The sequence below is a fragment of the Tyto alba genome, unplaced genomic scaffold (assembly GCF_018691265.1).
Source record: "Tyto alba isolate M040663 unplaced genomic scaffold, T.alba_DEE_v4.0 Super-Scaffold_38, whole genome shotgun sequence".
NCBI classification, from domain to species: domain Eukaryota; kingdom Metazoa; phylum Chordata; class Aves; order Strigiformes; family Tytonidae; genus Tyto; species Tyto alba.
In genome coordinates, this window is record NW_024881313.1 from 7,618,961 (window position 1) to 7,691,049 (window position 72,089).

Consider the following 72,089-nt stretch of genomic DNA (forward strand, 5'->3'; position numbering starts at 1 on the left):
TCTCTGATCCATTTAAAGCAGTAAAAGGCAACAGTCTTCTGAAGCAAAGAAGTTTCTAATTAATTTCTTTTGCAACTGAATCTTTATCCTCTGCTGAGGGAGGAGCTGACAGTTAGACATGATAAATGAAAAGCAAGAAAACTGAGAGGAAAAAAAAATCTCAGTTTTCCACAAAATAGACTAACTATACTCAATTCAAGACTGATATCTGTTAATTCTGTGGGGATCAATGATGCCTTACACAGAGCAAAGTCTGCCATGAAGAGCGAAATTCTGTAAATTGCTTCAAAAAGTTTTTATTTTTGATTGAAATGATGGGCCTACCTACATACTTTTATATATTTGTAATAAAATAAATACTACTACATACTTATATTTATATATTATATACCTATAACATATGTAATACATTAAATGTATTAAATGCATCATTGCATCTGATATATACTTATACACCATGTATGTGTTATAAAATTAATATTTTCTTCTGGATGAATATATATGTGTTTCTGCAGAAAGAGCACAGAAATTTGGTTTGGTATATGGTATTTTCTTCATGAAATAATTAAATCCTTGCTTTTAGAGTATAGCTTGTTTAAGAAAAGAGCTGCAATCAATTTTTCCATGTTGTGTAATTGCATGCTTGCAGACTTGCTATAGGCTTCTGAACATAATTGTCTTTTTGTATTTTTCCTCTAAAATATCAACAAATGATATTTCTTTTCTGAACAGATTCCACCCAGATCGTTCCTTTCCCCAAGATTAATACTCTTGACTCCTATAGCATTTGAAAATTCTGGCAACTCTCCAATCAATATGTTGAAAGGATTTTCTTCTTAGCATCTTATCTGTGTTTCTTGGTGAGATGTTTGACCCTGAGGTTATAATCAATAGTTTGCCGAGACATAAGTTCATTGGGATTTGCTTCTCAATTTTATACAGAAGCTTTTCTGGATTCACTTTTTCTTTTTTCTTTTTTCTTTTTTTTTTTTTTTTTTTCCCTACAGCTTAGTAAATTTACAAGTAAATTCTGATGGAAATAAACACTCCCCTGCTGCCAAAAGTGAATATAAAACTTATGGCCATGCACCATAAAAATCAGCTTCCTATTTTAACAGAAAGTTTTAGATGATGGGGAAAATGTGCCTGAGGACAGCACGGAGCTTGGAACAGGAATATGTTTTTCTGAAACAATATAATAATTTATTTTTAAATGACAAGTCTTTTCTCTCCAGAATTATGAAAGCTGTTGTGCTTTGATTATGGAAAGACACGATGCATTTTGGAATAGGATTTTTATTTAGGACATGTCTTCAGCAATTTGCTTTGATCTCAGCAAAACACATGGGTGAGTACTGCTAGAGGGGGACCTTGTGTTCCAGTCCTATCAAAACACACTCTTTGCAGAACGTATCATAAAAAGCTAAGGAATTAAGAAAAGCCCGCAACTGCTTGTCCATCTGTCCTTGAAATAGTGTCAGTCTTCAAGCAATGGATGTTCACTCGAGCTCTCTAAATTTATCACAAATGTCAATATCTGTCAGGACTTTGTTTTAAGGAGAAAACCACAGATAAAGACTTCTACCCAAGTCCACACTCAAACTAGTTCTGATACCTCAGGAAAAGACACCAAGCTGTTCACAGCAAAGCAGAAATTCCAATAGGAATACTATTTAATTGTATTTTGGTGTGTTTTTTTTTTTTTTTTTTTTTTTTTTCCCTTCACATTTATCTTCATATTAATATTACTTTAACAATTCTTTCACTGGCTGATGCCCCTAATCCACATGCTGGTGCCTGGGTGCTTTGGTTGATGGCTCTGCTTGCAACGTTGTGCTGGCCAGCTTTGTCAAGAAAGGACATGTGGGTGAAAAAGAAGCTAGGGAGCAGGCATGAAGTTTTTCTGAGCCCCAGCAAATTGTCTCTGCAACCAGATGGTTGCAGAGACATTAAAAAGCCAAAGTTGTCTGCAGAATTGATGAAGAAAGTACTGAAATCAGTCTGGCATTTTGTACAGAAATACAGGTAATTTGCAATGAAGTCTTCTGACTCTTGCTTCTTCCCTTTGCCTTATAGTGGTTGATCACCTAAGATGTACATAACATTTTCGCTCCTAAAATAGTGACTCTGTTTATAATCAGGATCAAATGCTTCCAGTCTGGAGATATCTTAAACCTGCATGTTTGGATTCACAAATACAACCATTATATGAGAGCTGTAGAAAACTCACATAAAAGCAGTATTTTAATTTTAAAAAAGAGAAAAAAAAAAAAAAAAGGAAGAAGGGAAAGAAGCTTTGTGAAAACATCTGTGATTTTGCTTTCGCTTGTCTTCAGCTCTGGCTCCAGGGATTCCTTAGTGAGAATGACATCAAACAGGATGATTAATCATGAAAAAGGGACAACTTTGTAATCCTGGGGACATTATCATGTACTGCATATATAAAACTGTTCACCCAGGATAGTTCTGATGCCACAGGTTTACTGACCTGACTGCTCACTGGGGATTTTCTTGCATTACTATGTAGGAAAGCTACTCTCTTCTTCCAGAGGCAGCATTTGTCTCTGCTTGTACTCTATTTTCTTAGTTATTAGCCGTAAGTGCATCAGCTGCCACTTCTCCCTGGGCAACAGAAATGACTGCGACCACAACGGAAATCCAGTCTCCTCACAGTCCCTTCCTCCTCTGTTTTTGTTACACAAGATTTCATAATGTTCATGATGTGCAATCTTACTCAGCTTAGGTTTCTTTAAAGATAGCTGATTTAGATATGAGAAGGTTCAAAACTTGTTCATACAATAAAACTCAACTAGACGCCACTTTATTACAAGAAACAGGTAAAATAGAAATTAAAATCCAATTTAAAATCAATTTTATAGGATCTTTTCTGTTTTTTTTCTCAGGCTTCTCTGATGGGACAAGGAAGGCAAACCAATGTCTCTTGGTTAAAATACCTTGTCCTTTAAACTTTTCCCTACATCACCCCAGAGCCACATGGAGCTACGTAAATTGCTTGCAACAGAAGTAATTGGAAATAGTTTCACTGAAAGAAGGCTTAAAAAACCTTGCAAAACTATCAAAATTGGAGATTAAACTTAACAATGCTCCTGAAATACTTGAGCACACTGTATTCCAGGAACACAGCTTATCCTCTTGCATTGAACTGCACAGTTTCAGGTACAATTATGAAAATAGGAAAAGATCACTGGGAGTTAATAATAGTTATTATGAGTATGAACCACATACTCAGCTGGAACCATTATTTTAGCCATGCAGTAAGCAGGCAGCTTTAGTTAGGAGCAAACTTCAAAACACTTAAACCATGCCACCCCAAATCAGAAAAGACGAGAGTACAATGTAGTAACAAATAAAAAAGGGAGTAAAACCACCTGTTTATTTTTCACAGCCAGGCGAGGAGAAGGTGATAATGTCTCTAATGCCCACATGCTAACTGTTTCCTTGACAGCATCTCACTTACCCTCTCAGTGCACAGGCTTACTGACAGATAGAGACAGCAGAGGAACTGACTGCAAAACTCACTGGGGCCCTGAGGAGAATCAGTTATCTTCCTCAGGAGAGTTACTCCTGTGGTGTACATTTTGTCACATTGAAAGAGATGGGTCTAGCAAGTCAAGTGATCTAAAAACACTAACTTGGGACTTCCAAAACTCCTAACTCTGCAATTGCCTCATGGGCTGGGAAATTTGGAGCTTGAATATCACTATAGTTCCCTGGGGCTGGAGTTAATACACAGCCTCAAGGACTTTACAGCCAAAATGAAGAAATAGTTTTACTGGCTTCTAACTGTCTGTGCCTTGGAGAACCTAAGAGGAAAAAAAATTATTTCAGGAAAGTCTCTTACCCCTCTTCCCCCAACCCAACATATCATAAGACAGTGTTTTTGCTACAAATGAATGTTTACACAAGTAGAAATGTCTTTAAAAATCCCACACCAAAAACTATGAGTGAGAGTCGCAGAAACATGAACTATATCTGCAGATTATACTGTGCAAAGAGAATAGGTGGTTCAGAGTCAAGACTAAATTTCTTTGCATCCTAGTGGCAAGTTATCCAAGAAGCTCTTTACCTAGCAGCCTTGCCAGCTTGCGGGACCTGTGCCTGAGAGCAGCAGTGTGCTATCTCAACAGCATGGGACACACACTCATGACACTCCTAATGAAACTAGAAATATTTCAGGAGAATAAAAAATCAGGGATCTGTACAAAGTTTGTGTGCCAATAGATGTCACTGTTGCATATCTTATGTAGCTTTATAGTTCTGGCAAATACTATCTGATCTAGCTATGCTGGGAAAGGTCTGTATATGTGTCCTATTTTGTTTCATAGACTTTTGTCTATGCTTTTTTATGTATAAGCCTGTCCATATGACAAAGAACAAGTAAACTGGGGCATTTGCTGGCTAGTGCTTCATCAGTTAGATAGGTAAAAATAAGTTTTATTTATCATATAACAGTAAAAGCAGACCTTTACCATTGATCTGTTTGAATTTGCAGGCCTGGCATTTAGCAATACCATCTGTAATACAGTTGATAATCAGACTTCACAGAGATAACAGAGGTGAAACCGAATTGCTGCAGAGCTGCACATTGCAGCCCATAGCTGCTCCGATGTCTCAGCTGGCACTGAGATATTATCTGCTCACGTGCCATGTTGTTGTGGGCACGTGTAACTGAGAGCAGGACTTGGCATGGCTTTTTGCCAACCTCTGTGTCTGACTCATGCTCCGAGAGAAATACCAGAACACTCCTCTGCTAAAGCACCGGGAAAAGGCGCCTCTTCCATGCTGGATGCATCATCTGGAGACTGCTCTGTGGGGAGGAGAATTTTTCGGGGGGTTTTATTCTTTCATCAGTGGTTTGCTTTCCCTCACTTGTCAGATTATTCATCCTGGTCACCTCCTTTCATTCTGTGGCTCCTGCTCATGCTCCTGCATCTCTGGTTATGTAGCAGGGGAATCACAGAAAATGATACTATAATTAATATGCCACTGCAGAATCTTGTCCTGCCTGTGCTCTCATTCTTGGCTAATGACTCAGCCCCTCTTTTATTCCCCCTTATGGCAATCAACGTGCATCAGTGCCTTTACTCCAAATGGTAATGTTTTTATTAAGGACATCGAGCATATCCCTTGCTCGGCAATGCCAGGTAGAACACAAGCGGTTTTGATCCTACCAGTGTAACCAGAAAATCCAAAGAGGTTTTTTGGCCTCCTGAATTTCCTGCATCTCATTAGACTGTCCGGCTCACATCTGTAACAGCTCACAACCAGGCCTGTCAGCACATGGCTCATTAAAAAGCCATGGCTGCCAACTTCTTTTGGCCTAAGTCCTTCCCTTCATGGTGTAATACAAATACTGGCCTGTGCACTGAGTACCTTTGTGGGAGCATGAGGGAAACAAAAGCAATCTCTTATCAGACAGTTCAGTTCTCCGTGGGTGTTGGTGGGTGCTGATGTGCAATAGCATCTGTGTTCCTTGAGAGTGGGAAAGTGGAAAATCCCCATGGATGAGACTCTGACCTGAGGAATTTGCCTTGTAAACTACATAGAAAGGTCCAATGGATGAGAATGGTTTGTTTTGTCCTTCTGCATTTTTTTTTCATTTCCTTTTCTTACCCAGTCATATCATATCATATGCAACTTGCAAGGTATATACTTTTTTTTTTTTTTTAAAAAAAAAAAAAAAAAGGGAAAAATACATGAAGATTTAAGTTAGGGCTGTTATTTCCAATTCCCCTCTACTCTGTCCTAATTAAAAACCAGTTCTGGTAAATTATTAGAATTATTGGAGCATGTGAGCTACTAAACTTATGTCAAAAACCAGAATATCTCAAACTTAAGCTGCCTTGATACCTTTGTCATCACAGTAACAAAATCTGGAGGTACAGACTGAGTATCATCACCTTGCCCTGCTAATAATACTTTCTTCAGGAATCTCAGACATTTCCTGCATTGGACATCCAGAGAACTTCTCAAGAAAACATTGCTCAACACCTATTTTGCCCCAAAACATTTTGTTTTATGGTGGCTTAAAAATATTTGACTCTCTGATGAAGCATTAAAAAACACTGAGAGTTTTGTGGGCATGTATTAAGGAAGGAGGAAGAGTGGCTTTTTATTTAATACTAGCAAGTTGGGTGCTGAGGTTTTTTTTAACAGCAAAAATGTTAAAATCATGTAATCAAAGCAAATAGGGATGAAAACATAGGTGACACCTCTCCTTTCTCCTCCAGACTCAACTTGTCCCATGAGCATGAATGTCAGAGGGACGAGGCTTTCCCAGAAGGCCCATACAGGGCACTACCAGCAGCCCTTGTCCCCGGATGTCTCCTGTGGAAGAAGGGGGGGTGGAAGGGGTGTCCCACCTGGGACACCGCTTCAGGGGGTCCACTGTGGCGGTGCAGGTGGTGGCTGTGCTGTGCAGGGGCAGAGCGGCACGGCCATCCTCGTCACGGGTGTGTGCGGCCAGTGCTGGGAGAGGTGTGGGACGGGCCAGAGGCCAGGGCAGCACTGGACAAAGCACGGGGGACCCGAAGCCATGGTTTCCTGTCATTGTCCTCCCTTTCCTCTTCTACTCATCTGCCTCCATCCATTCTCTGTAAATCTTTCTTCCCCGTCCTGCCTGAGCCCCTGGGTGAGCGTAGGTGGGGTGGCCGTCAGGGCGCCAGCTGCCCCGCGGCTCGGCTCGGCTCAGCTCGGCTCGGAGGGCTCCGCGAGGTGCACAAGCTCTTCTCGCTGCCGACTCCAGATGCTGTGTCAGTGCAGGGGGGGGCTTTTCAAGCACTTTCCTCCCTGGACAAGGTTATTAAGCCAAACCCTTTCCCCTGGACGAGGCAGGCACAGCTAGGGACAGAACAGTCTCACTCAGGGTGTGAAACCGGGATACAACGCACTACAGAGCATAACCAGAACATGAATAACTTTTGGGTTTTTATTCAGTTGATCCAGTTTTCCTCTCCTCAGCTTCACTTCCCCAACAGGTTCTCCTTGCCAGAGGAATCACCTGCCAGAGTTCCATCTCCAGTTTGTTAGAAACAGGACTGGGTGATTGGCTTTGCATGTATACTTTATTCAGTAAAAAGGGAAGCAGAGGTTTGCTAGAACTATTCATAGCTAAACATGGAAAATGGTTTTAACCACGAAAAATTACTGAGAAGGTTGAAGCTCTAAATCTCAACATTTTTAGGAAAGAAAAATTTACCTGCAGAAATTGTTTCTAATCCAGATTTGTAAAAACAGAAACAAAACTTTCAGTTGCTCCTTGAACAAAATATTCAAAATATTTGGCTTAGCTGAAAAAGAATTTTTTTAGTGAATGCATTTTCATTCTTGCTTCCCCCAAAACAATTTGGGGGAAAACATCTTTGCAATGGTCTTGCCATTTCAATTTGCTAGGGAAGAACTTGCTATGGCAGAATTAACAGTGTCATGTAAGATCCTGAGCCTGCTTTGGAAACTTTCTGATACACACCCTGGCACTGTTCCTGGTATATCTAACAAAGTAACTGGTCCTGCAGACATGGCTCACCTCACTGTTGTCTCCTCAAGGCTCTCGGTGTGGACTTGGGTGACTGTGACAGACCCTCATGCTTGAAAACCTGGGACTGGGTGGACAGATTGCTTATTTCTGCTGTCGCTGGATGGAGAAAATTCTCTGTCTTGTGGTCTAAGCATAATGAGGCTTCTTAGAAAAATATGACCTTTTGAAATATCTATTGCTAATCTCCCAGAGAGCAACTATACTAAATAGAAATCCTCTGTCTTTTGTTAGTTTCCTGTAGCATCATTACTCACCACTTCTGGAGTTTGCTTACCCTTTCCATGTGTAGGACTTCTTTGTTTGACACTTCATTATTGTGTTTCATGTGTTTGAAAGTATTCAGGCAGGACCAAAGCTGAACGGTGTTAGTCATTTCATAAACACCTTGGAGAAATACCTCCCCCTCTCTTGACAGGTCTGCCATTTAATCTGAAGCAAGATAGGACAAGTGAATGTGCTGAGCTGAAAGAGGGAAGGCCACATGAAAGATGTATGGCTAATGTCCTTGTAGACGATCATTTACCCCTTGAGCCTCATGAAATATTTCCAGAAAACACACAAATCTGACTGTCACTCAGATCAACCTTTAATGGTTGCCAAGTTTTTTGGAAGGTCAAAATAGTGCAAAGTCCCGAGGAAAGATGTGGAGATATTTCTGCTTGTGTGTATTCCTCTAAACATGTACTTCAGGTGTTTAAGATTTGGGGTTTTCTCCTGGTTTATTTTTTGCTAGACTGATCTCATTTGGGGACAGGATTCTCCCTGGCTCATCAGAAAGAAGCTAGCACATTTTAGAGGCAATTGTATAAATAATATATATGGTAACAATTATAGCAAAGCCCTTTGTGGCTTTGACTTGCCATCAAACTAGGGTTACATGCATTAACTGCATCTCAGTACTGGAAGTTCCCAGACATTTCCTGTTCTAACAGTCACTCTGGCCACCTTCATCTCCCCAGCGAGTAAATGAAACACAGCAAGCCACTTTTTGTGTACCTCTGTTTCCAGGGAAAGATTATCTCAGGTAATACGGTCTCACTAAGTGGGGTCTTGCTAGTCTTAGTGAAGGACAGAGCTACAATGGTAGCTTAGTTTCTTTTTCTGTGGCAGGGATTGCAGCTGAGACATTGACTAAAACGTGGGGCAATCTGAGAAGAAATAGAGGGGATACGTGGGGGGAGTGTGAATGAAATTTCATCAGATTTTGGGGAAAACAAATAGAATTACTGATGTAAAAAGAAATGCAGTAGTTAGTTTTTATCAATATCGTGATATTTACAAATCACACATAATCAAACAACACAACCTATTATACACAACATTAAAAAACATTTATCAATGCTTGTTTTCTTTTGCTTGTGGTTTTGTTTTTGTTTTTTTTTTTTTTTTTTTATAAAAATACTGACGCTCAGCTTAAATATGACTTGTGTTAGCACAAGTTTATTATAAACACATGTGAAAGTTTATGTGAATGTGCCAGTCCTTGTGGTATTATGATTGTGCGTACTTAACAGGAAAGAGGAATAAAAAACATTTTTAGACGTACTATACTTCCCATAAAGATGAAAACAAGTTAAAGAAGCCATGACAAAAGCTGAACTTTGATGAAATTAATTTTAAATGTCACCCACGTAATACAGTTATACAATTAACAGTTACATAATGCCAATACTTGTCAGCAACTACGTAATGATGACTAGAGTGGGATAAACTGTGCTCCTGTTGACTTGAGATAGCTTTTAAAGACACTCAGTGTGAGGGTGTTGGCCCATGGCAGGTGGCACTTCTTGGCTTCTTCTGTGCTGAGCAATTTCTGAGCACTGTCTGGAGTCCTGCTGCCCCTGTGTTTTTCTGAGAACAATGTGCAGCTGCGGGATGGCTGGGGGGAAGAATGAAAATATGAAACCTTCACAGGAAAGTAAGCCGCTGGTAAAGCAGAAAGATGAGGAGAGGTTTAATTTTGTGGCAAGAAGTGTTTTCAGAGGAGCTGGTTTGGGTTGCGTAGCTTTTCATAATACCATCTCTCATGGAAGCCAGGGGACAGCTTCTGGGGTCTGGACAAACTTGCTGCTGCTTCATAGCGTGAGCTGTCTGGGCTTTTCAAGTGCAAGGAGTATAATTGCTTTCCCAGGAGGCATGGCTAAAAGGCCTAGACGTATAAGCTAGTGAAGGTTTATCTGCTGAAAAAATGGAATAAATAAGCGTGAGTAACTAACATCATGTGGGCAAGTGCAGTGTGTGAGTCAAGAGTGATGGCTTAAGTGTCTGACTAAGCTGAAAATAGAAATTGCATCATCGAAGCTTGATGACTGTCAGAAGAAAAAACTACTTTTCACTCTGCAAGATTGAACTAAAATGCTGAAAACAAATGGAATTTTCCCATGAGTCATTTGAATTTTTTCTTGGATTTTTTCCAAACTTCTCACTATGAAGCAATTGCTAATGTATTTAAATTTATACAAATATATATTTTATAAATATGAAACTGTTTCCATTCAAATATACCGATATATATTACAAAGTGTATGCTTTTCTCTCTTCCATAAATGGGTCAGATTAGACATTTTTTCTCAGAAAAAACACATCCATAACTCTGTTTATTTGTGAGAAACAATTAAGAAGTGATAGATGCAAAGACTGTTTAATGGTGGTGAATGCAGACAAATTTATCAGAATCAGCATACATTTTCACACTGTGCAACTAAATGTATAAGTTTAAAATAATTATAGCAAGGTACTAAGATATACCAAAAAAAAAAAAAAAAAGAGAGAGAGAAAGAAACCATTAAAATATAACACTGGAAGAGTCCCAAAAGGATTGGCATAAATTCATGGAAAAGTTTCTCCAGGTCTCAAAGTATGTGTGAAATAAGGAATTGAAGAAAACAGTCACATGAGTCTTTATTGGGAATCCTATTTATTCTAACTAAAACTACATTACTGAATATTAAAAAGTAAATCACATTACAGCTGTGTCTTTACATTGCTCTAGCATCATAAAAGTGACAAAATTTTGTTTTCATATTCAGTGTTGTTGATATACACTTCATTTACAGTAAATAAAACACATGTACTGGGTTTATAACCAAGACTATTAGTGCCATATACAGTGATAGTTGTTTGATTGACTTTCCTCTGAAGCAGCACACACACTACATTGCCAGGTGCATGTTCATATGAATAACAGATGTGAAAATGAGAACTCACCATTTTTAGTGTGGTTTCTTAAAAAACAGGCGATATATGGGATTGTCAGAGACATCATTTATTTTAATCCCTGAAAATGTTAACTCCTTGTTTAAAATTCCCCTCATGCCATTCAAGAGGGAAATAAAAAATCCAGATTCTTCTAATTCACTCATTATTATAGGCCATTTTGGATGCTTCTGCAATCTGTAAATTTCTTTTCCATCTCACACATTTGGGATAAATAATTCCTGTTTCCTGAATGTTTGTCCTTCACTCCAACCTTCTTGCACTGCTAATACTTAGATAAGAAACTTCACCCTCTTGTGCTGCAGAGGCTCTTCCTCTTCCTCAAAGCACTCCTTGTCTGCAAGAGTGCACTCCCCAGTGTCTCTCTGGTCAAGATCTCCAAAAATTATTTGCAGGAATGATAAACTGACCTAGAAATCTCTTTAAGAAAGATCAAACATTTAGGAACTCCCTTCACCTAATGTAAACATATAATCTGAACGAAAACTGAGACTCCTTGTTTAGATTTATGCTAAGAAATAGGCACTTCCGTGATGTAGTTCACTGTATGCTCAGACAGATATTTGGAAACAGATGAGTCATATCCTAGAATGCTTTAAAGGCATTCTGATGGATTGCTTCAGCCCTAAATGTCTGCAGTTGAGTGGTAACTGTCCCATGGCAGTGCCTCTTTTCCCCTTCTTTCCCTCTTGGTAGAATATCATGCACATTCTCTGGGAATGCTGCCCATGGTGGATCAAATACTGAAGATATCCTTTTGCCACTAAACCACAGGGTGAACTCGAACAGATATTTCCACAAAAATAACCATATTCAGGTCCTTTCAAGCCTCAAGGACAGTAACAAAAGGAGCCATTCTAGTGGTGATTAAATGCAAGGTGGTTCAGCTTTGGCCAACATAGGAGAGGACAGTGGTCACAGACAATGTTCATAATGATTAGAAAGAAATGAGGATGTTACTCCAGTGGAAAGAGCTGAGCAAGGAAATATATAGTGGTCAACTCAAACAGGTCCACAAAATCTATTTGTTGAGCTAGCATCACTTTAAAATATCTTTCTGTGAAAGCATTCAGTAAAATAAAGATTGGCATTTTCTGGAGAATTACAGGAAGGTTTAGCGAGTTTGCTTTGGAGCATGTGATACTGATGTCGTTGAACATACTGGGGATAACTCCAACGGATGTGTGAGCTTCCCTAAGGGCACAGCAAATTATTATTTCCAGACGGAAAGACATACTTCAGAAAATAGTTTCTGGACATAAGTGCTGATGAGCCAGGCAGGCAATAAATGCTAAAATGAGAAGATGACTGCTAGGGTCTCAGGTAGATAGGAGCTGCTTGTGGTCTAGATGACAAAGCACAGCACAGAGGCAGATGGAAGCAATCCAGTGAAAATGATTCACTTACTGAGAGCAATAACCAGTCTTCTGCTGAGAAATTTTTGTTAATTTTAGAACATAATCCTTTTACATTGCTATTGCTTTTGGCACTTCCCCTCTTATCCCTGTCTGTCCTTTTGCATCGGATCACATGGCGCAGCATCTGCTGTGTATGCTGGGGAAGGTGCTTGAGGAGGAAAAGCAGCCCAGGCAACTGGAAGAGAACAGTCAGGGAGAGCTATAGCTCTGGAAAATGTCAGGGCGATGGGCAATCTGTGGTAAGGCTTATATATAGGGCAGCTGGAGGTTAAAAAAGTCTAGCGAGGCAACTAGATTTTTCTGCCTTTGCATGGAAAACTATCAGTCCTTTACAAGTAGCTGAGGATCAGGACTTAACAAATGAAGGCCCTCAGTTGTATTTTAAAAGAAGAAACGACATGTATGGTGTTTATGGCCACCTTGTCTAGCTATTTCTCCTATTGTATAACTGTGTTGAATGTCTTAGAAACACTTTAATGCCTCAGACATGGAGAAGATGTGTTTTCCAGAAGTCACGTTTGTCCTACATACAGCAGTATGGACACACAGAAGGAGGTTACATAATGTACTGACTTTCATCCACTGTTTTGACCAGTTCATGTACAGTTTGGATATAGCTGTAGTGACTCCATTTCTCCAGTATATTCCAAGTCCATACCTAGGAAAAGCTGTCATTATATTTCATTCTTCAGCAAGACACAACCACACCTCCAGACAAACTGTATGGACTCTTTTGCTTTTGGTTGTTTCTCCTTCGAAAATAATGAGTTCTCTGGCTGAAGTGCCGGTGGCAGCAGGCAGTGGCTGAGCCCTAAATGGAATCAGAGCTGAAGCACTGCTGTGACAAACCACTTCTTCATGGAAGGGGAGGCACAAGAGAAGATATTTCACCCTTGAAATCCAAACTACATGGGCACTAAGTTATCAGCTGTCCAACTGATACCTATCTATATGGTAGGATATAGCAGATCAAGATCAGGCTTTTTTTTGACCAATGTTACAAGGGCAGCTATTTTCCTAGAGCAGGGCGAGCAGTTTCACTTCAAACCCTCCAGCAATGTCAGGTGAGTAGACCTTAACGATCCCACATAGTTTCTTAACATTTCCCTTACTAATTAGGTGAAATCACTGACCATTAACATTTAAATAGGCCCGCTACCAAGTGTGACAGGAATTTTCCTACAGCTAGGTATGACAAGAGGGCTGTGAGCTCTCCCTCAGCCAGCCCATTCCCACTTGCAAACATATAAGTGAAATGTCAGCGGTACAATGTGTGTTGATAGTAGCCAAGAAAGGACAGGTTAGGTATTGACTGCCACAGATTGTTTAGTGGAATTTTGAAGAGTCTTTGAATTTTAATTAAATTTATAATTCTATTCCAGGTACACACTGATGTAGTTGTATTTCAGCCGACCTTAAAAAAATGCCTCCAATTGTTCTTTTCGCCTCACTTTTCAAAAAAAAGATAGTTTCTAAAAGTACAAGGATTGTGAATTTCAATTTTAATGAAAGCTTTCCTTCTTGCCATACAACCAGCATTATTAAATAACTTATTTTTGAAGATGTGTACTTCACAGGTTTTAGATGAATATACACTGAAATTTGTTAGGCTGCAGAGGAAAGTAGACATTTGGGAAAAAACATGTGATGATAAACACTATATTAGGTTACTGTTTTGCAAATAGTATTATTCCTGAATTTCCGACAGGTATTTCAAACTGAAATAGCACATCCAGGAATGGGAAACATCCACACCCTCTAGGACTGGTGCACTCCAATGATCATACAAACAAGAGGACAATTAACTCTTTGAGGCCATAAAAATAGTTGAGTCCTGTGCCCTCTAGTTCACATGTTTCTGTCAACTACTTGTCTCTGGGGCTTCAGTCTGCATCAGTAACTAACACTGTAATTAGACTAAGGATTGCAAAGTTTTAATCAAATTTAACAGCTATGTATGGTACTACAATGGAGTCAAGTGATTAAGAAACACTAAATTCTTTCTCCAAAATCGCTTATGAATGCCTTCTCTGAAGTCTTCACTCTTTTTTGGGATATCATACCTTAATAATTCCGTAGGAGGCTTAGATCAGTGTTGGCATAAAGTAAGTGTGTGGGCTAAGTGCTTCTTGCCTAGTCATGAACAAGGCCTTCGGTGTTCCTTGACAAGCATGGGCTGATGTGTTTTCTTCATCATTATCATTGTGGGAGTCATTTTGGAGGTGAGGTCCCCAGTGACACCAGGACTGACTCATCATGTTGTGGGTATTTTGGGTGAACACTAGCCCCTGCTTAGGCTTTTTAAAACGCTGGCACCTGGGGTAGGCAGCAGCACAGAAGAGAGAGTGATGGGGCCAACAAATCCTCTGCTCTTAAGATGTGTCCTCATAGGTTTTTCTTTTCTGACAGAGCTAATTCTTTTGATCTCTCTATCAGTCTAGGCTTTGGTGCTGTAAAGGTGCTTTATAAAAAGTGCATTTGTTTCTGACTTTAGGCCTGTTTTTAATTGGAGCACTACCAGTCTGCAAATTCTATGGGTATATCCAGCATGGAAGATGACTTGAATGGTCTGAAATAAACCATCAGAGCATAGAGTTTATTATTAGTGCCTACAAGCTGAGCATATCAGTCTATATATATCTCATAGTCAGTGAAGTCATTCAGCTCAGTCTGTCTTTTAGAAGGTATGCAGTAGTGTGCTCTTTTGTCATTCTTACAGATGTTTGGGATTTTGCTCTGTTTCCTTGCTCACTACCTCTTTTGTGTTGTGGAGGACTTTGGTGTTTTTCTTAGGTCTGCAGCTGATTTTTTAAAAAGGGCTGTGATACAAGTGGCTTTTAGTTTGTATTGAGATAGATGAGTAAAATACGATCGTACGTTACATAACATCTCACTTGTGAACTTAAGTAAATCAACACAATTTACGTCAATTGTGTTTTCTATTTCCCCTTTTTAACCAGTTATGAGCAGAGGCAGAGCTGTCAGACACTGCCCTTTGCTCACTTGACTGCCACAGCCCAGAGTGGTGCACAGACTCTCCCCCCATCACGGCATCGGCTCCTGCTCCTTTTCACTCCAACCAAAACCCACATCTATCTTTCCATCAGGAACGAACCTTAGCTGGTACCGAGTCTGTCCAGCTATTGCAGCATGAGAATGCTCTATGTAAACAAGGGTGAGGAACATGCCAAAAGGGATGTAAGTGCAGTCACTTTTCTTTCCATGGTAGGCAATGTTGACCTCTGAAAGAGCAAATAAGGGGAAACACAAGTCACAGAACTTATTTTTCTAGGCTGACCATGCTGCAGCTCTTTCAGCAACTTCCAGGTCAATTAGTGCATAATTCCTCACTCCTCTTGACCCTGTGCTAGTAAATAATTCCAAGCTGGTGGGAAGGAAGCATGTTTTGTATTCTTCTCCATTATCTGCATGGATGTGAATGCAGTATTTTCTACAAAGATGCTCCACTAACTAGCCCCAGATGTTAGATGATTCATTATGTTGCAGAACCTTAACTTAGTGACCGTTTTCTCCTCTATTTATATATTTAAATTAATTTCTCATTTTTTCTTCATCTTGTTACTGCAATAGATTGCAACAAATTTTAATATTACAAAAATTTATTATTCATCACAAGTGTAATGAAAAACACATATGCATCCAACACAAAAGTACAAAATAACTCTTTCTTTCCCCAAAAGATTTCTGGATTAAGAAGGAAGATATTTTATTTTCAAAACTGAGAATCAGACTCTACTGCGTGTAATTTTAACTCCATTACAGAGACAAACCAAGGGAAAGGGAATAAATTTGAGCCCGCATTAGATAATGGGGAATGTAATAAGTGCAGCAGCTCCTGCAGTATCTGCCTATCATGAGAAAGTGAAGAGGTCACACAAGAGGGGTGCCTGATAACTCCTTCTGTAACAGTTCCTGAGAAAAACTGTGTGAGGGAGAGTGAATGTATTTATTTTGGCAAAGCTGAGACCAGAATTTGTTTTCTTTTGTGCATTTTATTCCCCTCATGGATCCTGATGCCGGAAAACAATTGAAATGAGCAAAGGAGATAGTCATTACTATAAGTTTTTTTCTGCTACAGTTGAGCAGAGTTATCTGGAAATTATAAAGTATTGCAGGTTGCTCCAGGCCATAAATCCTAACCCAAAGCCACGTGCAAAGCCTTGGAAAATTAAAATGCTGCAATTGGGTTTAACCAGCCAAAAAAAACAGCTGCTGAGTCACTCCGACTACAGAGTACATATTCTTCAGCTGTTGAAAGATGTATTGCAGCACCCTGAGGAATATATCAGAGGAATAACCAATTATTTAAGCACATGTATAAACAAGTTTTGCCAACACTTCAAAAAATCTTTAAAATTATTCATAGAATCATTTAGATTGGAAAAGACCATTAGGATCATCAAGTCCAACTGTTAACCTAACAGTATCAAGTCCACCACTAAACCATGTCCCTAAGTACCACATCTATTAAAAATAAAGGATCTCATGTTGAAAACCACTTTTTAAGTTTGTTTGTTTGTTTGTTTTTAAAAAAGAAAAGCTATTTACATGGCTGACATGAGTCCAGTCCAAAACAAATCATCCTAACTCCCCCACAAGACTTTTGAAATTATCCTGATGGATGCAAAGAATGATTAAACTCTGTTAGGTCAGCAATTGAAAAATACTAAACAAAACAATGGTATATTTGATGTCAGTTTATCTCTATATGGAAATCTTGTAGCTATTACAATTATCGCCCAAAATAGAATATTGAATCTCCAAGAAATGTGTGAAGCACAGTAATATTAGAAATGTGGCATAAAGTGGGGGAAAAGACCCAACTAACCCACACATCCAACCCCTTCTCTTTAATACAAATCTCTTTATTTGGAATCTCAGCAATCAGTAAGAATTGAGAGTCATCTTTAATTAAGAAGACTTTATGGCTGTGTCTATTTGGTGAAGAAACCCAAGGGGCAAGCACAAGGACCAGCTCACTGCTTATCCATGATGCTTAATCACTGTCATGCTCTGGTACTGCCTTGGTCTATGGCACCTGGTATGGGCCAGGGCTTGGGGGGGACAGTGAGACCAGGGTGCCCCACCTAAGCCATGGTGTAGGTGAGACTACTGCAGGTCTGGCTCCCTCCAGATCACAGAATCCCCACAACTGCCCAGCAGATTCAGCTCCTGGGACTCCCCTGTGCACCTTCCACGACCCACCCCAGGGCATGCACCGCTCAACCCCACGGGTGTGTGGGGCAAGGGCTGCACTGAGTACAGCAACCAGGCTGCAACACATGGTCCCTGCTCCATCAACACAGACACAGCCAATGTTCATGCTCTGTAGGATTTTCATATCTTCCCAGAAAAAACAAAAAACAAAAATCTGCAAATTACTTATTAGAAACTTGTGCATTTACAAGGGCATAGTAGTGTCCTTCCTTTGCCAGTAACTGGCTGTGGGTGCCCTGCTCTACCACCCTGCCGTTCTGGATGACTGCAATGATGTCTGCAGTCTGTATGGTCATCAGGCGGTGAGCAACGACGATGCAGGTTCGACCTTGCCGGGCGTTATCCAGAGCTTTCTGGACGATCTGCACACAGATGTCATAAAAATGCTGTTACCACCTGGAAAGCCTTCACTTGTCACAGGAACCACATTTGATTTCTTACTCTTTGTTATTACCTGAATATATCACCCACAGATACACAAGTCATTGCATACACGAGACCCTTACTCAACAGGGTTTCTCACTGTGTAGCCAGTGAGACTGATCAAATGAGCATGAGATATTGAGAAGTGGGTTCTTGGGCATCCAGTATGGGTCAGAACACAAGTTCAGTATTTACCATCAAATGAAGCTAATAGAAAGACAGCTGAAGAGTACCAGCTCCCCATGGTATTTTCTACTTTAAGTTTGAGGATTTTCTACTTGTTTATTTAATAGTTATGCACAGCTTCCCAGTGTCATTCAATTCACAGCTTGCAGCTGGAAAAGCTATCATGATACACCTGCCCTGTTGTTTCACAGCCGAGCATTTGCAACATTGATTTTATCCTACAGAAGGCAACTAGCTATGTACATAGACATGTATATTTCACATAATAATTATTGCTCACCTGTTCACTTTCTGTGTCAAGAGCAGAGGTAGCTTCATCCAAAAGCAGAATGGCAGGATTACGAACCAGAGCACGGGCAATAGCTATTCTTTGTTTTTGACCTCCAGAAAGTTGTGTTCCTTTCTCACCCACCCGGGTATTATATTTCTGGATGTTAAAAATTAAAAAAGAAGACACGTGAACACTCCTAGAGAAGGAAGATTAGAAAGATAAACTTTTATGCGTGGCTATAAAAATGATTGCATATGTCCACCTTGAAAGAAAAGACTAGTGCAAGTGGTTTTAATAAAGTTAGGATTTTATAAACACTTCTAGTATAAACAGTTATATATACAGGCACACATATTTACACCTGGTCTGAAAATTTACTTCCACAATGACTGGGATAAGTCTTGAATGGTACCACCAGTGATACAGCAGTAAGGTGTCCACAGACATCTGCCCACGACCATATAAGAGTAACTAGAGATTCAATGCTTACTAACATATACATGAAGATCTGAGTTTCTTGCGAGTAAAGAATCTCAGACATCATTTGTAGTAATGAAAATTAAATATTTTTCAGCATCATTACATCATTTTCGAGTTATACAGAACTACAGTTAAACTATCAAAGCATTTTTCCTTGTTAGAACCAAATTCTTGGCAGGCATGAAGGTCAAATGCCATGTCATTCACTTTTGATTTATTGCCTTTTTGTATTTGCTATGAAACACTTCCTCTGTGTGCTCATCCAATTAGAAATAGAGCATTTAGTTTTTGAATTATTTTAGGAAAAAAAAAGCTTTCTCAGAGTAACTTGAGAAGTTTCATCTGTCAAAGGAAAAAAATATAAAAAAATTTATGAGGGCTTATTTGTACATAGACTGTCCTCTTATTTTTCCCCCATGATATTCTACCTTGTCTACCATGATGTTAACTGAAACATTGGATTTTTTTGAACAAACAAAGAAGGATTTTAAGCTTGAAACACACTGACATTTAAAATCCTAAATTCTATACTTTTTCCCATTAAGGGAAACAAAATTGGTTATTTTTAGTTTATCTATATAAGTGAGCATTACATAGATTTCTCCATATAATTCCAAATAACTAAACTCACTGTGAGGACAAGATCAGTATCTCTTACCTCTGGCAGTTTTTCAATGAAGGTATGAATATTTGCTGCTTTAGCTGCTTCTTCAATTTCCTCCTGACTAACCACCCTACTGTTGTCTCCATATCGAATATTTTCAGCAATGCTGCAGTCAAACAAAACGGGCTCCTGTGACACCAGGCCCATTCTGGACCTCAGCCATTGTAAATGCAAAGATCTAGTATCAATTCCATCTGCTAACTAGAAAAAGCAACAGAAAGATGATGCCAAGTTAACTACAGAGCTCATCCACAGATACGCACTGTAAACAGGAAACACGAATTGTAAGCGGAAGCCTGTTACGTGTTAGATTACCAGCTGAAATCAAGTAAATTTTGCATGCAAAATGGAAAAAACCCATCAGGATAGATGAAATATTTCCTTCCATTAGCTTTCAGTTGTGTGTGTGTGTTTTTGCTTCAGTTTCCCAGCAGACAGAGAGAGAGTGCAGATCCCAGGCTGTTGCTGCAGTCCTTCCAGCCCTACTGACCACAAGAAGCACCAGGAACTTCACTGGAACACCTATCCTTAAGAAGCTGAACACAATACATAGTCTCAGCTGTAGGCCTTTAACTCAGTCTTAAAACCTCCATGGAGGTTTCTTTGGACTTTCTATACCCATTAATGGGGAATACATCAAAAAGTCCATTGCAGCCTTCTGATGGTGACGCAGCAACATCTCTGTGGGATTATATTTGTGTTATCTGAAGCATGTATCTATGACCCTAATGAGTGAATTCATATCAGCGAGATGACTTATACGCTGACAAAAAAGTGGTGTGAGCGCTCTGCCCCTGTGTGACCAGGCTGTGAGCAGCTTTGGGGGGACAGCACAGTCTGACATGGTCATTCCCTTCCCCAGTGAGATCTGCGCCCTGAGCCAGCACAGCGCACCAACACGGGTGCCGGTGCTGGATCGTGTGGTGAATGTATGGGGCAGTCAGTGGCAGGGGTCTTGAGGCTGTCTGCAGCTCCACTGGGGTCACAACCTCAGTAACTCACACATCTAAAAAAGGTGTCTTGCCAGAGATATTGCCAGCGTTGTTTAAAACCTTTGAAACCATGGAAGATAAAGTTCTGTAGATTTGATTGTTACTAATAGCCACACAAGTCTATTTTTACCACTTGTCCTTCCACAGGATCATAAAATCTCTCCAAGAGCTGAATGGATGTGCTTTTGCCACAGCCGCTGCTTCCTACTAATGCCAGAGTCTGTCCTTTGTTAACCTTCAAGTTGAGTCCTTGCAAAACTTGAACTTCTGGTCTTGTTGGATATACAAAATGGATCTTTCTGAATTCAATGTTGCCTTCAAAATTGCTCTGAAAAGTAATAGAGAGTTCACATGCTCATATTAGCATTTATTGGCTTTAGCTATAACAACTTGTAAGACTTGGTTATTGAAGTGAGAGAACTGACAAGAAAGTTTGGGAGGGTGCGTGCAAAACTGCTTTTGAAGTTCTTTCAAATTACATATTGGATCGAGCATAGTATCATGATTTATGGGATGATCTGCAGATGTAAGATGCTAGATCCCTCTGGAGAAACAGGTTTTTTTGCATATCTTGTGCTTATTTCTCACTTCACCTTTAAAAAGAATATCTTTAGACAAATAAACAATGTTAATATTTTTCATTTCTGACACATGTCATTGAGGCATTTCTACTCTTGATATAATCTATAACATGTGCTTTCCTGATCTCACACTGCAGGTAGCACAACTGGAGTAATATAACACAAGGTCAAGATCAGCTATTAAAATAGAAGAGCTAAATTCTTCAATAGGTAATTTACAAGCATGTAGGACAAGCTGTGTTTTAAAAAGGAATTATAGTTGTTAATTAGCCTTAATAAGCATCTCCTGCCTTTTGGCGTAGGACCCAGTCCTGTGTACATATTAGCAGCACCACTAGTACAGTGCTCTCACAGCAGCTGATGATCTAATTTAATCATGGAATGGTTTGGTTTGGAAGGGACCCTAAAGGTCATCTAGTTCCAACCCCCCTGCCCCGGGCAGGGCCCCCTTCCCCCAGCCCAGGGGGCTCCCAGCCCCGTCCAACCTGGCCTTGAACCCTTCCAGGGAGGGGGCACCCACAGCTGCTCTGGGCACCCTGGGCCAGCACCTCACCGTTCTCTCAGGGAAGAATTTTTTCCCTATGTCTAATCTAAATATACCATATTTCAGTTTAAAACTGTTACCCCTTGTCCTGTTACTGCACTCCCTGACAAAGAGTCCCTCCCCAGCTTTCCTCCTTTAAGCACTGGCAGGCTGCTATAAGGTCTCCCCGGAGCCTTCTCTTCCCCAGGCTGAACAACCCCAACTCTCTCAGCCTGGCCTCATAGGGGAGGTGCTCCAGTCCCCTGATCATCTTCATGGTCTCTTGTGGAATTGTTCCAACAGGTCCATGTCCTTCTTACTTTGGGGGCCCCAGAGCTGGACCCAGCACTGCAGGTGGGGTCTCACAAGAGCAGAGCAGAGGGGCAGAATCCCCCCCCTCAGCCTGCTGGCCACACTGCTCTTGATGCAGCCCAGAACACGGGTGGCTTTCTGGGCTGTGAGTGGCACATTTCTGGCTCACAGTCAGTTTCCCACCCACTAATACCCCTGAGTCCTTAATGGCTCAAAGTTTTACTTTGCTGAAGTCACAGGCATCACTGGTATTAGAGTCCAGTCTATACTAGAAATATTTTAATTTAAGTTTTATTTTACCAGGGACCTTCTGCCAAATCCTTCAACATCTGTGCCAGAGAACCCTGCTTCAAGAAGATATGTAAGTGTACTCATAACTTTAAAGGCTGAAAATCCTGTGCATAAGCTTAAAGTTATAGAAACTGGATTATGGCTTCCTGAGTAGGGGCTATGTACAAATGTAATCCTTCCAGATCACATAAACTGAAAACATTTCATGCAGAAATTTGACAAGTGCTGAGGTCAGTTTCCTTAATGACAGTTTTGGTTTAGAAGTGAATTTTTCAGAATTTTTTGAGTGTGTAGTTTTTTTTCTCATTTCGTTCCTTGTTGTCTTCCCCCTCTTCCCCCCTCACCTCCCCCTACTCTTTAGAGCAAAACAGATTATTCATTAAGTTAGTTCTGACTTCACAAAAGCATATTTTTACTTGTGTTAGTCTCCACAGTTACAAGATGATGGCTTTTGGTAAAACTGTTGTAGATCTGAAGGAACTAGTCTCTCATCTACAAAAAGAGTAGAAAAATGCATTTGTATTTTATTTCTCCTGTAAACCCTTACAAAGACCATGCAACTGTTAGTGGAACTGACTTTGTTAGTGCTTTCCTGAAACCATTTGAGATGTGGGTCAGTAGAATGACAAGTATTTTTTTAGCTCATTCAAAGCAAAACTACATTTAAGCCTTCTGACTGAAAAAGAGAAATAATATTGTCCATTAGAAAAAATGAATGAGTCTGTACCACTATTTTATATAATGTCTGTCTTTTGTGACACTGTAAACAACTATGAAGCTATGAATACAGTTGCAGACAATAAAATATTACTAGTTTAATTTGTGTTGACATTTTTTTCTGAAAAAAAAACCAAACCAAAACAAACTACAAATGCAAAGCCCCCACCCCTCCAAAAAAACCCCTTACCAATTTTTCACCTTCTTCACTGTAACTGTCAATGACAGGTTTTCTGTCCAAAAGTTGAAAGATTCTTTGAGCTGACAGTCTAGCTTTGCCATAATCTGGTGCCAGAGAAGCAGACTGACCAACATTCATAGCTGCAAATATGATGGAAGAGAAGACTCTAAAAGCAAAAGACAAAGCATCATTGATTTCAGGTAGAACAATGCATTGTTTTCTTCATGTGTAAAACAAACCCTCAGAATAAAGTTTTTTAGCATTTTTAGATTATGATGTTTCTGGAGTTCCTCACCCCCCAAAATGTCATCCAGTATTAGGAAGTTCTATTTGTTCCTATAACTACAGTGGTGTCACATCACTTCTCTGTGTTATACCCTCTGCCTGGAAGAAACATTGAACAGCAAAGACTTCTCCAGAGTAGGTGTGTTGAGCGTGGCCACATGCCTGCTGCTTCACTTCCCAAATACACAACTTTCCCCAAACAGCCCTTCTGTCCAAAGTGCCCTCCCAACCGGACTGAATTCCTGAGTTCGAATGCCCCATTACCTTCGTAATTTGATGAAATAATTTGCAAGCATTGAAATCACCATCCCGTGTATATATGTTTTTTTCAAATCTTCCTATAAAGTATACTCACATAAATACATTTTCAAAGTTGCTCAGACAATGGGCAATGAGCCATGCCCCAAATCTGAAGACTGCCGCATCAATAAAGTAGTTTGCACACTGAGCTAGTCCATAGGTAAGTCCATAGAAAGGGGATTTTCTTAGAGAATCTCTGATAAAGGAAGAGACTTTCCATAAATAACTTGTAAACCAGAAACAACATACACTGGCTGGGGGATGGCCAGATTTCTGGGTTGAAGCTTTCAAGAAATACAACTCGCCCCTTGAAAACACAACAAATCAGCCCAGAACACATGCACACTCACAGCCAACCCCTGCCAGACCCTAAAAGCACCCTGCATTGTGACATGGAACTGCCCTTAGGACAGAAAGCAATGAGATCCTTCATCCTCAGTTATGCTATCTTGAATCTATTTGCTTTTCTATGGCAGGGCAGATCACTAAAGCAGTTTTTTTTAAAAAATATTTAATAACTACCGCATATAACCCATTTTATTAAGAAAACAAGCAGGCTCCAGCCCAGCCTAAGAGCTGCCTGCGGGCTTCTGCCAGGTTTCCCATCTGAGCAGAGACCTCTCATCCCGATTCGGAACAGGGACGTACTGCTGGGTATCCCCTCAGGGATTCAGACTAAGCCTCTATTTCTCAATCTGTCCTTCTAGAGAAATTTCATTTTGTGTAGCTAATTGAATACACACTGAATCAGAGTCTGGAGGACTCTGCCTTCATGGCTTAGGATGCTCTCTGAGGAAATGGAAATCTCCTTTCTAGTCTGACCTTTGACAGTCCAGGCGAGCATCCTGCTCATATCTGGGGTATTACTAGTTCAACAGACACCGAATTTTAACTCTGTTTTGGCCGAGGACAGATTATACAATGCATCATTTTCAATTCCTTCTTTTACATTAGTTGCCTTGGAGGAGGAAGGAAACAGAGTTTGGGCTATGTTAACTAAAATAGAGCTGGAAAAATCTGGCATCCCTGATGATTTGAATGCTCTTCAGTGGAGACCAGTCAGTGGGGTGTAGTGGGTCAAACAAGGGAAACACATGAAGTTCATTTCAAGGTTTCAAAGTCATATGAGAGGAATAAAACTGGTTTATGTTATAAGGGGTGTGTTACGGGAGTTAACTGTCAGTTCCTGACTTAACTAGTATCAATGCAATACACAGAAATGTAGTGAACGTATGTCCTATACTCTAGGCATACACAGACAGACGTAATATTCTGTAACACATATGCAGAGAATGCAGTTTATAAAGTGTTTTCATAATGAAAAGGCAAATACTGCAAATTTTTTTCACTCTGCATTTAAGGATGTATATTAAAATATATCAAGTGAGCAAATTTAAAAACTATGCAAACGGCTACTGATATCCTTCCCAATCTTTTGGGTATTAGATAGTTTGCAATAAATGCATTAACAATAAATCTGAAAGACTAAAATGTATGAAGAAAGAATTATAAAAGAAAAAAACCCACCTACCTATATGGACCATTCAGACTAGCAATGTATCTTTCATAAAATGCATCTTCCCTGGTCAGTGAAGCTACAGTTCTTATGTTTTCAACTGATTCTGTTGAAATCTAAATTGGGAGATAAAACAAATAAGAGGTAATCCCTTACAACTGCAATCTACCACATATCTCCTAAACACTTGATCTCTTCTCTAGAATTTATTATTTTAGTTCAGAAAGTGTTTACTTAAGAGAGGAGATTGAGGTCTGTTATCAGGGGAAGGAAAGCCCAGTGCAATGAGAATATTCACCTCATGGTCATAAGACAATCAGGGGCTGAAGCCAACAATATATTTGAGTTCAGAACTTTGGGCCAGCATGCAGGAAACATCAGCAGCCCCTGCCCTAACCCGTGGGTTGTGATCCCAATGAATTAAAACCTGTTTAATAAAATAGGAACGAACCCCGGTCATCCGGGCACTGCTTGCACTTTTGCACGGACTACTTGTGTCTCCTGGAAGAGAGCTATCAGGTGAATTAAGGCAGTACCCTGAAACTGCTGAGCACATTCATGGTTTGCATTTTATGATGAAATAAAAAAGCAGCAGTGTCATGGCTCAGCCGTGCAACGCTCCTGGCCACAGCACAGAGCATTGCAGAGCCAGGCTGTTCGCCCTAGACACAAGGCACGCCAGTGCTGGGGCTGATGGTGCTACAGCTGTCCCTGACTAGAAATCTGCTATGGAGGCTTTCAAATGCATTTTTATAGCCTAATTTATAGATGTTTTGTGTTATCTATGTTTTGATTTTCTTGGGGATATATAAACATCCCCTTCATCCCCCACCCTGTCCTGTCCTGTCCTCTCCCCCTCTTCATTTATCTTGGATAATTGAATCAGCTGTAATATAGCTACAATGTTGTCCTTAAAAGTGATCTCACACCATAACCCCGTAGTTAAAATTGGAGAACTTACTCTTCCAGCCTCTTCCAAAGCTTTTTGATCTTTTGCGGCATGACCAGACACAGACCTAACACTCGCAGCATTTGTAGCAATAATGAAAGGAATGCAGGCCAGGATAAGCAAAGTTAACTGCCAGCCATATACAAAAGCAATGATGATGGCAGTCAGAAGGGTAAAGACAGTCATAGTCATCAGTCCAAGTCGGCTTCCAGTTGCCTAAGAAAACCCCAGAAACCCCCAAATATCTGTCATTAGATTTTTCTTTTTCTTATTTGTATCACCACTTCAAATTACTTATATAGTCAAGGCCAGCGGTTCAGCTGGAAAATGAAACCGTGTGTGGTCACGTGCAGGGACATTATGCAGTTACTTACATAGTTGTTCCTACACATTCCTCGTACCTGCCAGCATTCAGGCTTCAGGCAAGGTTAAGGGGGTCTAAACAGTTGGTCATGATAGTTGTTTAATGAAATATGTGACTTCCTGCACTACCTGAGGCACGGAAGACTGTCACAAGAGGGCAAGGCTGGTGCTTGGGTGCCCAGCGTTAGGCAAGAGGGGCTTCATTCTAACAATAGTCACCTATTGATCTGTCCCACTAGTGGTAGTGGAAACTACTCATCCTCAGGTTCTCACACCACTGCACCTGGGGTTGGGTACTCAGAAAAAACTCTGGATTTGGCCACCCTGCAGAAACGCTTTATCTCAGTGAGATAGCGAGTGGGAAAGATGAACTCATATTGAAGAACTCCTGTCTCCTCCCAGCCTGTGTAACTTTTTCATCAAGAACTTTTAAAATGAGAGATGATTACCATCCAGCATCCGGGTGGGCTCTGATCCGCAGAAAAAAAGGTCTGAAAGCAGCCCTGTGGAAATAGTTCATCTTCCAAAATTTGGCTTGATGGAAAAAACAAAAATTCTTGGGTGGGAAGCAAAAATTCTTCTCTCTCTTGCCAAAGACTTTCCTGCCCTGAAAAGACTTTTCTTGTTCAATAAAATTTAAAATAGTAATAATTAAACTAATGCCAAGGTGAATTGTTGCCATATGTTCCAGGGGCTGCACATAAAGATGGATTTGGAAACTTCAGCCAGCACAGCATGAGGCACGGTACTTGCTGACAACTCTGTAGCACTCCAGAGAACACAATAGCTTTGGAGACCAATTCATGCCCTTAGCTGGCTTCTGTGGTTAAGGGACCCTGTGCACCCCTCCTTTCTACTGTCCTGACAGGGTGAAATAGTTCAATGCCACTGCAGCAAACTAGAACTTTAAAAGATGAAAATGACTAAGTTTTGTCACAGACTATTCTCTCACTACAAGTCCATATGGACGAAGGACAGGAGAGAGAGACAGAAGTCTGTGGAGACTGAAACATGTAGGGATTAAGGGGTTTTTGATGTACATAGTTACAGGAAACAAAAACATCTTAAAACAGACCAGTAAACTTCTCCCTCAAAAATGCTGCGGTGATTTTTTTTTTTTTTTTTTTTTTATTGAGGAGCAGGCAAGAAACAGAGACATTTGGCAGGTTTTCAAGGGCTGCTGCTGAGGTGAGCAGTAAGAGGAATTGTCCAGAATTTGCCATGTTCTCCTGCCAGTGTCCAGTGGCCACCTCTCCTATACCAGTGCTTTGAGTCATTCCCTCCTTTGGCCATCACCCTCCCTCAGCCATCACCCTTCCCCATATTCTTTAATAATGGTGGGTCATTTCTTATTGTTTGATCTGCTTGTGTGTGAAGCACATTTGGTGGGGATGAGAAGAAGAATTCTCTTCATTAAGCTCAGTAAGAGTTTGTATCATCTGCAGATGCAACCTTTTCATAGCACTCAGGTGACACCCATCATAGGGTGTAAAAAGCTGGGGTCCACTGATTCTGGTCGCTAGCACGTGTGCAGATTTTGCTTTGCATGGTGAAGTGATCTACAGTTATTATACACTTAGCTTAAAGACTTGTAGGGAGGGAAATGAAAGGTACATGAACATCTGCTGGATTTTTGATAGTCCTCATAAATTATCAGCTGGGAACCCATTTCCAAGGTGTCAACAGCATGCTATGTAAATTCATCTGCCAGTCTGCGGGATAGACTTATTACCTTGTGTTCTGAAATAATCTCAGTGTCCCTTTCTAATTGCAATTAGTATTTGTAAGGAAGAAAAAATATTTAAAAAGCACTCAAAAAAGAAACAGCATACCCCTTTGACTTGGGAAGCATCTGTAGCAAGCCGAGTTAGCAGAACACCAACAGCATTTTTCTGATCATCGTACCATCCAACCTCCTGCAAGAAAAGACACTAATTTTTGTTTCAAAAAATTACATGTTCTTATTATATTTCAGATTTATCAAGATTATTAATAAAATGAACAAACATTTCCAGTTTAGGTAGCATACGGGGAAATGGAAGTACAAGTCATGATGGGTAACTGCAATATTATTCCTCTGTAGTCAGTACCTTCCAAGTAAACTAAATGAAAAAGCTTAGAAAGTATTATTCAGTTGTGAACATCTACTTGTTCACAATCAAAGTGCTGTTAGTTGTGATGTTCTGAACATGCCTATTTAGAAACTTTTATTATAAACCCCTTTTCCTCAGTCCTTCCTTGGGCCTGAAGAGGTTAATTATTTTTTTCTTATCAGCTACCTGTTCTATTAACTATAGAAGAGCAATTCCCCACTTGTGTCTGTACATACAGAAAAGAAATGAGGCCCTTTTACCTCCAGAAGCTATGGCAGGTTTCTTTTTTTGATCAATGATTTTTCCTCTCCTAGTCCCTTCGAGAAGTTTCTATAAACACATGAGTTCTTATACCCAGTGGGTGTGTGGGGTGACAAATTATGCATTCTCAAAACTTCTATGCAAGCAACATGAAAACACCCAAATTAACAGGAAGATCTTAATGTAAGTAACTTTATTCTTCGCATGGGTAATTCTTGATGCAATAGTGCAACATGAATTGTTTGCAGTAAAAAATTATCAGATTATCTATTTGCTATGGATTGCAGTATGTAGATTTAAATCTAAATAACTAAACAGATTTGCTATAAATCTAAATATTGCATACTTGCATCATGACCACCCAAGCAAGGGGAGATTAAGCTTTTTTTGTCACCCTTGCACAAACATATTAGCATGCCAGAAATATGCACATTTGTAATGACACTCCTTCAAAATTAGACTATATGCAGTAGCAACACTAAGCCAAATTGCACATGGATTAGGAGATTTTCAGAAAAATTGTACTTCTTCCTAAACTAGTGGTAGAAGAGATATGGTTTTGTTTTCTTTTCCCCTGACCACACAATTAAAACCCAATGTGTACTTTGTAACAGTCTGCAAAACCCATCTGGCTCTCATGTTACCCTAGCTGCATAATTCATACCTGCTGAAGTAATGCTCTGAAGGACAAAGAGCGCAGTCTCATTGTTAGTATTTCCCCAGACTTCCCAAACATGAATCCCTGGGGGAGGAAAGAGAGTCACATTTTCTCATTTGATGTTTTAACTCTGTTTATAAAGCTGCACAACAAAAGCAATGACACCGAAAAGTCTCCTACAACCCCTTGTGTGTATGTAAGTCTTGGGAAAAGTGCCATTCACATTCCTGGAACCTGAAACTTCCCACAGAAAGGAAGCAACACAGCAAAGAAGGCAGAAGCTTTGTAACGCCTTATCCGTATGCTCCAGCAGCACTAGAAGATAAATCAGCCTATCTAGTTGTTGGCCTCCCTACTCTGACTGCTACCAGAGATTCACTCACAGAACTCATACCAGTGGATTTTATGATATGGACATCAATGTGCAGTAACTTTTTCCTGCAAGCTGTGGAACGGTCATAAGAGGACAGTAAATGATGGAGTTTGCTTGATGGTATGAAAAACACCATCTGCTATGGAAAGAGTCCATTTTATACTTACTTTGGCAAGATCCTATAGATTGTCAATGAGAAATGTCAGTCTTAACTTTGACTTTTAAGGCCAGACCCTTAACTTTGATTTTAATCATGATGAATCCACATTGACTTCAGTGGCTTATTTAAACCAACAGCAAATATGGACCTATGCCTTTAAGTAGACGCATCCATTAAAGCCACATATCTCAGGAAGAACCCTGGCACTTCTGACTGTTTTTGTAAGCTCTGATTGGTGTTATGCCTCTCAGACTGCATTGATATGAGTTATACCTGCAGCCTACTGGGAAGTTAAGAACTTCTAACATTTCAGTGTAGTGACACTTACTTGGATTAGGTGTGTTGCTAAAATAATCACTCCAAGCAAAAGAAACATTAAAGAAAGCACCAAAGTGTTTTTATTCCTCTTCTCTGGATCTGTTTCTTGAAAAGCCTATGCAAGAAAAGACACAAAAATAAGTATGTAGACAATGAATGCCAGTTACATAAACTAGCCTTCGTCTCAAGAAGCTTGTCTACTTCAATTTCTCTTAGCAAGTATCCTGGATCCTGAAATCAGTCTGCAGTCCACTTTCTGTTGAGGGCCAGAAGACAGTCCAGCTTTCCATTTAACCTACATCTTGCTAATTTGTTCCCCCAGCTCCAGTTACTGTTCCTCCTCTTCTCTGCTAGTCAGATGGGGTTCCACTGGGCTCTGCCTCCAGAGGGTCACATCACCAACATTTATCCATTTTTCATTGCATCCATTTATACAAGTGAATCCCACCCAGAGTCTTACACAGGGAAAACTGGATCAGCCTGAGGGAGGTTCAGGACTGCAACATCCCTTTGCAAAAAACCCCCGAACTTACCCCAATGATTTTTCCAAATATAACAGCGAATGCAGGATGGACCCCACCTGAGATGGCAGCAGCAATCATTCCCAGCAGTACATACAGCCACTCAGGTTTGTTCAGAGCCAGAATTCTTGAGTAAGGCACAGCAGGGAGATTTTCTTCCTACAGGAAAGTGAAAGCTGCAGATTTGACTTGGAAAGTTGCAGAACATGAAATTCCCCAGGCAGCGGGTGTTCATCAGGCTTTGAGTAGCACACTGTCTTGGAAAACTACTGAAAGCCCCCTCTGTGCACTCAGACTGAGCAAACATGATGGATATCTGCAGCTTTGCTGTTTCATATCCTAGAACTTCAACTGTACTGTAAAAGTTTGGAGGCAAAAAACTTAACAAAAGGCTAAGTCATGAGGGGAGAAGGGCCAGGACAATTAATTGAAAGTCAGATAGGACTGGTTACTGTGAGTGGCAACTAACACTTGAATCTTTATAAAGAACTAAAAGTCTCACTGTTCAGAGAACAGAAAAGATCCCTCCTGTTCAGCTAAACACTAGTGGGCTGGCAATAATACAGTTGGGTAGAGAGGTCATCTTTCTCTTTTGCAAACCATAGCCTATGCATCATTACTAAAAGCATGAAAGAGGCATATGTAACAGTCAGCCTGCATCTCCTTTGAAAGTACAAAAATGCCCTGTTCTGCTTTTCTAATTTACTCGAGTGCCTATGCCTCCACAGGGGGAGTTTTGGAAAAGCAAAAAATGAAAACACTGGAAATGAGACAAAATATTAGGCAGGATTATGAGTAAGTTCCTCTTTCTTCCTGGTTATTTTATCCCATGTTTTAGATGTTGAATGAACATGTCTAAGCCTCAACCATAAAAGTGGGCTGAGATTTCTGAAATAATTGCAACGGTTGCATGCTTGATTTCTTAATTTTTTTGTGAATGTGATGAATAGTGAAGTCTTGAGCATTAACACCCACTACTTCCTCTGAGGTCTTAAGCAGTATTAATACACAGACAAAAAGTATCTTTTGAGGTTTCACAACTTTTTTTTTTTGTGATAATATGGATGGATTCAGCTCCTTCATACTGTTTAAAGTACGTATTATCTGGAAGCTGTATTTTAGTGAGAAGATATATTGATGAATACAAATTACACTAAGGCTTCCATAAGTATTTTAAATAATCAAATGCTGTATTACAGATGAATTCCTAACTTCTATAGATTTAAAAGGATCCATGGTTTTACTTCAGAATTTACATTTAATTTTTTTGCTTCAAGGATGCTGAAACCAAGTTAAAAAAATAAAAAACAAACAAAACCAAACAAATCCAAACAAATCCAAACCCCCAAAACACCAAACAACTCTTCCAATATATTTAATGTAAAATAAATGCTGTAGTTTAAGCTGTACAAAATAGGAAAAAACAAAATCAAGTTTCTATTGAGCTGCCTACCCAAAGTCTAATTCAGAGTCCACCAGAAATCTGCTCCTATTGATTGACATGGGCAAGTTTTACTCAGCTTTGACAAAGCAAAGTTCTGTTTCTAAAAACTGAGTTTCCTATGTGACTTTTATTTATATGACACATTTGTCAACTGAAGTGTTTTATCTGAATAAAAACCTCCAGAACTGGATGTTTTAAAGCATATACTAAGGCTGAGAGAGAGAATAATGGTTCTTTTATTTAGAACACACTTCAAAATTTTAGAGTTTTGATATATTTTTTCATCTGACATAAATGCAGCATGATATTCCAGTGCCTTAAAACTTGGTATGCACACCCCAGGGATTACATTATGCACCAGTATTTGCAAGTGAATGCCAGCAAAGTAAAGAATCCTGCAAATGAAATCTCACAGCTCGTTTTAATTAGACAGAATTAAAATTTCAATAACACTGAAATGAAAAATCAACAGCACAAGTTTTTTCCAGCTCCACACTAAGTCAATAGTGTTAAAATGAAGTTTTTTGGTAAGAAGTATGCTCTTATCCCCATATTCCTAGGCAAATCTCAGACTGGTGAGTACTGACTGTAATAGCACCAGAGTAAAGGTTGCATGGCAGCCAGCTATCTAAAAGTAATTAAAATTATGTGTTTTGTGGTTATGCTTACATGTTATCACTAAAATTCTAAACTAAAGTTTTAATACCAACCTCCAGCTCTATTTTTTTCTTTTTCCCAGAGGACTTTTTCTTAGAAGAGCGTCTCTTGCTCTTATATCTGCTGGATCTTCTTCGAATGCTGCCTCTCCCAGAGATCACCGATTCTTCAAAATGATCTTGAAGAGTCAGCTCCTCCACAAAATCATTTATGTCATTTTCCTCATATTCCTCAGCCCCTGTGTCTTCACTTCCTTCTGATGTCCCATCATCTTGAACATAATTACTATGACCCTATTGAGAATTCAGGATATACAATCACAAGGTGTCTTGAGTAGGGAAAGGGAAAAGTAAAATTTTTGTCTTGTGAATATTGTTGTTTCAATCATGTGATCACTATTGCCCATAGGCCACCTATATTTCATTCTGCAATTGCAGAGCAGTAGAGTATTTGGTCCTGATTTTTTTTTTTTTTCATTTTTTCTCTTTTTCTTTAAGCAGTCTATTGAATCCACTTGGAATCTAACAATTCTGTGGTTATGCCGTAATTATGTAGTCTGTGACTTCAACTCACTTATGTTTTTGACATATCTGATGGCATAAATTTGAAACACTTTAATGGGTAAAAGCCCCAAGAATTCCAAGCCCGTGTCTGTGCCCAGACTAGAGTGATTGAGCAGCTGCCAGCTGGACAACAGGCAGGAACTACAGAGGAAAAATGGCTCCACATACCAGCATTTCACAACTTTGTGAAACAGAGAAATAAAATAAAAAGATTTGCCCTTACCTGCTGCATTACAAGAGAATAATAGACTCCCTTCTGCAACATGAGTTCACCATGTGTTCCTTGTTCAACCACAACGCCTTTCTCAAATCCAGCAATGGTGTCAGCAGTCCTGATGGTAGATAGTCTGTGAGCAACCACAATGGTGGTACGTCCAGTCCGAGCCTTACAGAAAAACAACAAAAGCAATTTATACTAAAATATGCAAAAAAAAAATATCACAGAAATAAATCAAAGTTCTTTTAGGCATTTATAATATAAAATAAATCCAAACTTTAAAAATAATTATTTCTTCTAATACAGTGTCTGAGGATATGTTCAATTGCCTAATTCAGGCAGAGAAAACCACATTAATCTAATTAGTCAGGCAATGCAGGTATTCAAGGTTATAATTAAGGTTATTTGACTTTTTACCAAACTTGAACTGCTTGAAATAAAGTTGCCCATAGAGCGTTTCCGTGTGTATGCACGCACAGGAGGGAAATACAGTGAGAATAGTTAGATCTTTCTCAAAATATAGCTAGGATAGCTAGTATACAAAGAAAGGATATTTTCTTTATATACTGTCCATGCATAGTTTTGGAAGTATAACATCAGCATGACTCTGATAAAAACTTAGCAGGAAAGCGTAGAGGATTGGAGCACATCTGGGGTTGGAAGTGGGTTTTAATCACTCCCTAAAGTTATCTCCCAGTCTTTTGAAATCAGCTACATCTCAAATCAGGGGCCTGCTGGGATTTGGCAGGGAGAGCCACCAAAGCCTCGGTCTGCAGGTTACATGCTCCATCCCTCTCCAGCTCTCACACGCAAGCTTGTGGCTGCTGGAGAGAGTGGCTTCCCTCCTCACTGATGCCTGGAGCAGAGGGTGGCTTGGGGGCAGGAGGAGAAACCCAAGGGGACCTCACACAACAAATGTGTTCTGCAGTCAAGGAGACTGCTGGAAGCTGGTTTCTGCAGAATTTTCACATTGTATAAGCACAGGAACAGAGGCATGGAGAAGATGAGGACAGCTTCAGTAGGCAAATGCTTCCATGGAGATTTGGATTCTTCCCCTACACCTGCCATTAAATTCTCATGGATCTGCTGCAAGTTACTCAAAGCTTGTTACAGGAGCTCTGCCTCATTGCAGATTTCATGGCTGTGTCCTAATGAGCAGAGCTGTGGAGCCTTCATCACTGCAGCTGGGAGCTGGGAGCAGAACAAGCAAAATGCTTTAAAAATGGCAAAGTTATCTGAAAAATCCCATAGTACAAGCATCTACATGTGACTGCTCAGAAACAGTGTGCATTTGTTAATGAGGTTAATATCTCTGCTCCTCAACTGTAAAAATAATGAACAATATTAGCACCACTTTTTCCACTCAGGGATGCTGAGAAGAAATTTGTAAATCCCATTTGGGGATTACGTTGATGGACATCAAAAAGTTGTGAAAAGGTGAGAAAGTTATGATTCAGGTCTCATTTTGGTGTGTCCTGGGAACATGCTGAAGGATGAGAAAGAGTATATAGAATAGTCCCCTTAACTGAGTGATCTCCCTCTATGTTATGCAATAAATGAAGCAATAAGCTGGAATTAAAGAACAGGAGGAAGAAAGCTAAACTACAGCTCAAGCAGCAATCTTTTAGTGCTTATCTTTACAGCAGTAATATAATTTATATACAAATTAGATTAGATTAATATTATTTTTGCACCCACATGTTACCTCAATACTAATAATATCTGTATAGTCACATGAATATATCCAACAGCTACATTTTACCTCAGATTTAAAATGAATAGCAATAGAGGTGGTAAATTCTGTATTTCCCTTGAGTCGTATTTGTAACTCATATATCTCTGTGCATAACTACTGAAATGAAAGGCAGGATTTTTCACTTAGCTTTTAAAAATACATTAAAATAAATATTAGTTAAATGAAAAAGCATTTCATCCCACCATGAAATTCTTTGTAAATCAAAGCCTTTAGGCTCTACTAGATCTTGGTGAAAACTGCTGACGAAGGAGGGCTGTGAGGAAGGGACTGTGAGCTGGTGGGACAGAGGCATGGGTACAAGCTCTGACAGCTCTGCTCCACAGTAGCACCCATCCTAGAGGTGTGGGGCTGACAGAAAAACACAAGGGGGGCAGAAAGTCAGTGTTTGTAACTGGCTCAGCTTTTGTTCTGTGATTTGCATTCAGTCTCTGAAAAGAAAGAAAATGATTAAATCCCAAGAGCTTTCTGAAAATTATGAAGCAACTGTTCAGTCAAGAACAAATAGTAAAAATATTATACTCTGCATTTCTATTAATCTACCTGAAAAAAAGCCATTCAGTCCTCATACCTTGACTTGATAAGATACTATCCGTATTTCACCAGCAAATGAACAACTGTGATTTGAGGAAGGTTGTGCAGGAGAAGTAAGTTAGTTACACATGACTAAGTGTCTTGGTAATTCCTAATAACATTAAAAAACTCCCAAGTGGACATGATCCCTAAGTAAAATTTTTATCATTTAAACTCCCTGTTAAAACAGAAAATGGAAACATCCATCCAAATTCAATTTTCCAGTGTTCTTGATTCCAGTGGAAACCTGCACTAAAAATTGTATGTTATTTTTTTTTTTTTTTAAAGCACTGTTACACCTTTTCATGGAGACTGATAGCTTTAATAACATGACTCCCACCTTATCAAGAGCTGCTTGCACTATGGATTCACTCTGAGTATCTAGTGCAGACGTAGCTTCATCCAGAAGAAGAATCTTGGGATTTCTTGCCAGGGCACGGGCAATAGCTATTCTCTGCTTCTGTCCTCCACTCAGCTGAGCCCCTCTTTCCCCTACCATGGTGTTAAATTTCTGAGAAAGGAGCAAACAAAACAGAAGTTGTAGAATGTCTCACATTAAATCCTCATTTCTCTGTGCGTACTCAGCTTCTAGACAAGACATAGCTTTATGCAGCTGACTTCAGCATGGGCAGAGCAAACATGTAACTACATCCATCCATCTAGCCCTCCAGCCCAAGCCCTCTTACCCCTATTACATACTTTACATGCCTAATTTTGAACTTATGATTCTTTAAAGTCTTGTTATTTACTGCTTGATCAGAGAGTGCTCCAAACCCCGTGTTTTCTCAAGACAAGCCCGTAAAAGGCATCTCTGTATTTACCGAGGACTGCCTACCTTTCCAACAGAGTTGGGATCATAGGGACCCGCTAGGACCTATAATGTTGCCTCCTCTGAATCTGAGACATTCCCTTTGGAGCCATGGCTTGGTTCCTACTGTGTCACTCATTCCAAAGTGGTGAGTCTCAAAGTCCACTGTAATCTTTTATTATATAGCTGTTTAAGAGTGAATGTAATCAAATAACTCTTCCTGAGAAGAAGGAAGCTTGGAACAGACTGACACGCTAGAAATGGCATATTCTTGAGAGATGGGGGCTGATCTCTCTGAAGCAGTAGAAGAATTTGAAATAAAATCCCAGGAGGGAATTTTTACCACATCTTTTTAACTGCAGGACCAAAAGAAAGGACATATCATCATCCATTCCTGAGGATGTGTTTTGAATGAGTGATCTCACTTTCTGCTCCTGCCCTGAAAGGAATAACGCACCTACTGCTAGGAGAGGGCTCAAAGCTGTGACTCTCACTCAGAGAGAGAGCTCAAGATCCCAGCTGCTAAAAACTGCCTTGGCTCTGGGTATACTTATTTATTTCTACTTCCCATTTCCTATTGACTGTGCAGACAGCTCCTGACAAAGGGTTTTGGATTTCTGGATCTTCTCTCTAAAAGCCCAACTCTTCCCATGCCTCGTGAGATGGGTAGGGATGGTAACACAGCTGTGAAGCTTCCTTTCTCCTGACTTAAGACATTGACATATAGCTGCTGGAGGATACGAGACTATTCTGGGAAGTTATACTACAACTTGAATTCCCATGCTCTCCCTCTCAGAAACAAGACACCAGCCTAAATGGACCTTTCGTTCTTACACTCAAAAGAAGTTAATGAACTCACATCAGGCAGTCTAGATATAAAGTCAAAAGCATTGGCTTCCTTGGCTGCTTGCTCAATTTCAACATCAGAAATATCTTCTCGGCCATAGCGAATGTTCTCAGCTATTGTTGTTGCAAACAAAACAGGCTCCTGGCTCACAATACCAATGTTTTCTCGTAGCCACTTTACATTAAGTGTCCGAATATCCTGACCATCCAAGGTAATCTGGGAGGAAAAGCGTATGCCAAAGAAGTTGATGAAATGCATTCTGTTTATAATAAATCTATTATTTACTATTGACTTAAGTATCAGCTATAAGGACAATAAAGAAAAAAATTGTTGTCTTTGATAGAAACTTGTGTTGGGGTAGGAGTTACAACTGCAGCTTTTCCATCCACTGCCCAAGCTAGAAAATGGTGAGGAGAAACATAAACAGGGAAGATATAGGAGTTCTTTTGTTGGTGTCGTTCCCTCTGCCCTACCAATAAACATGCTGTCCAAACTGGCTTAAGAGTTTTCCAGATTCCCTGCACATTTTTTTAGCCTTTTCTCATGTCCCTGTGCCAGTCTGCTGCCCTCACAGTTGTGGCTGCACAAATGCCTCTGTGGCTGTGCTTTACGCCAGGTCAAAGAAATAATCCAAGTTGACTAAAAAGGAAGGGAAAGTTATTTTTAACCTAGATCATTTGCAGTGTGGTCCTACAAACACGGACATTAGCACAGGGGAGGAACAGCAAACTAAGGCATGTGGGCAGGAATGAACAGCCACAGAAACACTAAGTTTAAGAAACAACTGTGTTGATAATAGATAGCTGCCTTGATACATTATGTAGTGATAGTTCAGCATTTAATATTTGAAATGCTTCCCTAGTTCCAACCAGCAGTAACAACTACTAAGTATCATTCTTCAAATATTAAGTTTAAAAAGAATAATTTCCTTTAAAATATATTGTTTATTTTTCTCCTTTTTTTTCCTTTGGAAGTTTCTTATGAGAAGCATTTACCATTTACTGACCAGATCTAGTGTTCTGTGGTAGGGAAGATATACAGTGTGTAATGATGGAAACTTGCTGTGGGTTAGCTGATAGAGAAAAATGAGCCAAGAAAACAACCATTTAAAATAGGAAAAGTCTCTCTATGTTCTAGTTTGTGTTCAGTGAAAGGAAGCAAAATACAGAAGAACACTCTTTGCTTAGAAAAATTTACAGAACTTTAAAAGTCAGTGGTTGATGAAAATAATTTTAAATTCAGATCTTGCATCTGTTCAAAGATTTGTGGTATTTACTACTTCTGGCACAGTACCACAACAAGGAGGAGAATAATGAAGTCAAGCCAACAGGAAAAGATAGTAAATTTGAAATTTAAATTGTGGAAATGCTGAACTATGCAGAGATATGATCAAATTCAGTAAAAATTAAAAGCCAAGGTTCAGTCAATATGGCAAACTCATGCTTATCCTAATAGTTCTCAATTTTTACAGTTCTCTTTCAGGCACTCACTTCTCCCTGGACAGGATCGTAGAATCTCTGCAGCAACTGAATAGTAGTGCTTTTTCCACAGCCACTGGCACCAACTAAAGCAATGGTCTTCCCAGTTTGAACTTTCAAGTTTAGACCCTTGAGGACCTGGGGATAAAAAATAAAAAAGTATATCTCTTAGTTTGTCAAGTTTGATTAGAAAACAGTCTGTAGAGGTAACTGTAGCAATAATCAGGCAGTAGTAAGGGGCACAGTCTGAAGGTATGGCAATTATACCTGGGAATATTCTGGGGCGCTGATATGAAAGAGCCTGCACCTATGCTTGTGAAGTGTATTAGCCTTCAAAACAGGATGGTTACATGCAACCTGCCTTTTGGGAATGGTCCCTGGATCCTTCTGGCTACCAAACCAAGCCTGGGAATTATTTGAGAAGATTGATAACTGGAACAGACCAAGTTCATGCCAAGAAACATTTTAAGAGTTCCCTTGCATAGACCATTGCATTCCAGTGCCTGGGAAAATTCTCCAGCACACTCAAATCAACTAATATAGACACAACCATGGTACTGTGAATGGAACAGCTCATTTTCTCCAATTTGTGTGATCTGGTAGCAGGCTCAAAGTCTTGTGTTCTCCTGCTGTCCTCCATTTTCCAGTGCTTAGACAATGGCATAACACTTAGTTATGAATCTCACAGAAAAATACTTCTAAGGTGCTAAGTATTATTATTGAGAAACAAGGGTGCTTTCTTCTATTTTTAGAATATAAATGGCTGTTTTGACAAGGTAACTGCTGGAAAGCCCTTAATAAATCCCAATCTTTATTGCTAACATCTTCAGCAACCTGAGGAGTAGTTACAGATTAATGATATATTTGTTGCCATTTTCACATTTAGGAACATTTTACCTCAAAAGTTGTCCATGTCATATACGAGTAATGCTGTGTAGTTGCCAAAATATTTGGCTGCTATGGGAACTCTTCTTGTTTATACCAGGCTGATTTATAATTTTGCCTACACATGTTTTTGCAATGAGAGATTAAAATAGTTGCAATATTGCTCTCCTATCCCAGTGTTACATCCAGCAGGGCTTGTATCTCCAAGAAGCTGATATCCTGGTGCCTGCATTATCAAGTAAGAACTATATTCTGGATACCATAATTTCTCCAGATGAAAATAGTCACAACCACCTAATAGAGTATTTCTAACTCTCTTATCGGACAAGGTGTTGTCAAGATTAAAACTGACAATAACTAGACTCCTTAGATCTCTTTGATTTGGTTTAGCCTGGACACCAGAGATTACGCTGTGTTGCATCAATTGCTTTAGAGATAGTGGATAACTTCTACACATCTTTGCTGATTCCTTTTGGCTCTATTAAATAACATTGATAGTCTTAGGAGGGAGAGATGCTGACTCAGTAGATTCGGGAAGGATGACAAAAAATCCCTTATTTCCCTCCCATCTGGCGTGTAGACCCGTAACATAGCTCATCAGCCTGCATAGAATTTTTAGGAAGAAGGATGAAGAGTCTGCTCTGTCACTTTTGATTTCTGAGCCAAGAGTGAAAGAAGATGCATTGCACTGACTTCAGTTAGGCTGAAAGCCAAGCTCTGGGTCTGTCCTTCAGCAGCCCCAGTGTCCTGGAAACAGAGTTGATGCATGATGGGACAGACCTCAGAGGCAGGACGAGCCATCTGAAGAAATAGCCATAGTGATATGAACTTTCCTATTCTCACCACTTAAATGGCATGTCCAGCTTTTAAATGTTGATATTTAAAATCTCTCTTTCTACCTTTTTCTTCATAAAATAACAACAGTAAATAATTTTTCCTTTCACCTTTATCAAGGTCTTCATAAGATTATAAACTTTTGAATATAGTAGAGAGGTAAAACCAGCTATGTCACCACAAACATAATCACCATGACATGTTGTATGCAGCACTGCAAAATAAGGGTACTAAAAAAAGTTCAACTGGCAAAGAATAGGGACGTCAGTTTGTTGAACAGTAATTTTAACATCTGCCCAAGATAATATCTGACTTCCAAAGATATATTTAGAATGGTATTTTTCAATCCATTTGATGGCATATTGTTGTAATACGCCTATCTCATGTGTCATTTTTCACATGGGATATCACAGCAACTCAGAACAACCAAGGGACTGGAAAGAGCAACTTCTTGGTTTAACTGTGGAAAGTCTGAAATTTTTAATGACAGAACTTGAAAAATCATATTTGGTTTATCAGAGTTCTTGCCCACAGAAATTCAGACTAGGAGCAACACATGTTCTTCTTACCTTTGTCCAGCAGAGGAGAATGGTGAGCAGGTAGCCAGTGGCAGCAAATCTAGAGCTTTGTCTTTGTGCACTATTGCGGGGTGGAAAATAATGTCCCATCTCCCAAGATAAGAATGCATTTTGCATTCAAGAACAACAACAAGATTGGACATATAATATGGACATAGGCTTCAGAATTTCCATACAGTAGATTAATCCAAAATGAACACCTACTTTAACATCAGGTCTGGATGGGTAACTGAAATGGATGTTTCTGAATTCAATTTCTCCTATGAGTTTGTCTGGTTTGTAGCCGTCCTGAGAACTGCTATCTATGAGTCGTTTCTGGAAAGAGGTTTTTAAAATATATCACTGGTTATTACACTTTTGGAACTGTTATTTCAGCTGGGTACATTGTTCTCTCTACTTTCTCAGCTGCTGGTTTACATTGCAATACACCATTGCAGAGCTGCTGCATTTTACTCTCAGGATGCTGAATACAGGAAAACATCTAACTGAATTCTACTTTGACAAATATAGTACATTTTCAAATGCAACAAAATCCAGAGCAGAAATCTGTAATTGCAGAACATAGCTGTACTACCTTGCAACCAAAACATGGTCCTCAGTAATCCATATAGAAGGATTTTATACTCACATCAAGAATGATGCAGCCATTTCTGAATGAACTTTCTAGTCCTACTTGTTTAAACTATTTTATATACACGGATATCCAATTGCTGCATAACATGGCAAGATCAAGATAATAACAATCTCAGCACTGCAGTTTTGTATTATTTTAGCTTTCAGTAACACTCACTATTAATGCCTTTCTCACGAACACCCCCACCCCGTGAAAAAAAAAAAAACAGATCAGATGAAACTGTGCATACATCCATTTTTTTAAAAAATAGTATTTTCCTACAATTTTCCCTCTGGAGTTGCAAGTCTAATATTAGAGAAAGACCTCATCTATAAATCTCGGATACACGTCAGGTTTCCAAGAATTCATTGTAACAAATAAAGATGCAGTTTTCTTGATATGAGTAGAAATATTATGGGTTTCAGTGGTAGACATCTATCGAATTTATGGTTTAGGGCCTTTTGAGCGTTTTTCTTATGTCTCCCTAGGAAAAAGAAAGAAGGGTTGGAATTAAATGTAGTTGAAAGGCTTATTTACTGCTTACTTAGATACTAACCTTATTGATAATCCGATATACTTCATAGGCAGCCCCGCGTGCATTAGCCACACTCTCCAAGTTGGGAGCCGCCTGGCCCAGGGAGAAGGTTCCGATAAACACAGAGAAAAACACCTGCAGGAGGGGGAGGGAAGCATCATGGTTAACTGATTACAGAGCCACCCGTGCCTGGCTGTTAAATGCCCAAGTCTTTCTACTACACCCTTTCCAGGAAAATTAAATACAAAACTGAAAGGTGCATTTCACAGTTTCTTCTGTCCACTCCCCATCTTTCTGGGGTGAATGGTAACTACTGACACATGCTTTTGTGGCATGAATGATTTTTTTACGTTCTTGCATTTTCTATCATGTACAAATAGAACAAATATCTTTCTGTTGCTTTCCAGATGTTCCCAAAGTTAGGAGGCTTGCAAAATTTAGTCCAGATTTTCTTAACTGAAATGCCACCTGTGGGACCAACACACAATTAACTTGACACACAGTGAGGAACTATACCGAGGAGAACTCATCAGAAGTCATTTAATTGGGAAAGTTAAGCATGTAATCAAACTTTTGACAGCAAGAAGATAGCTAAATATACCCAAACCATTATCAACTTAGACATACTGGTAATATGTGGTAAACTCTTGTAAGTAAACAACAAAATGCACAAAAGACATCGTGGCTAAATGAGATGTTGAGGACTCCCCAGTACATATTCAGCACACCAGTGAGAGTCATTTAATCCTAGCATCTACCTAGAATTTTGTTGGCAGTCCAGGTTACTTGTATTTGATCCCTAACCACCAGCTGTAGGTTGTTCATTCTGTCCTACTATAGGGTTCAAGACAAGTGAGAAAAGTGCAGATATTTTTGCCTCTACATTCATTAGAGTGGGAATTCAAGGTGCCCTGTTCAGACTTGTGGTATCAAAAGCTAAGTAAGATGAATGCCCTCCTTTCAGTTGTTTTATGCCAAGCGAGTCTCTAACAACTAATTTAACAAGCACTTGGAAGAAAATAATTATATACATCACCTACATAAAAAAAATCTCTTGAAGTTACAGATCATTTTTCAAAGCTTCATTGCTGTACTTACAATTAACACACGGCCAATGTCATAATTTTCTTCCTCAGCAGTGAGCTTGGTTCCATACCAAAATGCAAGTGCATAGGATCCGAAGATAAGAAATTGTGAAACACCTAGAGATGTGTTGGTGGTAATGGATTTTTTCACTCCAACACTTCTAGCTATCTCTAAGTTAGCATCATATCTGAAAGTGGATAAGGAAACCATTAATTTGACAGGTACTACATGCCATTCTGACTGCTATTTCCCAGTGTTGTTCTTTTAATTAAAAGAATTTTTGCCATAAAAGCAATTAAAGCCTCACAAAGGGAATAAATATGTTTTTTTTTTTTTTTTTTTTTTTTTTGACAGAGGACTAGTAGGGATATAAGTGCTTTGAATAAATCTGCTCTTACATATGCTGATAACATTGTCATACTGCTATGGAAGACATATTTAGAAAACAATTGAATATCATGACTTTGTTATCATGATGGAAGATACCATACCACTCTTCAGTCATTTGTTTGCATTAGTCCTTAAAGGACACCATGAAAAAGTTTTATCAACATTACCTATCAAAGGTAAGGTTTAGTATCCCATATTTAAAAAAGACAAAACAAAACAAAAAAACCAACCCCAGACACTATGGATGAAGGCAGGTAAACAAATAGAAGCCAGAAATCCCTCTGACACCAGTAAGTTCCCTTACTGGCCATTCTAGGAAGTCAGGAATCTTTCCCTTAGGTTAGTTTACTCATTAATATAGCAATATAGCAAACAAGTGGACATGGAAAACCAGTATAAAGACTGACAAGTTCAATATGAGACATTTCTTCTAAAGATATTTCATATTTATTCATCTATAGTTTCCAGCTAATAGCTTTCACTTACTCAAGCTCATTATGGAAAGTATAGCCTAGGAATAGTTTATCATTTTACTCATCAGTGACAGGCTCAGAAGCTTGCGCTTTTTTCCCAATACATATTTTCTATACAAAACATCCTCATAATAGGAAGACATGAAATGCAGTCAGCTGGGAAGGAATCTTAAAACAATATACATTAATTTTGTTCATGTAAATTGCTCACATGCTATCAATACTGTATTTGTTCCTAAGAAAGCCACCGGTTCCATGTTTTTTTTTTTTACATTAAGTGGAGGTGGAGCTGTGGAAGAGGCTGACTGGTCAACCATGGAGGAAAGGAAAGGCCTTAATGGCATTGAGTTACCTAGGTATATGTTATTTTGCCTCTAGAGCTTAAAAAAAAAAAAAAAAAAAAAGAAGAAAAAGTAGTTTGAAGCAGTTCCTACCACTGGATTTTCGGACACTGGTATTTGCAGGGACTAAAAAGAAGACGAGGGGGAGAAGAACTGATCTAGGTCATCTTAGGGCTTTTTTGCCTTTACTGTGTAAGTAGAAAGGGTCTTAATACTGTTGTAACTTAAGGACAAATCCCAGTAAGCAGAATACAGTGGTAGGAGATAGAGCTCATTCCTTGGAAGCAGAGAATTGCAGGAGCAGGCTGTAGGACCCTGAGCTAGGGCTAACATTGCCTTTGAAATTTCTCACAAAACCAGGGCAAACATGAGTGTGTTGAAAAAGAGATTTGTGGATCATATGGATCAGGTCTTCTGGTTTGCCTTTCCCACCTGCATGGTACTGGTGATGCCCTGCATTTGTATACTGAATGTTATTGTATATGCTTGTTGAATTGTCCGATACATATGTGAAGGAATTTGTGCTCAGCCATAACTACCTCACTTTTTACATGTGACTAAGGCCAACACTGGATTAGGTCAACTACAAGTGTTATTTTCAAATCATTAAAGTAATAAAAGCCAGTGATGCGATTTTACTTAAGGCTGTTACCCAGTGAAGCTTAAATATAAGCTCATTAATCAAAGATCAGAACAGCAGTGCACATGTTCTAGAAGTTAAGCAATTAATCACATGCTTTGTTGCATTTGACTACTAGGTAAATATAACCTTCCCACCACTTTCACTTTAAATTCAACTCCAGATCTCAATCAGAGGAGAAATTTGAGTCTATGCTGCAGTGGTAACACCAAGTAGCCTGTATTCACCGATTGGGTCTATTTACACAGCTTTATTTTCAGGTGGGCTGCCCACTTACAGAAGGATAAAATGACACCAAGGAGAATCTCATTCCCCAATCCCTCCCATACAAACCACAAACCCAACCCACATCCAAACTCCTTTCCCATACTTTAAATACAATTTTTATTTTAAAAATCTTACTTTGCTAGTGCCTTCTGCTGTCCATTGAAAGCCACAACAGTCCTGATTGCTGTCAAAATTTCTTCTGCCACAGCTCCTGCTTCGGCATAAGCAGACAGCTCTTTAGCAGTAAGGGATGACAGGAGCTGGAAAGTTGAAAAAAAGATGTTATTGCAGACTACTGAAAGTATGTTAATTGTATTGGTGAATAAGTGTGATCAGTGCTCAAGGCACAAAATGAGGTTTTAGGTAAGAGGGGGTCAACTCCTCTCTGTGCCCTGAATTTCCCCAAAATACAGCTTATTCTCTCATTGTGTTCTCATTCCAATGAAAGACTACATGAACATCAGATGAGCTTCATGACTGATCCACTTTCCTCCCAAGCTGAGGACAGCCTACAAACTACACTATGATGTGTGTGGGGCCAGGGAAGTGTGACATAGCTGCTTTGGAGGTGTCTGAGTTGTTCAGAAACTAGAGCACCAGTAGACGTTGAAGTAAGCAAGGTAGTTGCATTACAGCTTCTAATGTTCTTCCTAGCTCATTTGAAATACTTTAAGTAGAAAAAAATCCTGGTATTACAGATAAGTAACCACTCAGGAATACAAGCCATATCCATTCATGTGGCTATAATGGATCACAAGGGAAAAATATTTTCCTATCTGAAAGGGAAACCTCTCCAGATATTTCACTAATTCATATCACTCCAGTCTGCAGCAGCTGTATATATCCTAGCTTCTACTCTGTATGCAGCATGAAACTTGGGAAAATATTTGCAAGAGATGTGGTATCATATACGTGCAGATGCAAAGAACTTGAAAGGCATTTGTGTTAAGAGGGAAGGATGAGGGTCACATGCGTGTGCCTGGGCTTCCCCAGTGCTCTGCATGAGGAAATCACTATGTGATGAAGATGCTCCAATGCAGATTACCCTCCTGCCACATGGCACGAGGACAGTATGTGGACAGAAAGAATAGGAACTACAGGTACGTGCCTGGGACCCCAGAGAAAAGCTACAGAAGGAATGGAAAACAAAGTAAGCATGGGGCCAACCTCCCAGCTTAAAAACCACACTAGGTTTTCCCCATTCTTTTCTCTTTTCCTGTGTGTAAAAGTTATAATGTTTTTTCTGGTTTGCTTTGTTTATTAATCCCCACACACTTACAGTTGACCAAACTGCTGCTGATGCAGCAAGCAGAGGGCTGACTGACAAAATCACCAGTGTCAGCTTCCACCCGTAGATGAATCCTATAATAATCCCTGCCAGAAATGTGGCAAAAAACTGTACAAATATACAGATCTTGTCTCCGATGCCTTCGTGGATGGTGTTGATGTCACTTTAAATAATAATAATGATAAAAAAAAAAAAAAAAAGATTTGTTAGCTTTGAATACCTTTCATTCTATCTCCCTCCCCCTCTGTTTCATGCTGTGTGGCCTAATGTCAGAAGCTTTGCCATTTCCTAACTGGCACAGTGAAATTCCTAACCACAGCTACTGAACAGTACCACTAGTTTCTTGTGTGGCCAAAACACAGCAGAAACCTATTTTTTAGGACTAATTTTCTGTGTTTTTCATCATTCTCTGCTGTTTCTGTGCCCTGTCACTAGGTCACAAATGACCTAGTTTCCTTATCTATCATCCAAATGGAGCAATACAAGCAAACAGCCAAACAGCCTCCTCACCTTCCATGACCATCTCCAAATGATTCCTTCCTCTCAGCTTTCTGATGCATTTTATGTTCTTAATTTTGGCTACAGAATCAGATCAAGGGTTATCTCCATTCTATCAGAACAACTATTATTTGGAAGAACCTCTGTTTTTCATACAGATTTCCTTCCCCTTTTTCTTTTCCCAACACATACAGATATTAGAGCTGAGAGTGGTTTCATTTAAGTTTCTCTTCTACCTTTCAGAACACAGGTCTGTCCAAGGCTACCTTAAAATTCAGAAAAAAAAAAATAAATCTGTGTTTGTGCATATAGTCCCATTGTATCTTGGGACATACAGTCCTCACCTTTAAGTATATTTAAGTCTATGGAAAAGCTCCATTGGAGCTAATTGGATTAACTAATTGGATGGAGTCCAGCCTGAGATCTGGCTGGATGTAAATGCAAGCTTATTTCCATTCAATAACATGTCAGAGCTTTCAGTGTTTGTAAACTATGTGGAGACAGCAGAGCTGTTTATTTAGTACTGTCTGCCATGTACTTCATGGACATCAGAAAGCCAACATCAGGCATTTCACTGAAAAAACCCTTCCACTGCATATATCACAGAAACTGCACAAATGAAGCTGAAAAGGAGAATTAATTTCTCCCTCAGAGTTGTAATATTTCACACATTAGGTTTGGGTTTGTTTGTTTGGTTGTTTTTGTGGAGGGATGTATTTTTGGAAGGGGGTGACGGTTGTTGTTTTTTCCTTTTTGATTTTTTTTTTTAAACTCTCTATCAGCTATTCCATAAATGATAAATGGCAGTTTTCTTTTAAATGTCATAGTTATGGGGAGTAAAAAATTAACAGAGCCCTCACTCTGTCAGTCTGGTGTTCAGCGTTCCTATCTGGGTAGTATCAAACCAAGCCATCTCCTGATGAAGCACTGCAAAAAAGAATTTCTGCCGGATCCTTGCTGTTTGCCTCGTAGCAGCAATCAAAAATGTCCACACTTGGATGGTGCTCAGGATCAGCACAGCAAAGCCAATTCCTACATAGTAGTAAGCAAACCTGTGATAAGGAAACAAAAGGCCATATGACGTATCTTGTGAGAAGTTACAACACACAAAGCAACAATTAGTATTCATTTATGATACCAGAGTAAATACTGAAGCCTGTGAATACATTATTGGGAAGCCTTCTTGAAAAGGCAAACATTTGGCTTCTGCTCAAAGGGATAACACAGTAAAAGAAAATCCCCCAATACTCTGTTAACAGAATAACTAAAAAGCCTCTTACTTTGTCATTTCACTTTCTATGTCTATGCCTGGAACTGATGGACAGCTGGAACTGTTTACTGAAGTATCTGTGGGGGAGGAAAAAAAAGAAAAGTAGTAATATTTATGAAAGTACTATATGTAGAAGATAAATCATGGCAATCTAGGGTCATCTGCTTGGGAATGTTTTGTATTTTGCAAGTGGGATTTTGCAAAATACAAGATCATTTGGCAAATACACATTTATTTTTAAGGAAATTCTAGTAATTAGTGCCTAATCACTAAGGATACAGAAGGCAGACATACTCCTTACTGTCTTGCCAAAGTCAAGTTAATTCATAAAGGGCACATTCAATGCACTGCTTTTGCCCTGGTCTAGCCATTAAAGATTGATTAAAATGATCGGGTCATTTACAGCAGGATGAATTTTACTCATTATATACTTGTTTAGATGTACACCGGTGCATAGTCTGGGTGAAAAAAATCTTAGCCCCTGTAGCAAAACATATTTGGTATATAGAGAAGACTAATTTTAACTTTTTACCTTCTGACACATTTGATTTCATGCCGCTTAGCACAAAGATGTTTGTCATCTCTCCAAAAACAATGATCATAAGTGGCAATCCAGTACCATTTGCAGCAGCTGCGATCAAACCAACTATCATCAAAAGGACATCCACCTGATCAGCATAATGAAACTATGTGAACATTAAAAAAAAAAAAAAAAGGAAAAAAAAAAGAATTAATTTATGCCTGACAGTTCACATATTTGTTACAGTACAACAGACTTATAGGACATGCTTTATTTCTGCCTATGTATCCTAAGTAGCAACAGCACTCCAACTGAAGGTAAATGCAGGACATAAGAATTTTGTAGTAGGTCCCATAGATCTTTAAATCAGTACTCAGTAGGGTTGCTAAGGGAAAATTGGCAGGACACGTGGTTCTTCCCCAACTCAGCAGGGAAAAAACCCAAAGCATATATCGTACATGTTTCTAAGTGATTATCTCTGTACAATATATTGCATTTTGTGTTCCAGTAAGTTACATATTTACTAAGATAATGCCTTTGAAACGTAAACAAGAGTGAGTTACTGACCAGCACCTGGGTTATATCTACCAGTAGAAAATGTTTGCAGCAGAGATTGCATCTTAAGGCTTGTCTACCCGTGGACATTTGTTTGGTTTGAAGAAGGATGTGAATTTAAACTGCCATAGCTATTCCTGGATGTGGTTAATCTGAAATCAGAACATTTTATTCCTGACTGTACTAACCCTCTTTCAAAGTGTAAATGGACATGGAATAAACCAGAGATTAATAGAACTTCTCTTGTTCCAAAATAAGCAACTCCATGTGTAAGAATTATTTGGGAATAGCTGTTGTATGGAAAACTGACACAAAACCATATCCCTGGTTCTCTCAGAGAGCAGATCCCTCAGATGTCAAACACAGGTTAAATCCTTTATAAATAGAGCCAAAGCAAGGGCCTGTGCAGCGTATATGTCTTAGATCTGCCTCAGCAGGGGGGAGCTCCATCCTCCAAGAGCACGAAGGTTGCGCTGCTGTCAGCTCTACCGATATGCTGAGGAGGGAATCTGACCTAATGGGCCAAATTTTAAAGAGATCTAGCATCAATAGGTCTCAGGCTTCTCCAGTTTTTGGTTTCCTGTTAGTTGCAATTCATAAACAGCTCACAATGACAAAGAAAGAAAAGAAAATACAAAGCAGACCATCAAACTGGACGCTAACCAATTCAAAAATGCCAACCACCCGTTTCTCCGGCTTCTCATTTTCCTTCCTAGAGGGAAATACAAAACACCTATTAAGATGAGTTTTTTCTAGCAAAGCCATATTAAAATCTCCTCCCCTCTACCTCCTTCAGACACTCAGGACACCAGCAGCCAATGTGTTAAGTTAAAAGAATACTTACTTTTTTTTATTGGGCTTTAACTGATCACTTTGTTCAAGATTTTCATCATGTTGGAAGGAAGGGTTGTCATATCCCTTGCTTGCAGATTCTGTGAAATAAAAAGCAGAATTATTTTTTTTTAAACATAATAACCTATCTTTTGGACCAGTTTCTTGCAACTTTCCCTGCTGTTTCTTTTGCTTTTAAAGCTTAAAGCCGAGTTTTTCTCATGTTCTTGGAACAGCCTGGTGAATTTTTCTTGAAACTTCCTTTCTCTTCAGTACATCTTCACTACTCCAGAAAAAAGCTTCGAGCTCCATTTCTGAGATGGAAACAAACTTAATTTTTAGAATTAAAATATATTTATACAGAAAGGCTATCAAAGGCTAAAAGCAAGAACTAATTCATTCAGTAAACACCTACACAACTGAATGCAAAGGAGGAGAAACCCTACTGAAATAAGCGGAATTGCTTATAGTGAAGGCTATAATTGCTGCAGGTAGCACAGAATAGATGTGAGTTAACTGAAGAATCATGTCTTTGCCTGTAATAACCGTCTTCATTATTTCTTTATATGGCAGTAGTTGCCACACATCCCACTTCCTTTGTGCTAGGGGCTTTAGAAATCTACACAAAAGAGGAATCCTACCCCAAAAAGCTCATGATTCTAAATGCATAAAATCAGATGTAATAAATGGATAAAAATAACTGATGAGCAACCACAGTAGGGAGCCAGCTGTGAACTGCATGAGGAGAAAAGGGCTCCACACACCAGCCACCCCCAATTTACATTTACCTTAACTGCTGACTCACTATGAATAGAATTTTTCACATACTGTTTTTAATGTCAGTCAGTCTATAAAGACTGGTTTAGACAACTATTTGAAGACAATAATGGGCTTCCACCTTACTGAGCTTATTTCAGGAGCATATTCACACCCAGGCTAGGACCCACCTAAATAGTTTTATCCATGTAAATGAATTGTGTTGAACTTGGTGGAATGATTCATGCATAAACATTTTCTAGGCAGTAGCTTCAGTTCACTGGAAACTTACTGTGTTATCTCCTATAAAACCACTATGGCAATCAGGGAAGACTGTAATGCACCTTTAGATTTGGAGCTGTGGAATATATTCCTCAAATGTATACATACACACACAGAGCTTTTGTGCCTGTGACTTACCAGGATCGGAGAGGTCTTTTTCTGTGGGATTTACAAAACAGTCCTTCATTGTTCCTCTTTGATGTATGTTTATGAGATAAAGTCACATTAATCAAAACCTGTATTAAAAAAAAACAACAAAACATTTGGATGTAGCAGATATTTAAAGAGTTAACAGTCAAATATATGTGGGTTTTTCCATGACTCATTACATTTTGTTCTCAACATTATCCTACTTAAATATGATGACTAAAGAAAATACATAAGGGTGTGATAAAGAGCTATTCTGAATAAGATATTAAGAACAGTGTAAATTATTGCAGTAGAACCTAACTCAGTAGCCTGTTTTACTAGTCTTTTATGCTAAATCCCTAGATCATTAATATACAAATTATTATGGATGATCTATCACAGAATAGAGAATTTCCCTCATTATCGTATGTTTGGTTAAAATGTATTGAACAGTCATCATAGAATCATAGAATGGTTTGAGTTGGAAGGGACCCTAAAGACCATCTAGTTCCACCCCCTGCCCCGGGCAGGGCCCCCTTCCCCCAGCCCAGGGGGCTCCCAGCCCCGTCCAACCTGGCCTTGAACCCTTCCAGGGAGGGGGCACCCACAGCTGCTCTGGGCACCCTGGGCCAGCGCCTCACCCCCCGCACAGGGCAGTGAATGAACCCTTCCTTATATCTAATAAAAATCTGCCCTCTTTCAGTTTAAAACTGTTACCCCTTGTCCTGTCACTCCCTGACAAAGAGTCCCTCCCCATCTCTCCTGTACCCCCTTTAAGTACTAGGAGGCCACTATAAGGTCTCCCTGGAGCCTTCTCTTCTCCAGGCTGAACAACCCCAACTCTCTCAGTCATAAGAAACATAACATGATCATTATTATAATGGTAAAGACTGAAGATACACATATGTATTATGCCATACACCAACTAAGCAAGATTTAGAGGTGCTAAATGACGCTCCAAGTTTCCTTAGGCTTTTCTTCTTGATGTATCCCATACACAGGTTTAGAAAAAAAAAAACAAATTAAAAAAGCAAAGAACCACACATGTATTTGATGAAGGCTAAAAGAATAATGTTAACAAAATGCACAATTAACCTGATGTTAGAAAATTATCATATTTTATATATATATATATATATATATATATATATTAAGCATCTTTTTTGATATATTTTTCGCTGTGTGGTTTTTTTTTTTTTTTATTTTTCCCTCGTGTTATTCCAGCTTACCTTTAACTACGCACGCTGTGCCCATACGTGTGGGTGACCACGGTCCCTTTGCGGCCGGCGCGGCGCGGGGAGGGGTGTGGCGCGGGGTGTGGCGCGGGGTGTGGCGCGGGGCGGGGCGCGGAGGGGGCGCCCCCAGCCCCGCGGCCGCTGGCGCCACCCGACCCCGGCCCGGCCCGATCCCCGCGGGGCGGCTCCCCCCGCGCCCCGGCCACGGGCTTTATAGCGCGGGCCCCGCCCGCCGCTCGGGTTCCAGGTGAAGGTCGGTGCCGCCGCCGGGCAGGAGTCGCCGAGGAAGAGGGGCCCGCGGAGAGATTTCGGCCGGGGGGGGCTCCTGCCCTCGGGAAGAGCCCCCAGGTCTCCGGCCCCCGGAGCCGCACACGGCAAGCCCCTCGGCCCCGTTATCAGGGTATTGCCTTCCACCTCGAGGCTCATCGTTACTAAAACTTGACGAATTTTAGTTTGGAAAGCTCTGCTGATAAGCAGAGGTGAGGGGGTATCTGAAGAAGAGTCAATAGCCCAGTGAAAAATTCCGGCTTGTGAAAGCTACCCGCGAGGTCATGCCAAATTTGGGGAATTGCTTCACTGCATTTGGTGAATTTCAACTAAGAGTGAAGATATAGCGGTGAATTTGAACTAAGAAATCTTGTTAAAAGAAGTGTTTTCATTTCCCATTTCTAAATCACACGAAGATCAAAGCTAGCTAAATTCTTTGCTGTTTTTAGAGAAGCTAAGCAACACAGTTTACTCAGTTTAGTTCCCACCTCTTCCCCACAATTTATGTGGGATTTTGTTCTGGCAAAAGTAACACTGTTTCTTGGTTCAAGTTGGCTCAGAGGTTTGTGGTTTTTTTCGTTTTTTTTTTTTTTTTTTTTTTCCCCCTGAAGAAATCAGGTAAACAAATTTGATTTTCTGCACAACCCTAAAAATAACAGTTCTTCAGCTTCCCCTCCCACATATGTTGGAACCTGTATCATTTTCTTCCAGTAAGTCCTTTAGAGTTTATGAAAAATGAACTCCTAGTTATTTGTCCATCCGCTCAAATACATTATCCCAAAGCCAAGTCCCAGGTAATTAAACTCGTTACTCAGCTGAAGTTATTCTCAAATAACAAGTTCAGAACTCAGCCCAATTTAAGTTTCCCTTTTCTGCCTTCCCCACAGGATTCAGATTATACGTTTGTTATGATGCCATGAGAGAATCTCAGAAGAAGAGGCATTATTAGGCATCATCCTCTCCTGCCCACTGGACCCGATATGTTCAGTTAAATTCAAACTCCTACATGTCAAATCTATTACATTTTTAGTACTTTCTTATCTCATTAGCATTACCCAGGGTTTATATTACTGACTCAGTGTTAAGCCTGCATAGCACACATCTGTGGCTCTGTCCTCTGTTCCAGAAAAGTAATTAAAAGCTTTGGCTTCTGCTACGATGAAGAGTCTGAATTTACAAATTTTTAGAAGAGACAGAACAGCAAGCTGAAGAACTTCACTGTCCCAGCCCCAATGTTCACAGCTGTATGCAGTATTTCCTCCACTAAAGGCAACAGGTTCTTTCTTATTCATCTCAATGGGAGTGAGAACAACTCACCATGTCTCAATTTTGGTTAAAAAAGGTGATTAACTGTTATTTTCAGAAGAAACTATCATCATATTTAACTTCTCACCCAGAAAGCACATGCCTGGGTTTGGTGCTAGCTGTGGGTCTGACAGAGCACACAGATAGCAAAGCAGAAGAATGGAGGTAGTATGAACCCAAAAACCCCTTGGACCAGTTTTCAGAGCTGCTGAGTACCCACACGTCTTACCTGGGATCACTGGCAGCTAGGGAGTGTTTGGTACCTCTGAAACACAGCCATGTTCACTTTTCAAAGCTTCGTTATCAGTTATTCACACACATTAGCAATAAAGTATTGCAATTCAGATCCATTGCTCTATGCACTGCATGGCTGCTGAGAGACAGCCTCAGAGTTCCCCTGCATAGAAAAGTCAGTCCAAAAAGGATGTGCGAGATGAGCAGGGCGAACAACTAGTGCAGAAAAGAGAATCATAGGGTGTTGAAAAGAAAGTTGTTTCCTTCTCTCCCTCTCGTCCCCATTTCTTCCTTTGAGAGTGATGTTATACTCTATGCAGGTTAATGAGCATCTCCAAAGGTGGAGGGGGGGAGGGAGAAACGGAACCCTCAAACCACAAACAAATTAAAAAAGAAAATTAACAAAAGGAGGAGTGCGGAGCCGCGGACGAACGACACGCCGAGACGGGTTCAGTGTGAAAGATAGAGCATCAATCACCGTGTGTGTTTATTGGTCCAGGGTACATATATGTATACAGACAATGATAATTATTATGCCTACTAGTCACTAGCTGATTGGCTTAAGCTCTAAAGGTCGTATTCGCACGGTCCACCTACTTGCAGTTAGCTAACAGCACAAGCTTCTCATAACACTAAGTTTCTCATGCTACTATTTCTGATTCCTGTTGACTTGTTTTCAGTACACGACAGTACCGTAACACAATGTTTCTCAGACCACCGTTACCATAACACCAGGTTTCTCAGACCACTATTCCTAATTCCCCTTAACCTGTTTTCGACACCCCACGGTACACAGGGCTGAAGCGTCCTTGACATTCTTCATGTATCAGCAGCTGCGAGCAGCTGCAGGCAAACCCTAGTGAGGCCCAGCATCAGCAGCTAGAGCAGGCTCTGATCACACAATTGCTCTGTGGGCTCAGGACCCTTGTCTCTGAGCCATTCTCCAACAGAGGGGTAAGAAATAGCCTCCTGGAAAAAGATTTCTGACCGAACCTGCTGAGAAACATTGATTCATAATCTAGTTACAGCTAACTGCTCTGCGCTTAAATAAAAAATAGATTAGCACAATCGGATATTTTTGCAGAGCAAAAGTTCTGGTCTAAAACACACACATGTCAATCAGAGAAGACTCCCAGCAATAAAAAAGCAGAGAAGCAACATGAGAAATGGTAGTTTACCGTAATGTCCTTGTAATTTTGGGGGACACACAGACACATATATTGAGATAAAATATCCTAATGTGATTTGGAGGGGAAATACTATTAAGACACAGCACTTCTTTTATGCAAAAATATTTGTGTAACTTTAGAAAATACACTCTGCATCTGAAAAAGTATTCTATTCCAAACGGACAATATACACCCATGCCTCCATGCGTTTGATTCATCTGTCCAAAAGTGGTCAGTCACAGGAAAAGCAAAATTATACACCGTCAAGTATAATTAATTAAAACCACCCATAACTGACTGAGCTAGAAAAGGTACCTCCCTCAAAGATCTATTAACCATAAGCACAACGTTATTAAAAACAAACAAACAAAGCCCCCCACAACACAAGCTGGAAATGAGAACTCACTTCCCCAGCAAGACATTAACAGTGAAAAGAATACAGTGTATGGTATGCAAAAGTGGTAGACACACAACTTTGCCGGAACATTTCCTCAAAACAGGAGTCAAATATGAAGAAGGTGTGTTGTATTTTACAAGTGTCACAGCTGCTTACTGCTTTTGGAGTTTTGCAACAGACCAGAACACCAGCGGAACACCCAGCCTGCACCCACAAGCCATACATGTGGGAAGTCGGGACTAGTTTTTGACCCACTGTCTTGATTGCAGCCGATCATCTACTTTTTCCATGTAGCTCAGTTGTGATAAACAGGACAGAGCTGTAGAAGAGCTTTATCTTTACTTACTGCTTTTTGGTGCTAGTTGCTTTGTGACTTTTGCATCTGGGTTGTACCTGTGATTCAGCCAGAAAAATCTCATCAGAATCACCTAAAAAATAAAATTAAAAAAATTCTGTTTTCTCATTTATTTGTCAGAAATCAGGCCAAATATTGATACTCTAGGTCTTCTAGGCTTTGTGGGCTAGTCACCATTAGCTGTAATCAGCTCCTACGTATCTACAGCTGTACAGGGACATACGTATTGTATTCAAGCTCAACAGTAATATTATTAATAACCACAGCTGTAGCTGTAGTCATGGCACAGTACTTGCAGCCTTACTCTTAGATAGGGCTGGATTTTGCTGGGCATAAAAGGAATGGTTCATTATCACCTGAAGTTCTTCACTGGATTCACTGAACAATAGGTTATGGATTTGGGTTCATAACCATTATTATTCATTATATCATTATTCATAACCATTTGGATTATGAATATGGGACTTATGAATATATCCTACATAGTTAACCTTTCTTAATATAAAAACAAATAGAAAGATTCTGCCTAAATTTAATTAATGGCTGAGGGGCAGGGGAGAGGTAGGGTTTTCTCCATCACTGCCTGACTGATCCAAGTTGGGTTGTACAAACTGGCAGTTCCAAGTACCCAGAGGGAACGAAAAGGGCTCTCTTGTAGAGCAGCTGTGGGCTTCTGAGCATTTCAGAGGAGAGTTTTTTCCCCATTCTCTGTCACGGCAATCCATGCTAAACCTAGCTGGGGTAGTACAAAATAGAAAGCCTACAGTTTCAGAATGCTAGCCAGGGCAATGAGAGTGAGGTAAATTGTGTTGACTAAGGTAAGCTTAACTATACCATTGATTAAGCTAGTCAAAAGGTTTGGGGATATTCATCACATTTGCAAACTCGAAGTTAAGAAGTTTTCTAGTTTCTTTACAGGGAGCAGCTAACTAAAATGTACTTCTCCATATCAAAACCAAGTTATATATATGCTACTATAGCATTGGCAGCTGCAGAGCTGTCAGGGATTTGGTGCAATACATGTAGAAAGTCTGGGTAGAGGTGAGTGTTGGAAGAATTAAAGATTGGGTGGAGGAAAGAAATATGTCACGACACCTCTTGAACTTTCTGAGAAAGACTGAGCTATGTTGTCCAAAAGTCCTAACACTGCAACCAAGCAAAACAATTATTTGTGGTTTTCTGTAAATTGGGGAGTGGGAACATATCTGATTCTTTTAGCCAAACATCAAAGACAGCTATTTAATCATAATTGCTTCTAACCAGAACAACTTGCAAGAATTTATCGAGGCTGTAATGGTTTTATAAGTTCTCTGTAGTACACAGTTTCTTGAAGAACAAAACCATGGAAATGCATTTCATTCTGTCCTATGAAGTTTGCACATCTGTTTTAGGAGAGGCTTAACTGATAATTGTGAAGAATATGCAGATTTCTGAAGTTATTACTATAATCCTTCTTGCCTTTTTAAAAAAATAGTCTTCAGTGTGAGTCATTGTTTTCTATAAAAGAAAATATCATTTTTTTTCCTCTAAGAAATGGAGTAATATAAGTAGGAAGATCATAGGAAGCACAGAAGGCAGTCATTCTGCTGAAAACTTTATATATCTTAAAGAGAAAAACTTCACACATTATCGAACAGCTGGTAAAGACCTATAGAGATAATTCACAGGACTGAATGTCAAGTTATAAACCTATTTCAGAAAGACAGGGAGGAAAGAAAGGGAAAGGGAGGAGGAACTGCCTTATGTAAGCAAGACACTTATTCTAGGGCCTTCCTGTATCAGGATAAAGACCCGAAAGGGGTTTTGGTCCATCAGACCAGGAGTATTAAGAAGAAGAAATTTCATTAGTCTAGATAAAGGAAATGTCTGAAGAGACAATTACATGCCTGGACATCTGCTGGGCAACACAAGCAAGAGGAAAAAAATGCCTCTTAAATTCTTGGAAACTGCCAGGAACAAAATTTTCTTCCAAGAGGTGAGAGAAGGAACTGAGGATGGGCTTTTCTACATTTCATCCTGAGAAGAAGAATACTATCAAGGAAGTGAATTTTCATTACAGTGATGGTGAAATTATGAAGTTCATGATTCTTTAGGAAAAAGAGGTAAGAAGTTTGAGTACAGGATTAATGTTATTCATGGAAGGGCAGTCTAAGGGCAGAGAGGATAAAAAGAGTTGGAAATTATACAAACTTGTTATGGACTTGAAACACAAATAAGAGGACATTCTTTCATGCAGAAGCACAAGATCCTTGTGTATGAATACTCTATCAATAAGTAGAGGTTGGTAATGACTTTGTAGGTAGCTTTTCTGCAGAATAACATCTAGGAGATACTGGATGGAAAACTGAATAGAAGCCAACAATTTCAAACTGCTGCGAAATAAAAGCAAAATTCACAAAAGCACAGAAGAGTCATATGTGAAACACATGGAGTAGTGTTTTCTCTGCATAACGCTATTAAGTCCTCAGCTGGAGTGCTGTGTTTAATTTTGTTTATTTCAAGAAAGATGTGGGTGATAGGAATTATGGAAGAAAGCAAAATTGAAGGGGTATAAAATATATAACCTCTGAGGAAAGACAGATGGAATTGGGTTTGGTGTAGTGGAAAACATGCAATTAATTTTGGAAAAATATGAGAGACTGTTACAAAAACAATATACTCCAGTATCTTCCATATCTACTGTGGCACTGACTTACAGTAAGACAGACAAAAAATAGGTATTAGGAAAATGGCATTAATTTATAGATGGTTAAGCACTGGGCCAGATTACTGATGGAGCTGTTGGTATCTAGACTGTTGATTTTTTTTTTTTTTTTTTCATTTTTTTCCAGGTCAAATCAAACAATTGTCTACAAAGAAAAATTTGGTATGGATGATTTTGCCTTGAGGATTGGGGAAAGATAAAATTGTCTTCTGAGATCCTCATCTGCTCTATTTTCTCTGTTGTGCTGATAAACGTAATGAAGGGCAAAATGGAACAGAGGTAGTACATCTTGTATTTTGATTAAAGACCTGAGTTTAGGTACAAACTGAATTTGTGTAACAGCTGGTGACAGTTTTGGCAAGGGTTTCTGCTAGTGAGAGATGGGAAATTGGACAAATGGCAGAGTGACTTCATTACCTATTCCATATCCTGGGGCCAGTCATTGACATGGCATATGTATTAAATTTCATACTTCTTTTTGGAGTGAACCAATTAGTTAATTTTCAGATGAAAGTGGGGTTTGGTTTTGAGAATAGTTTATTCTCGAGTTTGCACTCAAGAACTAATTTTTATTGGACAGTTTTGGTCCTTTCCATCTTCTGCAGACCTGGAACACGGTCCCTGTGCTCTCATTTCTGCACAGTCATGATATATGCTGGAGCATGCAATGCATATCCTTCACTTTGGACTACAAAAGTATCTCTCTGTGTTTTTGCGTTCTGTGTAAGATCACTGTGACACAGCTCAGCACTCATACGCAGCTCTATAGACTGTTAAAAGACAAGATGCAATCAGTAAGTCTTAGTGTTTTGGATGCACCACATGAGATGCAAAGGAATCTCAGATTAAGTGGTAGGCCATGGAAATGTGGCCAGTCCACTCCAGTGGGGCTACTTCTGAGCAAAATGGATAAAAGCTGTTGAAATCATGAAGGCCATGGACCTCTTCAGGAGATAGATATTTTTGACAGTGTAGACATAGCTACTGATACAGTGTGTTCACTGGTGGGATTTCATAGTGTTTTACTAACATAATTCTGGGATGAATTAAGTTGTGTGGGTAGAAACCCCATAATCCATTTCTGAAAGTTCTTATTCAATGAATCAGTCCCATCTCACATCAAAAATTAGGTGGTGGTGAATTATCAACAGTTCACATATGAAAATGTGGGGAAAATACCAGATGTCTTTACTACAAGGGTAACACCAGCCAAGCCCTTTTCTTGACCTGAACAACATTTTCAATGTTCTGTGCAGTGACAGACAGGGTGTGGGCAGCTCAGAGAATTTCAGTTCATTTATTCTTTAGTCTCAGACTCTCAGAAGGAGTTAACAATTGACAATTACTTTCTTTTAAATATATGTATTTCTCAACACAGTGACAAATCTTGTGGTCAAGGACTTCTCTCTTTTGCTCCACCCTTTCCCCTTCCAATAATCTAGCATTTTATACATATATATAATTTAAATAACATGACTGAATCAAACAGGTGTCATGCATACAAATAGCATATGTTTACTACTGAATGATATTCTGATTAAATGTTTATATGGTCCCAAGGGTCAGCGAATGCAGTCCTTTTCATCTAAAGGAACCAGTGTAAACATCCCTGCTCACCGAGCATGCACTTCATGACTCTTATGAGCACATCCCTGAGTGTTTGTCCTGTCAGGACAAACCATGGTTGAAATGGAGTTGTTTTTCTGGGGAAGAAGTGCATGGACCGTGACGTTTCATTGATACTATTTAACCTAGGAAAAGGAAAGTTTAAAAAGCAGGGGTAGAAGACAAGTGTTTGATAAACACAAAGCATTTAACCCTAACTAAAATAAAATTCTTAGGAAGGCAAATAAAAATATAAATAACATATATGGTCACCTCATGACTGATGATGAGGGTGGCTGTATCAGGACCGGGCTGGAGCTGATGGCATGCGGTTCAGAAATAGAGTTTTTTCCTAAATCACCTGCTTCCCTCACCAGCTCCACACCATGGTTGTCCCCTCTTCTGAGAGCTGCAGCACCTGCTTGTGCAGCTGGTATCACCATTTCCCTCACTCCAAAACCACATTTTTCCTCTGTTTAGAAGTTTCTAATCTTTTTTTCCATGCCTTGGGTATTGAAAATCCTAGCTATCCCCTAACATTACACCCCATAGTCACCTCCAAGTTATACAGTCTCTGAGGACACGAACAGGAAGAGGCATCCTAGGTTTAATGAGGAATTAACTTGGAACAGAGGAGATAGGGCAAATTTCTGAAGGCAGCTGCCTTGTACTACTTGTGCACAAACTAAAATTGACCACCAGAATAAGTTACCCTAATTATAAACCTGGCTTAAATCTCTCAGGTTGGAGAAGATGTTGCTTCTGCTCATAAAGTTGCATTATGTGGTCACAATAGTGTTTTCCTTTAGGGTGGTTGGGTCTTTCACATGTACTTGGCCATAGTCTCTCCTGATGAAAAACATTTTGGCACTTCTGACAAAAGCAGAAGGATTTCTGCCAACGGGTGGCTCTTGCATTTCAGATTGCCATGTCCCTGGTGGCTAGTCCTGGTGCTACTGTGGCACCGAGTTCTGGTTCAGAGGGAACAAGACTGACTGGCAGGGCTGAGGGACGGAACAAAGTATTACATCTGTCTGTCGCATAGATAGCTCGTGGTGAGAGTCAGAGCAAGAACTCCATGTCACAAAGCTGACTTAGTCAAACCTTGGTGCTTAAAAGGAAGATGCTGGCATCTTCTAAAAATTCTCCCCTTTTAAGGACCATGTGGTAGACTCTCAGTTATCACTACAATCTCCTTTTTCTACTTCTTCCTCCTTCCACTTGGTAAGTAACAGGATTCACTGACCTTAGTTATCCACATAATCTGGCCAATTGGCACATAAAACTACCTCCTTTTCCCATAAGTTCTTGATTCAATCCTTCTGCTGACAGGTGAGCAGCATCTAGGAGCATGTTTTTTCCAGTGTAATCTTTAACAATTTACACTTGCAAGAATGAAGGAAGCCCTTCAGATGGACTGGGGACTGCTCAGGCAACTAAGGGCACTAGTGAGATACAGATCCTCATTTTTGTCCTGTTGATGTAAACACTAGATCAGGACTGTCTGTACTGTTTTCATGCAGTGCTGAACTTTTAGCAGTAACTGTGTTTACAATATTAAACTGGTTATGTAAGTTTACATTTCTGTATGCATCACTGCACAGTCATGCTTAGGCTTTCACCAAACTTTCCTTCCGTTGTACTTCTTTCTAAACAGATCACAAGAACTCTAATGAACTTCTGGTTGGACCTAAATTAACACGGACATCAAAAAGGTCTGATGAAGGATATTTCCTTTTCAGGAGGAGTTGGTGCTTCCAAAGTAAGCACAAGAACACACCTGAATATCTCTTAAAGATTCAGAAAATGATTAGGCTTTTCTAGTTAGCAAAAGCCTGCCAAAAAAGTAGACTATCAGAGACTAGCTTTTGAAATATATTGATCTTCCTTTATGTGGCTGTGAGTATCAGAGGAAGGGTAGGAACACTGAAAAGCAGCTGTAACTACTGCCATGTATTTTTTAATTCTTTATTCTTTTCAAAAGGATGTCAAATTATCTCTGCTGTACTACCAACATCTATTTGAAGCTCCTGAATGGTCTCATAATTGTCTAATGAATTAGTAAAGAAATAAATTCAGGTAGCACATCAGTTAATTAACTGGCCCATAAAATAACTTATGTTCAGAGAAGTAATACTTCATTTTAAGGGATATTGAGCTGCATTGCAGGACGATAGTAAAATAGACATTCTAAAAAATTACTATTTGGGATGAGTTTCAACAAAAGTAACCTCAAAGAAAAAGAAGAAATTCAGTTTTAAAATGGTTATTACTCAAATATTATTTTGATTTATTAATGGATACAAATTTAGGTCAATGAAAAAGGAAAAAAAAAAAAAAAGATTTTTATTCCTATTCTGGCTTATAACAGTCTATGTCATTGACTAGGACCCAGTTGTACTATTTTGATGAGCTGACACTTATGGAAATAATTAGAAGATCCAGCTGCACTGCTCATTACTAAATATCCTTGAAGTCAATATGCACTGTGTGTTTCCCTTTTTGATGTAATTCAAAAAAGCTTTTAATGAATTACCAGTAAATTCATACCAGATGTCCAAGACAGCAATCAGAAGTAGCTTTCAAACAGCATCACTGTGAATGCATTGGATTTTTTTTTAACTCTGTTTATATTGGATGCTATCCTATAACCAATAAGAAGACACAATCTGAACATTTATCATTCACTTTTACACCTCCACCCCATTCACATTGTATTGCTGTTGAATACAACGTTCTGCTACGTTCCCCTACCTATAAACATGGTAAAAATTAATCTAGCTTCAGAACCCAGTTATTTCTCCTGAGAGCTTGGAGATTTATTTATTTTTTAATCAAGAAAGTTATTATTGTCTCTTTTCCAGCCCCAGACCCCAGCATGAGTTTATGATAGCTTTAACCGGAGTCCAACAGGGAATGATCCCTCCCTTGCCAAAAGCACATAAAAGTCCAGCCATGGAACAGGACAAAGCCAAGATTTACTGCAGTGTGAAAAATGAACAAGAGGGAGGGTGAGAAACCCTTCTCTGCCAGCAGCTCAGAACATGGTGGGACACACAACATTTAAATTCCTGCTCTGCTGGATGTGGGTCGCGGGTCTGGCTCTGAGTCTCCCTGAGGAACAGGGTGTCCTGGTGCCAGGACACGAGCCCTGCTGCAGCAGGGCAGAGGACACGCAGTCGTGCTGGTGGGATGCCCAATAGCTGTCAGGGCACTTTGGGTCCTGCTCTTGGTCCAATTAGTGACGAGTTATGTACACGGCATGAAGCGGTTTTACAGGAGAGATTAGACACCTGGTGATTAGCAAATTCTCCTTGCTAGTGCGGGAGGATTAAAGTTCTCTCTGGAAAATTACAGGTCTGCACTTGGCTCTCCTACAGCCTACACTGGGAATGGGATTCAGCTGACAGATTCAGGTATCTACATTTATGTGACTACTTGTCAATGCCTGCATACGAACTGTATGTCCAAACTCCCATTATACCCACCAGGAGTCTAGTCAATAATGTAGATCTCTACTTTAAGGTGAACTGACCAGTTTTCTGTACTCTGGGTATCTCACTTACTCTATAAACTAGATTTTCATTGACAGTAGTTGGAGCTGAACACCTTTACAAGCAGACACCTAAAATAATATGTGTCTGAATATGGGAACTTTATCCCACCTTGAATATTAAGGGGTACCTCATGACATTTTTTCAAATGACAACCCATTTTTTCCCAGGTGAAAGCCTGTACAGAAGATGGTTCAGGATGGTCAAAACTTTCAGTAAGCATGCTATTTATTTAAATAAACCAAATCCAGAATCCATTCAGCTCTAGTATCCTCTTGAAAGGTTACTCTGGAAGAACCTCAGTAGTCTTAGTTGATATTCTCATGGAGATTAAAAAATTAAGTTGAGTTTAGGATAACTGTGCTTCTTTCTGTCTGAGAGTAAGTACATAAAATTCACACTTCAAAAAAGAACATATAATTTGCTTAAACCTTGTATTATGAAAGGCTGTGCTTGTGGTTGTTTCCTTCTGATGATTTTCATTTCAAATGTCAACATGTGTTTTGAAAATATTGTGAGTTTAGAGTAACCAGCAACACTGAAGAAGAGTAGTGACTGGTAAATATTATGGACTTGCATTGAGTGATTTGAGTATTAACATGCAGAAAAGTCGTGTGGCTTGTTGTGTCAATCGTCATAGACATGAAAAGAGACTAGCTAAAAGCCACAATTTTTAAACCATATATATTAATTTCTCCTACTTTGGTGGTCTATTTCATATAAAGCCAGGAATTTTATTGTGTTGGATAAAATTAGCTGTTACTGATGTCTTCACTGAAGAGTAGACTGCAGAATCACAGGCTTCTGGTATCCATTAAGGTAGATTTAATACATGAAAATAAAATAATTAAATTTATCATATTATTATCATAATATTATTCATAACATCATTAATATTATTAATATTATCATAATGTAGCATAATATTGCCACTGTAACTGGCAAGAATGAGTTACAAGTTGAGTAGAGAGTCAAGGAGAGGTATATCTTGTTTTCCTTTGCTTTATCACCTTGTGAAGAAGGAAACTGTTCCCATCAAATTCAGTAGGAAAAGTACCTTGCACTAAATGCAGTATTCAGGGAAGTTTTCAAAATATATTTAAAATTATTTTGTGGGCAAATTAATTTTTATATAGCTACAAAAAGACAATGGCTTTTCAAGTATAATTTTATTAAATAATATTCTCTAAATGGATAGATTATTTTTATAGTCTTCAAAATGCTACACTCCAAAAGCTTTCCTAAAAATATTGCAGAGTGAAGTTCAAAGTAGCTTCCTTAAGATAGTATTTGAAACTTTGAGTACAGAGGAGACATGAACATGGAAATTAAGGATTGTTATTGTAGTACCAGCAGATGCTTTTATGTGCATATCCTGAGTTAAACTAAATAGAAGTTCTTTCATCAGAAGCTAGAGGGTTCACAGCAGAGGCAAATCAGACTCTTGATTCAAGGAAGTGAATGTGGGGAATTAAACTGACACTCCATGCAAAACTTTCCTTACGTTATATCCCTTATGCTGAATGATTTATTTAAAAGAGAGGAAAAAGATCTCAGTAACTGAAGTCAGCACTGTTTCTTAGTTCAGTAACAACACTGCCTTGACAGTAAAACAGTGAGGAAACACCAGTGGAAGCACTGTAAGAAAAAGCTGAACAAGCTGGTGAATTATCAGTATGCAGGGACACGCGCGTGTAGGAACACGCTCAGCCTGACTTCGCAGCAGCCAGCATTTGCAGTCCAGGCTCTAACTGAAACGTGATAAAAATGTGAAGGGCAATCTAATTAAAAAACTTGAAACACTATGCTGAGGTCATTGTTGTTTACCTCCCACTATGAAAGATGTGCCCTCTGTTGCATGCTATATAGTTATAAACAACCCTGTAGAAAGGCACTGTGGCAACCAAGATGCCTCCTGCTCTAATTCCTGGGGCTATTCTTTCTCCGCTCTGTCCTCAACCTCAAATAACTCCTTCTTTCTGCCACCACTGGCCTCACCACCCTTCTTGGGCAGCTACTGGCAAGGCTCAGCTGTGCTTGTCCCTGCCTCGTGCCTCTCAAAGGTCACCGAGGACAGGAGCCCTTGCTGCTGCTCTGTGTGCCACCAGCGAGAAGAGGCAGTCGGAGGCCCAGCCTTGGCTCTGTAAGAACTTGCAGAACAAACCAAAAAAATCACTGGACATCAAAGGGAAATCCAGATGTTTCCCTCCCCTCTCTGATCATGATTGGTGTTCAGCCATTACCCTCTCACAGTGAGAACAATTTTATTCTTGGAGCTGTTATTACATAACACCCCTAAATTAGTAATATCTTGAGTTTTGATAATGACTTTCATCTGAGGCTAAAGGTGTTTTGCAAGAGTTACATTATTGACTAGGTTTCAGCTTCCTAGTGAAGTGGCAAAACGTTTCATGAGCCTTATTTTATATCAAGAAACTGGGGAACAGTATTTGCGTACACAATCAGTTAAGTCAATCATAAGAAAGTAAACCTAGCCAAGACATGCTGAGTGCTAGCATTGAGATCCAGCTACAAAATCAGGCATTAAAATATGGAAAGTTGTGGTAAAAATGTAATTTAAAATAGACAAGTGAAATTTGGGGATATGGTGTCTCTCTCATTGCAAGGCCTTTGAAGGTTATGGCTGGTGTGGTATATGCAGATGAGATACATTTGGTGACTGGCTTGACCAGTGTTTAATCTAAACTTTGTTACTAAATCTCATCTCCATTTAATGTGATAGTTATCAAAATCAAATTACACTTAAAACTTCTGATAACAAATTACTAGCAAATAGACTGGAAGTTTATAGAGTGGCAGGCAGGTAACTGGATATAACCGCTAACAGAGAAATAAAATGCCTTCTTCCACCAAAGGGTGGTGACATAGATGGGGGAGCACTACTGATTTGTTGAAGGAGTCAGAAAATGCTAAAAAAAAAAAAAAATCCTGTTTCTTCTTATTACTTAGATTTTGTAATTATTATGGAAGAGGCATAGTACCCTCACACCTTCATTCAATTACTGTTGTCTCCCCTGTAGACTGATTTTGTATGCATGGAACAGGAATGTCCCTTCAGCCAGAGAGGAAACTTTAAGTCAGGTTTAGTAAATGACTTACCCGTTTTACAACACCCTTACAAAATGTACTATCACTTTTTATGAGAGGGTGACTTATGTTTAATATTCTAAAGAGGCAAAAAGGTTATGAACCTGGGGCTTGCCCTTGACATTCATACAGGGTGACAGAAACAGGGAGTGGGGTTAATTTCAGTTTACCTTTCAGTGTAGAAAAACTGCCTTTTGCCATGCACATCATACTGTCATGAATAGTCATAGCAATACATTGTGATGAGTAGGACACATCCCTTTCTAAAGTTAACTAATTAACCCAAACAAACATCACTGGCAGAGGGGCTGGACAAGCTGGATAGCTGCTTAGCTGTGCAGAAGATAAAAGAGTTGCCCTGCTGCACAAGACCAGTATTTAGAAGCCAATCATTACTGGGTACAGCTCAGAGGATCTTGTGCTTCACCAAGCTGATGTATACCATCAGGCAGAAAACTCAGAGAACAATCTTCCCGTTGCATGGGGTTTTGCTGCACTGTAAATCAGCTTAGGGGAAGTACACTTCCAGCCTTGTGAGCAGAACACAGTCTATAACATCACAACCTGGTGATGTAAGGATGTGAAAGGTGACAAAAGGATGTAAAAGATTTAGAGATATACATTTGTCTATCACATTGGTTATTTTCTTTCTAATAAGAAATTTTAGACACTTTTCTAAATTTGTGTCTATCATAGGCCACAGTTTTAGCTGACGCGGGCACGCTCTTATCCAGAAACAAGCACAGGGACATGCTTTGGGAGGTGGAGAGATCAACATTCCAGTTTTAAATCTTGGAAATTGGCATAATTTATCAAAAATAACAACCAGTGAAAAATAATGCTTTTCTTCTTACCAATATCTTATTGTTTTCAGGGAAGTCATGCATAATATTGGTAAGTTGCCATCCATTTCATACAAAAAAAATAATTTCCCATGCAAAATGAAGCATTTTCAGCCTCGGTTGCAGTGTGTAAATGTTTGTTGGATAGAAATGTAATGAAAATTATAAATTATTTTCTGATAAAATGACCTGCCACAGAAGTTAAGTATTTGTCATATAATTTAATATCTATAAGGATATGAATTGTTATTTACTTCTTCTTTATCAAATCTTCTACATATTCCGACACGTCTGTGCTTGAGGAATGGGAATTAGAAATGCACAATAAAGATGAAATTTCGATCATTTCCTCCAGCATGTGGGAAAATCATGCCCAGGAAAGTTGGAGTTGTTTCATGTTTCCCTAGAAGGGATCCACAAAGCCGTGTCTTCCCCTCATTAAAAAAAGTATCAGTTCCCAGTTGTCCTTCTGACCTATTTTCACTGAACCAGATTCCAGCCAAATTTGACATCTGCTGTATAACACTTGAAACATTTTTCCTATCAGTGTGGCATTTCAGCTGGCGTTCTCCAGAAGTCATTAACATTTTTTTCGTTCTTTTCTCAAATTATCCCAGTGGCTAATTTCCTTGCTATTTCCAATATCTGTGTTGGCAGGATCTTACCTGTAAGACAATAAGATTGACCTTAGCGTCAAAACAAATTTAAAATGACAGGGTTTCTAGACAGAGGATTTCTGAAATGCATGCCACTTCCTGAAAAATCAAATATCAACAGAGGTAAATTTATTATTCCTACCTGATAGACTTTGGATGTTTTCAAAAAACTTCTATGAGCCACTGAGATTTCCTTTATTCCATTTTATATATATTTCAGTTATTCCATTTTATATATTTCAGTTCTCTCTTCAGAGGCATGCAAGAGCCAGTCCTTTAATATTTGCTTTTTATAGAGCATGTAATGATGAAAGTCCTAAAGAAGACGAGACAACTGAGGGCTGTGACAGCATTTTGCACAGGTCTCGCAGCCAGAAAATCAGTTTTTACTCTGAGATTACATGAACTTTGAATACAACAAATTCTTTGGGAAAGGGAAAGCAGAATAAAATACAATGAAATCTTTCTGAAACTAATTACTCTTCTTGATTAGACCACTGATTTCTAATGTGAGGAAGAGGTGTCAATTTGGGAGTACCTGCCATTCCTTAATGATTTGCATCCTACACGGAGAAATACAAGTCAAACTGGAGCACGTGCAGATGTGCAGATATTCTGAAGCAGTAACTGGCCAAGTAAAGAGGATCAGTATGAAGGTCTGTTTGAAAAAAAAAAAAGTTTCATGTGAAGAGAAAATTTTCTCCAGCATCTGTTTTGCTGTGTGGAGGCAGCTGTTCCCCAAAACTATTATCCTGCCCTAAACATGGCTGCATGGCAAGCTGACTTTATGTAAATTTGACTTTACATCATGCAAAGTTTGAGTGAGTGTTTTCCTGCTGGTGAGAAACTTTCTCAAGCTTCATCAAGACCCTTTTCCGGGCGGATCTTTAGGCTCCAAAGCAAAATCCTTATGTGTGACTATGGCTTTAACTATAACTTGTAGCTGTAGTTATTGGAGGCACTGTGACGGATCTAAACACACGTGCTACTTAGAAATAATGCTACTTAGAAATTCAATCACCTCCTGATCCAGTTTACTGGATTAATGGAGGTGGCCTTGATATATAAATGAAACAAAATGGTCTGGCTTTTCAGCTAAGCTTGAAACTCAAGTATTTCATGGAATTATAGGATGGTTTGGGTTGGAAAAGACCTTAAAGATCATCTAGTTCCAACCCCTCTGCATGGGCAGGGACACCTTCTACTAGACCAGGTTGCTCCCAGCCCCGTCCAACCTGGCATTGAACCCTTCCAGGGAGGGGGCAGCCACAGCTGCTCTGGGCACCCTGGGCCAGTGTCTCACCAACCTCACAGGGAAGAATTTCTTTCTTATATTTAATCTAAATCTGCCCTCTTTCAGTTTAAAACTGTTACCCCTTGTCCTGTCACTGCACTCCCTGATGAAGAGTCCCTCCCCACCTTCCCTGTACCCCCTTTAAGCACTGGCAGGCCGCTATAAGGTGTCCCTGGAGCCTTCTCTTCTCCAGGCTGAACAACCCCAACTCTCTCAGCCTGTCCACATAAGGGAGGTGTTCCAGCCCCAGGTCATCTTTGTGGCCTCCCCTGGACCCGCTTTAGCAGTGTCATGTTCTTCTTATGTTGGGGGCCTCAGAGTTGGACCCAGCACTGCAGGCGGGGTCTCTCAGAAGTGGAGTAAGTGGAGTAGAGGGGCAGAATACCCTCTCTTGACTTGCTCGCCACTCTTTTCTTGATGCAGCCCAGGACACGGGTGGCTTTCTGGACTATGAGCACACATTGCTGGCTCACAGTCACTTTTCCAGCCATTAATACCCCCAAGTCCTTCTCTGCAGTGCTGCTCCCGAACCACTCCTCGCCCAGCCTGTATTTGTGCTTGGGATTGCCCCGACCCACGGGCAGGACCTTGCACTTGGCCTTGTTGAACTCCATGAGGTTCACACAGTCCCACCTCTCCAGCCTGTCCAGGCCCCTCTGGATGCATCCCTGCCCTCCAGCACGGCGACCGCACCGCACAGCTCGGGGTCACCAGCAAACTTGCTGAGGGTGCACTCAGTCCCGCTGTCCGTGTCGCCAGCAAAGATGTTAAACATCACCGGTCCCAACACTGACCCGTGAGGAATGCCACTTGTTCCACATATAGATCCATAAAGTCCTCATAGACTCCAGGTTGTCACTCTGACTTCAAGTAGAGCAGGACTGTATGCCTTTTTCTCTCCCACATACGTAATTTTCTTAATTTTTGTCCATAAACTGTTATCAGTAATTGGCATTAGTGTATTTATCAGTTTCAGTATATCAACCAAAAAGAATAAAATATTAATTTACCCCTGAGAAAACAAAGCTGAACCATATAAAGCATTAAAACATGGTTTGCTCCATTTACTGTCTGCAGTTCCTGTCTTGTGGAACATTTGTTTCTTAGCATTTCATGCTCTACTCGGCAGGTTAGTCACATGAGACCTCACTGGCACTGCAAAATCGTAGGGCTTTCTACCTTTGTATGTATTATATTTTAAATACCTGAAAAAAGATAAAAGCCATGGAAAACAGACTCCACTGTGTAAGTCATGTGAAGGGGAGATGACCAATTCAGAGAACTTGCAGACACACTGCACACTTTCAGGAAACTATTAAAAAACCTTCATAGCCAAAGGAGTTAAAAAAAAACCCAACCCCAAACAAATCAAAACTAATGGTCCAGAAATGTTAAAGCAGATAGT

General features: G+C 39.6%; 1 protein-coding gene across 1 annotated transcript; it reads right to left on the reverse strand.

The window, feature by feature from the left end:
- Positions 1–15,856: 15,856 nt before the first annotated feature.
- ABCB5 (ATP binding cassette subfamily B member 5) lies at positions 15,857–50,667 on the reverse strand. Its single transcript, XM_032991678.2, has 25 exons — positions 50,625–50,667; positions 49,419–49,572; positions 48,897–48,963; positions 48,477–48,668; positions 47,110–47,281; positions 45,966–46,090; positions 43,732–43,906; positions 42,655–42,768; positions 41,690–41,800; positions 39,201–39,326; positions 37,723–37,926; positions 36,396–36,566; positions 33,736–33,897; positions 33,003–33,242; positions 30,861–31,007; positions 30,338–30,442; positions 28,297–28,380; positions 26,114–26,317; positions 25,168–25,268; positions 23,692–23,832; positions 23,061–23,217; positions 20,577–20,774; positions 19,449–19,655; positions 18,320–18,466; positions 15,857–17,792 (listed from the first exon to the last, which is right to left on the reverse strand). The coding sequence occupies exons 2-25, from the start codon at positions 49,537–49,539 to the stop codon at positions 17,592–17,594; spliced, it is 3,672 nt and encodes a 1,223-aa protein (XP_032847569.2). The 5' UTR covers positions 49,540–49,572; positions 50,625–50,667; the 3' UTR covers positions 15,857–17,591.
- Positions 50,668–72,089: the final 21,422 nt, after the last annotated feature.

Coding starts and splice junctions, on each gene's coding strand:
- ABCB5 (XM_032991678.2), bottom strand. CDS start 49,539: ATGATAGTTGGTTTGATCGCAGCTGCTGCAAATGGTACTGGATTGCCA. Junction 31,008..33,002: donor AGAAAAAAATAGAGCTGGAG/GTTGGTATTAAA, acceptor ACTTTCCTGTAG/GAAGAAAATCTCCCTGCTGT. Junction 23,218..23,691: donor AACTTTGAAAATGTATTTAT/GTGAGTATACTT, acceptor TTTTGCTTTTAG/AGTCTTCTCTTCCATCATAT.